The sequence below is a fragment of the Epargyreus clarus genome, unplaced genomic scaffold (genome assembly GCF_041222505.1).
Source record: "Epargyreus clarus isolate Ecla_fem2 unplaced genomic scaffold, WU_Ecla_fem_2.2 ptg000026l, whole genome shotgun sequence".
NCBI lineage: Eukaryota > Metazoa > Arthropoda > Insecta > Lepidoptera > Hesperiidae > Epargyreus > Epargyreus clarus.
This window is the reverse complement of record NW_027332233.1, coordinates 5,073,193-5,145,281: the sequence shown is the minus strand read 5'-3', so window position 1 is coordinate 5,145,281 and position 72,089 is coordinate 5,073,193. Positions and strand designations below refer to the sequence as shown.

The following is a 72,089-nucleotide window of genomic DNA, read 5'->3' as shown; positions in this document are numbered from 1 at the left end:
ATAATAACTATTGCGGCCAATATAGTGTCCATATTTCTAATTGTTGTCAACTGAAAAGAAATTGACAAGGATGCAACGATATCACAAAAAGAGGAGGAAACGAAATTAAAAATCATTACAAGTGCTTCTTCAGATCCTAAAAATATATTCAGACTATATTTCCTGTTTCTACATCTTTCGTCTGTCCAGTGTGTGAAAGCAGATAAAGTGTTTTTTTTTTTTTGTTCATTGTACCTTCCAGAAAACTGTGTCTTACTCTATTTTGTACATAATTATAAATAATATAGTATATTTATTTTAAATAAATTATAAGTTTTAGTATAAGAAATAGTTGTATGAAGTGTTTTTATTTGTACAGGGCTTTTTTGTAGATTTTGTTCTTTATTAATTAATAGATGTCTAGTGATTCGTTATTACGATGCCCCATCTGTGTTGATAACAAATTTTATAAAGGCCAACGCGGGTTAAAAATCCATTGCAGCCGCATACATGTCCCTCGTATAGAATCAATAAATCTACCTTTGCTCTCAAATTACATAAATAATACAGATGGGGAACGTAATGATGAACCATTACACAAGAGACTCGCAAGTCTCAAACATAACATCAGAGTGGTCAAACGAATCCCTAAAGGAGCGCGTTATGCCGTGGCCGTGTGTCTTACTGAGCACGTGGCCAGAGTAGTCGCAGAAAATAACTTCAATGCATGGAAAGACCTTTTATTATTCACATATAAAAAATTTAATTTAAACAATAGATGCCACAACCAATTACTAGTTTAATTAAACACAATATTACTCAAAATGTTCTTCCTGTAAATACGTCTTCCATACATTTAAATTCCTTACGTAATAACATTCTCAAATTAATCGAAAACAAACTCTCCGATGGAGACGTTAAAGGTGCTGCAAAAATTTTATTTTCGGAAGACACTATGGCTACGCGCTCATCTGAAACGCTTGGGGCACTTCGCGAAAAGCATCCCACACCGATCACATCTTCGCAGCTTCCTAGCCCATCGCCCAATTCACAGCGCGACTTCTTGAGAGTCAGCGAGGAAGCCACCAAGTTCGCTATCCGTTCTTTTCCGAATGGATCTGCTGGTGGCTTAGACGGGCTTACACCGCAACATCTAAAAGATCTTACAGATCCCTCTTTAGGTGAAGCAGGCGTAAATTTGTTGAAGGAGCTCACTGCCCTCATTAATATAATGTTGGCAGGTGTAGTTCCTCCCGAAATTACGCCTGTACTTTACGGGGCCAACCTCGTGGCTCTCAAAAAGAAGGATGGGGGCATTCGACCCATCGCTGTTGGGTGCACGCTCCGAAGATTGGCTTCGAAGTTGTGCTGCCGTAACTATAGTGAGTTATTGGCCACGCGATTTAAGCCGCGGCAGCTCGGCTTCGGAGTCAAGGGTGGCTGCGAAGCAGCAGTACACGCTGCTCGCACATTTTTAAATAACAATGATTATGACGTTTTCCTTAAAATAGACGTTAAAAATGCTTTTAATTCGGTAGATAGGGGGGCTCTTCTTACAGAAATTCAAAAAGAAATGCCTGACATTTTCGGTTATATGTGGCAATGTTATGGAACCCCCTCAAAATTGTTATTTGGTGATAATGTTATCGAATCATGTGTGGGATGTCAGCAAGGCGACCCTCTTGGCCCAGTAATTTTTAGTCTGGCAATACAAACAATTATTGCACAACTAAATTCAAAATTTAATGTATGGTACCTTGATGATGGTTCTTTGGGAGGAAATGCGTCAACTGTATTGGAGGACCTAAGAATCATAATCCATCATTTTAATAAAATTGGTCTGAGTTTAAATTTTAATAAATGTGAAATATTCTTTTCGGAAAAATTATCTGTTGAGCAATGTCATCGTATATACAGTCAATTCAATTCAATATCACCGAACATATCTATATTAGATAAAGAAAATTTGACACTACTAGGTGCTCCAATATTTGATGATGCATTTTTACCCATTGTAAATTCAAAATTACATAATTTTGAAAATATTTCGGAGCGACTTTTTGATTTAAAACCACATATGGCTATGTACATTTTGCGCCTTTGCTTATTCGCACCAAAATTCTTGTATTTACTACGTTGTTGTCCTTTTTGGAAATTCCCATCTGTCACTCATGTATTAGATACGCTTTTACAAAATTGCTTATCCAAAATTCTAAATTTAAAATTTGATGATCGATCCTGGATGCAGGCAACTCTTCCGGTTAGGTTTGATGGCATAGGTGTCCGCACCACGGAAAGTTTGGCGCTTCCGGCTTTCTTGGCCTCTTGTCATAGTACGATCGCCCTCATCTCAGATATATTAAACTCTAATTTGGATGATGTTCGGGTGACGTACATGCCAGAGGCTGAGGAGGCCTGGAGTGGTTGCTTTCCGGCTGAGGATATATCTATGTCAGATAAAACCAAGCAATCCGTTTGGGACACACCAGCTCTTAAATCTGTTTTTGCCTGTCTTCTGGAACGATGTCCTGACAACTCTGATAGGGCCCGTTTATTAGCTGTTGCCCAAAGTGAATCAGGACATTGGCTACACGCGCTCCCTTCCAACAATATTGGCACCGTGCTGGATCCTATAGCGTTGCGCATTTCTATAGGTCTCCGGCTCGGTGCCAAGATTTGCGAGTCTCATTTTTGTCCGTGTGGGCAGGAGGTGGACACGTTGGGTCGACATGGCTTGTCCTGTATCAGGAGTGCCGGCAGACTATATCGTCACGGGACTCTGAACAGTTTGATTCGTCGGGCTCTTGCTACCGTCTCTATACCAGCGACTTTAGAACCCCCAGGTCTTTTTAGAGACGATGGCAAGAGACCTGATGGAATCACTCTAGTTCCATGGAGTCTCGGACGACCCTTGATATGGGACGCAACATGCGTTGATACTTTAGCCCCCTCTCACCTAGCTTATACTTCAGTGAAAGCGGGGGCCGCAGCCGACCATGCCCAGGCTATCAAGCGTCGTAAATATAGTAATTTATTAGACAATTACTTATTTGCGGCGCTTGCTATAGAGACAATGGGTCCATGGTCATCTGACATGAAAAAATTCATGTCAGATATGTCGACCAAACTTGTCACTGCTTCCGGTGACCAAAAAGCTGGCGGCTATTTTGCACAAAGATTGAGTCTTGCCGTGCAGCAAGGAAACGCCGCCAGCGTTTTGGGAACCATGCCTCACACGGCAATTTTAGATGGCTTATTTTATTTATAGTTTTCTTGTATATTTTGTAAATAAGTCCTTTTTTAGTTTATAGTTTATTTTATTACATAAAATTTCATATATATAGTAACTATAATTGTAAATAAATTTATCACTTATTCTCGTTTTAACCGTGAAGTACAATAAATTATTTGAAAATATTTCTTGCATATTTTCAAATATTTTTTCAACTTTAATCACTTGATGATTTGTTTTTATAGTACATAAAAATACACGTATTAATGCATAGAAGTACAAGAAAACTTTAAAATCAAAACATTAAAACTTGATGGTTAGGTTGCTGTTTATGTACGTTGTATATAGATGTATATATGGTCGCATGGGTATAATAGCGCCATCTAGTGGCAAGTTTTATAAATTGTAAGTTTGCAAGTTTATCAATCTATGTATTTTGGTTCCAAATATTATAATGGTAACTTAATATAATTGTTTATATTAAAGTAAATTTTAATATAATATAATTATTTATATTTAAAACAATGTTAAACGTTTTAAAACTTAAAACTTAATAATTATAATTTCTTTGCCATCTATAAAATATCCTTGTTGCAATTTACGGATGCAATTTATATGAGACTCAATAAACATGTTATTATATGTAATTTGGATTGTTTCTGAATGTTTTATAATTCTAGAATTCATTTAAAACGTATTGCTAATTTATATAACTTATTTTGAACATAATTCATTAGCAATAATTCTGTAATAAATATTAAATAATACTGTTTTGATTTTGCCCGTTTATCGTTGATAGATGGTGCTGATCAATAATGCATCCATTTTTATAAGTTAAATTAATATATCAGTAACTTACAAAAGCCTCTTTATGTTAAAAACTTATTTTGCTAATATTATATCTTATTCAATTGCTTACTGATTTTATATGTTACTCTTCTTTAAAAACGTTCATAAAAGATTGTTAATCATATTATGGCGCCAATGTTCATATTTTTCACAGTGTTTATAAATGATCAAACCTATAACTTAATTTATGCAAAAATGTAAACAAATTAGTTAATGACGTTTTAATGTTTTGTATATTGCTAATTATTTTTATTGTAATAATTACTTTCATATGGGATTTGAACTTACTGTATTTTAAATTAATAAAAGCACTCTTGATTCATATTTTGGGAGGCTACTTCCTTTTTGAGAGGATATGATGATTGTAATAATATTCCATCTCATTCTTTTACACGTTCAATCCTACAGATATATATGTTTGGCTCTTTCTACGTTACGCCTCAACTTTTCGTGTTACACTTGATTTTACTCCTCATAAAATTTCCGTACCGGGCCTTATAACTCAAATCGTTTCTTAAGGAGTAAACTCCAAAAATCATAATCTGTTCATCTACTTTTGAAGCTGACTGTACTTACTCCTTCGTCGTTCCGCTGTTAATGATTTTATCATACATTGATTCTTACAGAATGATAAATTAAACTAACCTGTAATGTACCGCATTCGCTTAACTATTTTAGTTGGTTCTCATTCTCACAATTGCGACATCAGTTGCATTTCCTTGTTCTAGCTGCTTCTGTTTCTATATTATTTGATAGTTATTAGATATTATTGCTCCATTTAAGCTTCTGTCCTATTAAGTCAGACTTCCTTGTAAGAAATCTAAATGTAGTATCGATTGTGCAAACAAAACAAACTTCGGAAGAACTCCATAAAAGTGTACAAGTATATACTTGAATCTTATGTAGTGTTTGAGATTATCGCAAATAAAACCTTATGTAGCGTCAAGTAGTTCTGGATTCCAGGTGAATGTGGAAGAATTTGAATACCAATTGACTTATATATGAGAAGACTACTGACCATCTAATCAAATGAGTGGTTTCTTCTCCCAGGTGGAATGCGTACATTATTATGTACTATCTACTTAATTGAACGCAATACATTTATAATTCAACTTACAAGAAATACGTCCCCTTACAAGTAATACATTTATTTACGTATTATAACTGACTATATTAGTTTAACTTCTCAATCATCTGTTTTATAAATAAAAAAATAACTTAGTAATATTTACCAATGTAGTAAGAGAAATGTTAATTAAGAAAACAGAGGATCTAAAATGAATAATTTGTGGGCGCGCCGGTAGGTAGATCTACAATGGCATTTCGATTCAACTAATTTAACCAAAATTATAGTTAAAATAATTAAATGAATAAGCGTTAATGCCACCACAGTAACAATAACACCCAAGCAAAATACCAAACAGTTCAGAGCACCACCGTGTCGTGCGCACTATTGGACAACTTCTGATCTGTTGACAGTTGCGCGCCCCTTTTTTATACCATGATACAGGTAGCCAATTGTTAATACGGAGCGGTAGTTCGAAATTAATATCATGTGATTTTAAAAACGGAATATTTATATATGAAATGAAGCATTCTCCCACAAATTCATATCACTAACATATTTTGGTAAAAAAATATAAAAAAAAACACAGATATATAAAAAAAATATGCCGTTTCTGTTATCGTCCTACAAGCATTAGTTACAATAAATAATACATAAATCATTAAGAAAACGTTAAAAAATACACACTAAGGCGACGAAGTTATCTAACCAACTAAGGACCAGATTTTAACTTAGTCACTTGCTAACAAAAACAAACTATAACCAGGAAGTAACTATCTATTTAAATTCAGTTTTTAATGAGTTCCGTAACGCTAGTACCGGGTCATTGCTAGGTATTTTGGAAAAAAGAATTACGATCTAGATACATAATTTTAAATAAAGTTTACTTATTTTACACGATTTTTTATAGTAATTGTTATTTTAATTGACGTTTACTTTCACGAGCCGCTTGGTGATCACCGTATCACCGTGGGTTTCGGGTTCGATTCCTGGCAAGAAGTCTAAATAATGGATTTAGATTTCTATTGTAAGTCTAAGTGTTAGTGTGTGTCCTTTGTGTGTGTCCATGGCACCCACGGCATAGTGTATACTAGTGTGGGCTGAGAGTGTTAAAGCGTCTATTTTGAGGTATAAATTTCAAAAGATCAACTAGTTTCTTTTGTGAAGTATGTAAGAATTGCAATGACATATAGGTAAATATCGTAAAGATGTATAGGTACATCCTCTTTTCAATATAAACTTTTTCACTTATACCTTTAGGGCTCTTATAGTCGGGTTTCCTTTGTAACAGAAAAATATTTGCAGTAGATCTTCAAAAGTTTCCCGGTCCCAACGAGTAACGTCAATCACGGCTCAGTATGACCTAATTGGAAAATTTAAAAATCGACACAATAGATTCGATATAGTTCCAAGCTTTATGTAACCAGTTACGAAAATGAAAGCCTCTTACTAGACTGAATATTAATTATTAACTGGTCCGCATTACGTACTCGTACAAAAGATCGATTTCTCAGTAAGTAATTGATCGCATTTTAACGACAAAGTAAAAGTTGAGTTAATTTCAACTTGTTACGACCACACTAAAGTTGATTTAGTACTTCGTAAAAGTATACGGAAATAATTTGCAGATATTTGCAAGATTTGCTTTTAAATTAATTAGCGGTAGTATAATAAAATAACAATGAGTTTATGAGCATTAAACTCATGTGTTTTAATTATTAGATAAACATCAATTTTGTGCTACGTTCCGTTCCGATTTCTTTCGCTTGGATTATAGGGTTGATATAAGACTTATATTATAAGTGATCAATAAATTTTGTCTTCACGGTCTACTAAAATTCATCCAAACAGGAATTAAAATAATAGTGAACAAAATTATATTTATACTCGCGCGTTAAAAATCGGACCAAAATATTTTCCACAATTGCTGTTTTTTTATTTTGCGCAGGGATCCTAAATATTTTAGAAAATAGACATGGCTGACATTAGACTGAATAGTCTTGTACCTGCGTATTAATACCTTGTAATAATCAATCTAGACGTTTCTAAGATAAGCTCAAACAAAAAAAATATATACACACAGCGATAAATAAGAAGTAAAAACAAAATAAAGTTTATTTCAAAACGCTTATATTCTGTTGTTAGAAATATATTCGAATTATTCAATTATAGTATTATTTTAATTAATTATTTTGTGTTATTTTTTAATAATGAATAAGTGTCCAGTTATATAGCCACTGGCTGGTACAATTATAAAAAAGAAAAATAACGCTCTTGACGTTTCATTTGCATTTTGCGCGGGATAATCAAGAAATAGTTTTATTCTATTGCTATGCATGCTTTATATTTATATACCCAAGTTTAGTGCTTCATTACAGTTGGAACTTGCGTCAGTAATCCGATACAGGAGCAGTCTGACTGCCGGTATCCTGGGATTTATCTTTCCAAACCAATCTCCAAGTCAGCCAATGGCACGAGCGAATCGAAATTCGTTTTCCCTGACTTTTATATTTTCAAGTCTTTGTTCTTCGATTTTATTTCCTTCCACTCGATTTTCCAAACTTCAATCTTGCCAGAACGAGAGTTTTGTCTTTTGTAACCCAATTTCGATAGTGCTACTTTTCAAAAATGTGCTTTTTCTTTCCTTTTATATTTAATGCACCAGCTCAAAAATTTCACTGTCTATGATTTTGGAAAAGCTCTAAGCTCTCAAGTCGCTCGTATGATTCTCAAGTATGTTTTATAGTAATGGGTATTCGCTACAGGCGGTTCTTTTATTTTTTATTTCCGATACTCGACCCAGTTATATAGATCATACATATAGATTTTCGAAAATCATCTAGAATTTTGATATAAAACTCTTAAATGTGAAAAAAAAACAGAAATCTGAACAAATTTGAACATTACCTCTTCTAAAAGAATTACACCCCTTCACAAGTTTGTGGAATCCCCTGACAGGTTAGATATTTCACTGAAATGCGCCTAAGGAGAAAATGAGGGAACGTAAGTGCCAAAAATTACTAAAACCTCATATAAAAACTTCGTAAGCACAATTTTCTTATCTTGGTAAACATCTATCAACTTAGTATCTAGTACTCTTTATTTGTACAAATTGAATCAAGTTAGTATATTATTATATGTAAAATAAGTTTTTATTTTTACCTAATGTATCCATACTCAATCGTAATTTAAGGACCGTGAAACTGTAAGTACACTATGATTCTCGTAATTTCGGTAATACGAGTAAGTAGTAATAACACTTAAATTGGTAAGATGGGAAATTAGTAAGATGTTGAGTGACCTGGTTACAGGTTAGTTGGGACGGAAAACAACATAGATACAGGACGATTTATAACTTATGTCTATAATCACTTTTTTCATTAAACCTCGAGATAAGACACGGCATATAAAAGTATTCATAGTCAACTCCGGATGTTTCCAAAATTCCGGCTTTGAAAGAGATATTTTTTGTATAACCTCATGTCATTTACACGATCCATACTCGTTAGTACGGAAATATTTAATAAATTCAATACGTGACGGAAAGTTAATCTAAAAATAAACTGAATTGAATCGTATCGTTAAAAAATAAATATTTTTTAAATACCATTCTTCATTTTATTGGTTTACAGAACTCGTATCTTTATTTTCATGGTAGCAAATAAATATGCTTGAAAAGTGCTTTGTCGCCTTTTATTATTTTTATTCATTACGTTTTTATTCTTAACCGACCCAATGAACCGATTAACATTGTTAGTTCGGTAATAACAACGACTCCGTGACTATTATTCTTGATTGAACAGTTTGTAAGAAATGTACTTTTTAAGCAAGTTTTAAAAAGGAAGAGTAAATTAAACTTGTCTTATTTTTAGGGCTTTTTACTGTGTATCTTGTAACGCGAGATGAGATCTATTCGACACTTCTTGGCTTACAATACATGCAGTGTAACAGTTCTTAAATAAAAAGTAGTTTAAATAATTTACTAATTATGACTTAAGTTAATAAATATGTATAAAAACTCTCTGATTCTTTTTATTAGAACAACGTTTGACACTCAATTATTTGCTTTAAAGTCAGAGTAAAATTGTAACACACGTGCTTATAAATTATACTGCAATACATTTCACAATTTTCCCACGTTCATTTCAATAATCATTACTCTTACATTATTACAATACTTAACTCAAGTTCCGTGTCCATAACATATCTATTTATTCCTTATTTGGTAATAATTATTATCCTTTCTTTTCTTTAGATAAACAACGTGTATTTCTTGCTTATAGTCTTATTATATCTTAATGAAGACGTTAAAGTCACTACGAACATACATTATAAAATTTATTACACGTTTGTATCATTGAGCTTTCTGCTTTCTAACAATTTTTCTATTCAAATATGGAGTTTGTTATTTTTAAATGGCAATAGTTTATGTGAGATTGTGTCCAATCTAGCCATCGCATAAATCAGTGCCCGTGTGTCGTATGGCATGCCAATCAGCTAGCAAGCGCATAGCGTAACTAGCTGTGAGGCAACGGACAAATTATATTTGTTTCAACCATATGAGGAGTTACTGTATATATGATTGGGACCCGACAGGCATTTGGGACATTTTCTCGCTTGAGAAACACATATGTCTACTTTACTTCCAGTTTTTTAATTTGATAATATTTACAATTTCCATGTGGTTTTTATAATACAAAGAGTTTACTTACTGCATTTCATGGATACCTGTCATCAAATTTGAATAAGATACAATTTGTAATTAGAAATTGGCATGGGTGACAATGAATTACTAATTCTGTGAACTAATATAACGACTCGTATCACAGACCTTACTTCTTCCTAGACTGAATATAGGTGCCGTAACACTATTGCCAAAAGGACCAAACGATTTGTTTTGATAATTACATTTCTGAGCTCAGATTATTACATACATTCCCATTACTACATGGATTTTTTAAATACACAGTTAATTATTTTAAAATGCCAATAGCTTATGTGGGAATGTGTCCAAACGGCCAACACATAAATCAGTGTCCGTGTGTCGTATGGCATGCCAATCAGCTAGCAAGCGCATAGCGTAACTGGCTGTGAGGCAACGGACAAATTGCATTTGTTTCAAGTAAGAGTCTAAGTAGGCATCATTATGATAAAAAACCTTAATGGAATGTTGATGCTAAACAGCCAACAGCATATGAACTTGATATAGATGTTGAAATGTCTTGTATATGTCCGACTTATTTTTTTTATAATATGGAAGTAGCAGACAAGCATGCAGTCCACCTGATGGTAACTGGCTACTGCCGCCCATGGACATCTGTAATCAACCCCAGATAGTTGTTCTTTGCTGGAGTCGGCCACAGGTGCGCCGCTACACCTGAGGACCAAGCGGGAATGCCTCGTAAAACTATGTCTCCCTTACCACACCCTTCAAACCAGAAGACAGCAGCGCATAACACTGCTGTTATGAGGCAGAAATAGGTGGGGCGGTGGCGCCGCCGGAGTCGAACCACAAACGGTTCTACCACCTTCAAGACTAGTACTTACCTTAAAGTTAGACCTTGTATGGTTCAAGTGTGGAAGTCCAACCACATATTATATTTCTAGCATAAATCTGTTCTGCATTTCGGTGGAAGGGTGTAGATCTTGGTCTTCAAGAGTGGCAAGGTATCCGTAATCGACTAGAAATAGATTTCTTACCTCCTTTTGCGACAGTCGCGACTTATCTTGTATATAAAATTCTCGTGTTACAATGTTAGTTACTGTACTCCTCCGAAACGGCTTTACCGATTTTGACCACATTTTATATGCATATTCTACTGAATATGCATATAAAATGACCTACTGGTCTGAGAATCGGCTACTATCTATTTTTCTTACCCCTAAGTGATAAGGGTTATATGGCAACACAGCTTTTGCCGGGTTAGCTAGTATGTTATAAGTATAAAATCTTTAACTATAATAGTATATAATAGTAAGAAAACCTAAAATTACCTAAGGAAATAAAAATAAAAAAAAATGTTTTTGTATATCTAGGTCTTTCTTTGCAACGTTGTCTTCTGTCTAAACTTTTCTACGTATTATGGCAGAATGGAAAAAATGTTTCGGCATAAGTCTGCAAATGATGTTATGAAAATAAATAATTGGTAAGAAAGTTTAATATATAATTATGCTGCAAAGCACTTGCCAACCAATTACACATTGCTTTAATTGACTAATGATTTAATTATAGTCTCCACTACCAAAAATTAAACAATTACGATTACACCGATTATGCGGCTAGAAGAATACGCAATATTCAATTGAGATAGTATTATAAATTCACTAGGTTCTCTCTCGCGGAATTGTCTGACTTTTTGACTAAAACAGGGCCTATAAAATATTATAAGTTTATGAGTAAAACTATAAATTTATTTACTGATAAACCGATATTTTGCTACATGGTAAAAACATTTTTCCCTCTTCTTTAGTAGTGCAGGGTAAATATATTTTTCGACAACTCTTAATGCTGTTGTGAATGATTTTTTGTGAAAAGTTGTGTGAAAAGATAATTTCAGTTGTTGCATGTATCATCAAAATATACAATTATTTTACTCACAGACGTTAAAAATATCCCTTATCAAAAGTTTATCAAAAATTCTTCACAACTTTCATATAATTAATTACTAACTACTTATTAAAAACTTTATAAAAATAGATGCATAACTTTCAGAACTTTTAGATCCGTAACTTTTTTTTTAGAAACAATAAAACATACATATTTCTATATATTGTACTAGAATATACAGACATAATCTTTAGAATTTTTATTATTAGAACAACTGTAGTTAAGCACGACCACGAAAACTTGGAACTGGGCCACTGGCTTCCGGGCATTCGTGTTTGGTCACGAATCGAGCTTGCGACACGCTTGGATTAAGTCCTGACAATTCTGTTATATCATCGGTTTCATAAATACCTTGTAATTTTCTATAAATTGCACTGTTGAGACTTATCACTAGTTGAGACAGCCGTGGCGGAGTAAACGTACCGGTTAAAAGGATCTGCGTTCAATCCTCGGACATACACTTTTTTATAATATTAGAGTAGTAGACGAGGTGCAGTCCACCTCATGGTAGGTGGATGGCATCCAAGGGCATCTGTAATCAACCCCAGATAAAATTAGATTCTAGTCTGATATCGATTACATTTGCGCTTAAGGACTAACCTGGAATGCATCGAAAAAAGTATGTCTCCCGTACCACACCCTTCAAACACAGCAGCGTTTAACACTGCTGTTATTAGGCAGAAATAGATGTGGCGGAGGTGCCACTGGACTCGAAACACTGACAATTCTACCACCTTTGATGCAATGAAGAGTTATGGTTTTGTTCTGAGTGTTACTAAGCTCCACCTTTGTGTGTGTATCTGTATGATGACAAGACTTGCAATAATGGGAAGCCTAGGGTTATAAATTTACAAAAGCTTCAAGTATCCCACACATCTGTAAATCTATTTACATCCCACTACAGCGCACGGGCCACTTCCCACAACTAAAGTAGCCTTTAAATGTGCTCCATCATGCTTCTCCAAGACAGATTGGATTTTTTGGACTCATTTTCTACTTCTATCTACAAAATACTACTTCTTAAAAAGTTATAATAAAGTACGAACAAAGGTTTATCTATACTAATATTATAAAGAGGAAAACTTTGTTTGTTTGGTTGTAATGAATAGGCTCAAAAACTACTGGACCGATTTTAAAAATTCTTTCACCATTTGAAAGCCACATTATCCACGAGTAACATAGGCCATATTTTATATGAAATATATTTGATAAATAGATTTTGAGGCGGTACAAAGTTTGCCGGGTCAGCTAGTCAAGAATAAAAATAGAAATATAGTAGAATGTTTATTTAAAGATACCGTATCTTACAGTATCGTTATATCAATAATATTATAAGTTATACACAGATACCAATATGTATTTACCTTATATTAATATTACTCTCAATAAATAACAAATAATATAGACCTAGAGGAAGTAATATATTATTTTACTGCGTTAATAAAGTACACCATGTAGACAGATTAGAATAGATATATAAACGTTATATGTGAACATTTAAGATAATTTACCCATTTCTATGTATTATTACGATAGTATATAAGTGTGATATTAAAAGTTGAATAATCACTTATTCGCATTTCAAGAATATAACTCAAACATTAATTGACATAATAATATAGTATTGAACTTGGTAGGTTGATAAATGTTTTTTGACACAATTACCTTATGCATAATTATAACGCAGGTTATTATCAAACATTCGCAGGTAGTAGAGGATCGACTTTGAAGTTCTACTTTGAAGGCATGATCATCACACCTATTTCTGCATTATAACAGCATTGTTAAGTATTGCTGTGTTCCGGTTTAAAAGGTATGGTAAGAGAGACATACTTGTCCGAGGCATTCACAGTTTCGCAGTCCTTCGGAGGAAGTAACGTATTTGTGGCCGACCTCAAGTGAGAGTCTAATCTTATCTGGGGTTGATTACATGTCCATGGGAGACAGTAGCCACTTAATATTAAATGTACTGCAGGATCATTTATTACTTCGGTATTATATAAAAACCTGAATCTGCAGTATGTGAATTGTATTACATAATTTGAATAATGACAACTGGTCTCATTCATCATTCGCTGAAACTTGCTGATAAGGCACGGTTCATGTTCGTGTTGTGGTGACAGCTGGTTTTATTTTTGTTATTTCTATAAATCAAGTTATGTAAGCATTCATGTCTGTTAATATCACTATAATTTAAATGGTTATGACACTGCTCCTGCATCATTAACATACCAGGAGAAAATGATGCGTGGCTTACTATTTTTTTTGTATTTTCTTCAAACTATGTAGTTGTATTGCACGACTCATGATGCGAAGCATCAGAGAGTGCTTTACGATCGAAAAATTTTTTTCGCTTCATTTTGGCGGCTATTTTTATTATTATAGCCTTGATAGTTCACGGAATCAAGATATTTTGCATACTATTGTCGAGATAATTTAATGGAGATTAATTCCATACTTTTTAAAAATTGATTTACTGCAATAGAATTGGAAAAAAACTCCAAAATAGGTCAAAAAATTTTCCTGTCCGTCATGTGTGAAACCTGAAAACACTGTAACTTGTGAAAAAATCCATCATTTGAGTTAATTTTTTTTTTTTAAAATTCTAATCGACGATTGAATGCGAATGATTAATTAATTCAGTGTCGTTTAATTGCAATTAATAAAAAACGAAAACTACAAGACTGTATATCTATAGATATTATGTACATTTATTCCACCAGGGGCGCTTGTGCAGTACCTTCTTCCTACTACAGCTGTTTTTTCGGCAATTAATTTTGAACGACTTAAGTTTTTTTTTTTTTTTTTTTATAATATTTCATAATTAAATGAGCATTATGAGTCGTGCACTTTTGGATTTTCCAAACTTTTTTTATATTGCCACCAACCAATTTTTTTTTTGAACTTTGAATGTTTACCTTATGAAATGTACGATGTTTATGGACTAAAATAACACCTGTTTTAGTCTATAGACGTCGATCAGAGTGTAAATCCAATTGTAAGACTGTTTTTCCACTGCACCGTCACCGAGCCGATACTGAGAACGCGATTATTTCGGGCCGATTTTAATTATGTCGTGACGGCGATAGTTTCTCCACTGCGACCGATATCGGCGGTTTATTTGTTCCAGCTGTCACTCGTGTGACGGCTGTGTATGGACAAGTTCCAATGTATTTTACATTGCCGGCACATCGGTCCATCAAAACCTCGGTGCCGATCTAGCGGTCACGCTGATCTATTCGGAATATCGGCGGCCGGGATGACGGTGCTCGGGTGACGGACGTTCGGTGGACAAGCTGCTATAGTAAATGTATGTAGCTACTTCGGCGCCGTCATTCATTATCGGTATCGGTGGTTGGTGGACAAACAGCGTAATAGATAATATTTCTCTCCTGACTGACATAGAAATGAACTGTCATAAAATGCCTAGGTCACCACAAATGACCCACTACCGGCTATTTTAGAAAAGTATGTGGAAATACAATAAGCCAATTACTGTGGTTATTAAAATATATGGTAAGATATATTTGTACTTGGGTTGCAGTTAAATGGTAAGCCGCCTTACGTCCTTTACGTTACATAGTACAAAGTCGTGTTCATTGCGAACTATTTCCATAATGATTAAGGTCGCACTCTTTCACTATCGGTACACGGTATTTATGGTATTTATTAGACTTACCAATTGCTGATTGATTTAAATGAATAGTTAAGAAACATAGGAATAATAGGTTTAAAATAGTTACATAGGATACGTATTCTTAACGAAACAATAATAATATTTGCTAAATACCTATGAAACCATAAATTTATCCGACCATCAAACTGTTGCCGTCCATAGACATGTGTAGACAATCCAAATAGAATTGTGTTCTATCTCAGGTAGGACATAGGTGGATTGTTTTTGTTCTGGACTATAATGGAAAGCCTCTTGTAGTCTTACCAGACTTTACAAACCAAAACACCGCGGTGCTTAGTACTGCTTATAAGATAGGCATCCTGATGCAAGCAAATAATAAAATTAAATTTAACATTAAAAATGCATATTTCTCGTTGATTACATTTTTATGATGATGTCGCTTATGATATAAGCCTAAGAATCCTAGTAGAATATATCACTTTCTATTTTTTTTATTTTCATTATAAGAAAAGTCACCTTTATATATGCATTTCTCTAATCCTTGCAAATAACTCATCTTATGTTCGTAACCCATCACAGACGCGATCTTTAAACGTGTTTCACTTTAGTACGAACGCTTCCGTGCTTCAGAGGGCACGACCAATTTGTCACGGTTGTTACCATTAAGTAACTGGAGATAAACCTTCCGAAGGAGACGTCCATGGCGAATTAAGATTTCTGATAGACAGGTTGGCCTTTAACCAACCAATTTGATTTTACATTTAAAATTGGACAGCGGTACGATAATCAAAATTCATGACAATCTCCCCGATCTAAAACTTAACCTTTTTCGCTATAGATCTCAATCAGGATTTATTTAATTCCGTTCCTATAATATAATTAGTTAGGTATATTTTAATAAGATTTTTTATCAAAAAATCTTATTAGAAATATTTATGATTTAGAAATATTAGAAATATTTATAATATTTATATTTATAAACATTTTAGTTACCTAAATGTGAATGAAATTTCTGAGCTTACTACCACGGAAATAGGATATTGGACAACGTTAGAGTTCCGGACTTAGTTCCGGAAAAATGTCATCTACACACTTTCAAATCCGTACTTCAAGTTACGAAAAAATGCAGTAGTAAAACATACTCATAATAGTCATAATATACGAATATATTACAATGTAATTACAAGAAATAACAACAAACATTTTATGTAATTATTGTACTTATTGTATCGGACAAAAAATAATCGTAACCAAATATTTCGTGTACAATTTTTTACATGGTGTTATATTTATATTCGGAAATCTTAAATTAAGATTAATTAATCTATACAGGTTTATAAAGTTAGGGATAATGTGTGAAAAATACCAATAAAATAATGAGCTATTGTATTACCTCAGCTGAAACTAGTTTTAAAATAGCTTAGTCACTGCTGTGTAAGGAAATGATATAATATTTATGTATATTACCAATATAAAGGTAGAAACATACTGTGGTGTTACCTATTGTTTTAAGTAAGGGTAATTTTTTTCGAGTTTATCTCATTCTTTAGCTCGTCCTACTTTCCAAACGGCTTGATGTATTTTAACATAATTATGAGGTGTGTTGGAGAGGTGAGGTGTCGTTGGATTTGTCTAAATTGTAGTGACGTAGGCTATTTTTTACGCCGACAGATTTTTTTAGTTTTGTAATAATTCGCTAGTTATTATGCTATTTTAAAATGAGAATACGATACGCGTTATTACAAAAGCGTGAGAGTAAAATTTAAGCATGTACGCACACCGTCACACAAAAATAACAGGCTTAACATGATTAGAAAGTTTCAAATTGAAAGCCGCCTAAAAGGATTATTTTTGTAGGCCAGAATTTATTTAAATAAAATCATTGACCTTAAACAATTGCAATACTGCAGAACTTTAAAAAAATATAAAAAAAAAATGGTTGCCTGTAAAGTCGGTTTTACGGGCGAAGATTTTACGTGACAACGTCTTTTTCTCGGTAGAATATTTATTGATATGAATATAATTAAATTGCACAATAGGAACAAGGAATTGAATGAAAATAAGAATTGCACAAATTTTAACTATAGAAATATATTTTGTTTAGTCTCTAGTGCTGCGCGCGCGGCAGACCGATCATAGTTGAGTGGGAGAGAGACGCAAGGCATTCGGCGGGCCTCTCTCTCGTTCGGTGACTCATCGTAACGTTACCGGGCGTTACACTTTTTCATAAGTGGCTCCCAGCCGCAACCTAATTTAAGACGTTGTCACGTCAAAAAATATAATATACAGGGTGAATCTCCATAAAGTGCACATATTGAAACAGGTAAAATTAAACCGCATTTTGTCGCCAAAAAGTATAAAAAAAATTAAAAAATTTTTTTTTTGGGTTTTACGACCTTTTGAATTTTTTTTTGGGAATTGTGCACCTGACGTAAATAAATCGCTATAACTTTTAAACTAAGAGGGTTATCAGGTTCAAACAAAAATAACAATGATTGCCAATGATAGGCCGTACTGATCCATGAAAAAAAAAAGACAAAAAAAAATCATTTTCCCAGGAAAAAAATGTCAGATTAGTGCAAAAAAGCACTTTTTTTAGGTAAAATTTTCAGTAATCATCAATTACCTCAAAATAATCTAGGCATTTTATTTTTTTATTATTATTTAATGCAATTCTACGTCGTATTAGCTTTCAAACACTAAAAAAACCACGCCTCTAACTCAAGTATAAAGTTTGCTAGGAACGTTTCAAAAAAGATACTCATGACGCGACGCACGTGCGCCCTAATAAAACTGGTATAGTCCGACTCATAATTAGATGTCCAAAATATAAACAAAGGAAACTATCAAAAATATGTTTCAAAATTTTGAAAATGTTATTTATTACCAACACCCTTAAAAACTGCCTTTGTTTAAGCGCTCGTAGGAAACTTTATACTTAAGTTAGAGGCATGCTTTTTTTAGTGTTTGAAAGCTAATACGACGTAGAATTACATTAAACAATAAAAATAAAATAAAAAGCATAGATTATTTTGAGGAAATTCACGATTACTGAAATTTAACCTAAAAAAATTGCTTTCTTCACACTAATCTGACTATTTTTTCTGGGAAGATAAACTTTTTTGTTTTTTTTTTCATGGATCAGTACGGCCTATAATTGGCATTCATTGTAATTTTTGTTTGAACATGATAACTCTTTTAGTTCAAAAGTTATAGTGATTTATTTACTTTAGGTGCACAATTCCAAAAAAAAAACTTCAAAAGGTCGTAAAACCCAAAAAAAAGTTTTTTTATTATTTTATATCACGGCGTGCGTAAATGGACGTTTTACGCACGCTTCGCGTGCGCAAAACCCCCATTTCCGACCCCGTAATATAAAATTTTATACAACACGCGGACGAAAAATGTTTTTCTGACTCGTGTGATTGCAGTCCTCGCCTGCGGCTCGGCCTGCAAACTCACACTTGTCAGAAAAAAATTTTTCGTCCTCGTATTGTAATGTACTATTTTTTGTCGACAAAATGCGGTTTAATTTTACCTATTTCAATATGTGCACTTTATGGAGATTCACCCTGTATAATAAAATATGTTCAGTCATTTGGACATTTTGTAGAACAAGTCAAAGAATAGAACATACATACGTACAATCGTACATACGTACTGTATGGACGAAAATATTACTTTCCTTCCGACGATATGGAGTAAAAAAATATTTTTCTTGTCAACCGTACAGCTCAGTAGCAATTAAAATTGTAATACAATGATGAGCACGTATTTTACTTTAATGAACGAATAATAAATACACGTCCATAACAGCAGTGATTAATATTTTATATCGTAAATATTGATATTTATGTAGCCTTATTGATGTATGCTGTATTTATATATACCTAAATCCTTTTGATATACACTGTGTGTATAATTTTTAGTAGTAGAGTTCTTTTATTAGTAAAATCATGAAGTGAAGTTGTGTTACCAAACTTTCTACTGCCTACAATGATGTTATCAAATTATTGGCTGTCTAGCAGTAGTATCTACTTACTACTTAGACGAAGTGGTGAAACTCCTTAGTGGTGAACTACCTTATCCTTTAAACAAAGTATATAACCGACTTCAGGTAGTAGTAACTATATGGAGTTAATTTCTCGTGCCCATGAGCAATAGTGACTATTTTCGATTAGGTACACTGATTAATAAAGAAACGCTTCATTTTAACTTGTAACGTATTGTCAAAGGATGTGAATGGAATACTTAAGTGATTGGCGTAGATTAGAACTGCCAATTATAACTATATTCATTCAGGTAAAGTCCGCGCCAAACTTCTAGTCTGTTCTGAAGTTGTTGCGTGCAGGTGTAGTCAGAGAGCCAAGGCGGTCGAACACAACTACAAGCATATACTCCTTAGCAACAGTAAGGGCACATTAACGCAGCAATGTACCTGAAGGCGAGAGCGGGCTGCGGACCGGGTGGGTCATTTAAAAAACTATACATCATACTTACTACTTACCTACTTACTTACTACTTACTTAGTTAGTTACTTCATAATAACGTTGTTAACATCATTATGTTTCTAGCTTAAAATTAAAATTTGAACTAAATTTAGTTTGAACTTTGGTCAATAAAATAGAATGGGTTCATATCGCTAGGCGTGAGCTGTCCTGTCAATAGTTTGTCTTGCAACATTTTCCGGTTGATTTATTTCTATGAATTTCTCGATTTGCCTTATTGGTGTTACTAATTCAAACTCTGTCCACGGCATTTGTGCTAACTTCTACAAATTACTTGATTTTATTTCGTGTAAGTTGTAGCACGACTTCGCTATTTGATAAACTGATAAAAAGTCAAGAATAAAGTGTAGTTTATTTACAAGAACGAACGCCATCGTCACCGGTAACCAATTCCATTTCAACAGGGGTGGTCGCCAGATAGAAACTGAAAGAACCACCACCACCACCACACCAATAGATTGGTGGATTCATATAAACCTCTGAAGATTAACACCCCTTATTACTATTAAATCATTCTAATGTTTTGCTTATGAAAGATCGGTTTTGTCAAATTTTTCATATTAGGCATAGTCATTTTTGGTATGCAAAAATGGATTGATTACTAATGGGAATAAGATTATCCTTCCATAATATACTCTGTCACGCTCCCACTGAAACGCAAGAACTACTACACGCTAGAAACATGATGATGAGGAGCATGAGGTACCGTCCCAGCCGAACTAGGTGGCCGAAGGTGGTAGAAACCTTTGTGTTTCGACTCCGTCGGCACCACCGCCACACCTATTTCGGCCTTATAACGGCAGTGTTAAACGCTGTTGTGTTCTGGTTTGAAGAGTGTGGTAATAGAGATATACTTTTCCGAGGCGTTCCAGCTTAATCCTCAGGGGTAGCGGCGCATCTGTGGCCGACCTCCGGTACGAGTATCTAATCCTATCTGGAGTCGATTACAGATGTCCATGGGTGGCAGTAGTCACTGACCATCAGGTAGACTTCATGCTCGTCTGCTACTCCATATTATATAAAAAAGGTATATTGGTTCTACCGGCGTGGAAGTATATATTGATACCACGAATAATTACATCAAAAAAATATGTACTGCGTAAATAATTATTGCTATATCGACAAGGTCTTGAATAGTATCGTAATTGTAATTAACATAATTGTGCAATAATTCATTTCATTGCATTTATACTACAACATTAGTGTCTGCAATTTCAATAAAACCGCAGAATTGTGTATGGATTATGGGTAAATAAATAGTAACTTTGGTTCAGGGTCAAAAAACTATATCAACGACGTCAATAGTTTTCTAGCAAAGTAAAAAAAGGTTTTACTTACATTTTGACGTTTCCTTTTTACATTATTTTTTCTACAAGCGAATTAAGATATGGACACACAAAAAGAGGAAAAATAGAAAGAAAAGTGTACAGATGAAATACTTACAGAAAAGATAGAATTCGCTTTAGTGATGAATAATATAATATTCGAAAGATGAAAATTAGAAAATAATTTCTAATACGCACTTATCTTTGTGCGGATTACAAATTAATTTTTACTTACTTTCACGTTAAACAAAAATATCGTAGTTTCCGCACGATGTTTTTTACCGTTTTCCTTTCACCGTTTTTTTACCGTTCCTGAAAGTTCTTAAAAAAATAAAAACAGTCATATCAAAGTAACGTGAAGCTTACTAATTCGCACTTGGCTAGCGTGGTTGGCTCAAGAGAAGACCCGTGCACAGCAGTAGGACTGTAACGGGTTGGGATGAATCGTCCAGCGCGCTGTCCATGTAGTTACGGGACCAGAAGATGGCTACGGTATCCCCTGCCTGTTGTAAGAGGCGACTAAAGGAGGCTTCAGGGATGCAGGTGGCAAGAGTGGGAGCTCGAACCGCCTGACCCGGGGAAGGACGGCGGTATGTATGGTCGGATACCGTCGTCTACACCAGACGGTGTGGCAAGCGTCATGCTCACCTGGGTGGAGTCCGACCTCGCTAATAATAAAAGGATAGTAACGGGTTAATGATACATATGTAATTAAATCATGTTACGCATTACTACCTACAGGTGTAAATAGGGAAACATTCCACCTTAGTTCTCCGAAGTGTATCCAGGCATCTACGCATCGTTTAGCACCAGCTGAAGCGTGAAATCAGATGCCATTTGATTTCAATAAATTTATACGTCGTCATTCTGGCACGTTTTTTACAACGATGATGTAAATATAATTGGGCGTGGACCAGTTTGTCATTTTTTCCGCACTAGCTATCACATACAACTTGAAATAGAGTAGTTCATGCATAACTTTTAGGAAAGGTACTACAGTGATTGATAGTAATGAAAATTAGATCAGAATATCAAGCTGTATCTAGCACGAAATACAAAAACTCCCCCATTCATTCTATATCAACGTTATTATACCAAGGAATTATGATATTAAAGTCGAATACAGAGCAATAGTCCATACCTAAATGATTGAAATATTAAGTAATACTTTTTAATAATTCGGATAAATTGGAACGCCTCAAATAAGAATATCTTATGTTTCCCTTGTCACACGTCTATGACTGGAATATAGAAGCGCTTAACATTGCTGTTAAGCACTGCTGGGTTCCGGTATTAAAGACATACATGCCGTAAATGCATGTGTGTGTACAGGACGAGCGAGTGCCGTAAACGCGTATGACATGAAAAACGCCCAAACACCTAATACAGACACTGAATTGTTAAATATTATTGTAAACTAATTAATAAGTCCTCTACTTATTATTATTTCACAAATCTATGCCAGACCCCACTGACCTGCCATCAATGACCCGTCAACCGTTGGGTCTTCCATCTTTTTGCGTCAGACCTTAAAAAGCATGACAAACGCCTATTAATGTCGTGGTGGTCTGGCTCCATTCCTATCAGTTTCGTAACATTTCACCTTGTCTGCACAATGGCGAGAACAACGCTATAATTTCATTGTTGGTTTAGTGTTATAGTTAAATGCAACCAGTGCGCTTGCAACAATGGTTTTATGTAAGAGAAGTAGAAAGGGGTCAAAGGGGTTCGCGGTGTTATGTTAAATCGAACATCTACACTAATATTATAAAGAGGAAAACTTTTTTTGTTTGTTTGGTTGTAATGAATAGGCTCAAAAACTGCTGAACCGATTTTAAAAATTATTTCACCATTGGAAAGCTACATTATCTACGAGTAACATAGGCTATATTTTATATGAAATATATTTGATAAATAGATTTTGAGGCGGTACAAAGTTTGCAGGGTCAGCTAGTCTTATATATAAAATTCTCGTGTCACAATGTTAGTTACCGTACTCCTCCGAAACGGCTTTGCCGATTTTCACCAAATTTTATACGCATATTGAGTAGGTCTTAGAATCGGCTACTATCTATTTTCCATACCCCTAAGTGATAAGGGTTGTTCAGCCTTAACATTATTTTATTTATATGGCAACACGACGTTTGCCGGGTCAGCTAGTAATATGTAAAATAAACGTATTTTTATCCGAAGTCGAGGGTAATGTTTTTAGAGTGTATGTATGTATATCTCGCTTTTTGGTAATCCTTATGGCCCAAACCGTTTAACAGATTTTGACATATGAGTTGTGGTCGATTCGTCTTAATCGTGGGATTATCCTGGCTATATTTTTATGTTGCCGGGTTTTTGTTTTCATAACAATTGCTACTACTAGTAGCTACTAATAGTAAGTAAAGCAGGTAGTCCCTCTGTTGATAGTGGTCACTGCCGCCTAAGGACATCAGTAACCAACTCCATACTCCAAAAGCGTTACTTAAGGTCGATCACAGATGCGTTGCCAGGTGCGGTGGTACAGAACGAAAGTCCGACGATGTTATTCATATTAATGCAAGAATATAAGTAGATTGTAGTCATTATGGCACACTTACTACTAATACTAAATGTATACTAAGATAATTAAGAGGAACTTACCAATTTATTATTATTTATTTATCATTCAATCAAAAATATTTGTATTTAGACGGTAAAGGCTGTATTTATTACAATAAATGGGTAATAGCAATTTATTAAACTACCAACGAATCGTGATAGCCGGTTCAGCATTGAATATTTAATTAATAATCAAGTAAACGATTGATTTATAAAGCTATCGTTTTCAAAATGGTGACTTTAGACTTAATTTACTTACAAACGATAGTCAGTTTATAACGACTTAAGTATAATAGTGTACCTTCACGTTCTTATTAGTGATCGAAGACCTTCACCTAAGTAAAAAGATCTTTCAAATGCAATGTACGAGTAGATTGTTTATTTTATTTATTTATATCGCGCTTCCTAATAAATCTTAATGTGAGGATTTAAAATTGCCAAAGACCAGCTTTAGATTAAAATTGACAAAAATCGACAAAACGATTTTAATATGAAATAATTATTACAAAAAATGAAATGAAATAAACAATGAAATTATTGAAAATATTAAAAATGGATGTATTTAATTTTTAAAAGTGGTAATTTAATACATTTTAAACAAAATATTTTCGAAAAAGAACCATTGAATTATTGAACGATATCATTATTAAAAATTTAATAATTCAAAATATATGTAATGAAAATAAGTTTCGTTAGCATTTATGTTTTTGTACGTGTGTGTGTGAACGTTTATGTGCGCGCGTGCTTAGCAAAACATTTTTATTTTATTTTTTAATATATAATTTTCGACCTAGACCGAAGAAATATTCATCAGAGAGATACGCATTTTACATCAGATACGACTTTAAATTGGTCTTGTATTTGTGATTGTGCAATGGCTTCTTATCTTCACTTATCTCCAAGAGCGATACCATAAACTAATTACGTTGCGTCACAGCCATAATCATAATGCCAGATTTAGATACTCGCGAACAATCGGCCGATTAATCGCGGAACAATTATGAGTGTGTAAACGCTGCACACGAGGATAGACGCGTAATCTATTACGCTAAAAAAACTTTACCCCGCGAGGTATGAATTCGGCGTGGCATGCTCGTGTATTCGTGTCTACTCGTCTATACTCGGCGAGTATGTAAACCTGGCATAAAACACAAGTATTATCTATGACCTCACGTTAAAAGCGCGGCAACTCGAAACCTATTTGTTGTCATTATGTCATTATGCGCCATTTTGGAACTGTATCAGTCTTTCACATTGCTTTCAATGTCGTTCATTAACTACCAATAAGATTATAAGTAGACAGCTAAATTTTAACGTGAAACGTAATTCGCTCGTGTAAATGTCGCATTATAACGTACGGAAAGTGTAACAATGTTTTAGTTAGAATAAATACGTAATATGGTAGTTACCTCTTTAGGTATACTTATTTAAATAGTGTGACAGTTTACTTAAGAATTGGAGCGCCAATGGCTTTGTCGTGCAGACGTATATAACGTTATGTTATTGACATACTAACGAGCATCTATTTAAATTTGCTTTTTTGTGCTTCGGCTAGAAAGTTTAACTTAGTAGAAAAGCGGCATAAATACTTGTAATAAAGGTTACAAAGGTAAATTTTAGAAAAAACGGATTTTGAGTTGTAACATATTTTTGACCGCAAACTCAACTAGATACCTACCTATATCTTTTTCAATACCCAATATTAGTTATTCCTATAACCGTACGTGTCGATTTCATAAAAAAATATCACTACTTCCCGAGCGTCAATCGCATTCATATCAAAAATCCGACAAAAGCCGGACAGCCGGATGTGTAAATATTTGACCGGACAAGATAATAAAAAGTCAAATATGTCCGGTTTAATCCGAACGTTCGGTAAACGTATCTGTGAGATTATCGTCAATCGAAAGTTGAATGATTGATGTACTTACATAATTAATGATCGAATGGATATTATATTGATTCTACAACTACTATCGTACTAGATATAGTAATCGTAGTAACCAACTATCCTTTAAATTAAACGTATCTTGTTGTGTTGTTGTTGTTGTTTGTTGTTGTAGTGTCCAAGAAGAGAAGATGATGTAGAGCTTCATTGTCTAATTTCGATGGTATTGCCTTGGCAAAGGTATCTACCTAATTATCTAATTAGACATGTTCGTTCGTATCTAATACAAAAATGTAGGTCCAGAGAACTAAATTTGAATGCACTTTGTGTTTAATCGTATAACTGTTCAGATTTTAAAATACCCTTTGCCTATTTTCAAAAGTTATGTCTTATTTGTTCATCATTTTTAAAACGGCTGAATCGATTTTGTTTAAATATTTATTATAAATAGAGTCATATTATATTATATAACAACTGTACAATAACATTGTAAATATTACTTAATAACGCAAAAAGTATGAAGTAAAATAATAGCTCGCAAAGCAACATATCAAATATCATCAATCCTTGTAGCTCTAATCCTAATTATATCCTAAATTCCACTCATAAAAATTCTACACAACAAATATACAAGACATATTTAACTTCAACTTCACTATAGAATAATACGTGCAGTAACCGTATAATCAAACAGTCGTAGATCGATATGATTGAGTGGGTTCATGTTTTGTGAAGTTTTTTCTTTAACTCCCAATCAAATTTCAACTTTATACCACTCCAATAGAACTTGCTTCAGTAGATCCCGAAATAGCCTTGCTTGCCTTTGACCGTGTCAGTAGGCAGGTGATCCGTTGACCTTTTGAAATTTGACCTCAGATATTTAAAAGATATTTTATGTGGCTGGAAATATTTGTCTATCTTGATAGTAAATGTCAGCGATACAATGCGTTGATCTTAGATATTATGATAACTAATTTGAACTTACTACTGGCCTGTTACAGCACCGATTTCGTTAGCTTTATTGTTGGTATGCGTGAACTTCCATAATGTACCGCTAGATGGCGTTGTAAGTACAAAATTATTTTAACAGATTAGCTGTCAACGAATTTATTTGTTATTCATCGAGTTTAACTATAAAGCTAAAACATTACCTGCCAAAACATGATGATTCAATCCATGATATTTTTATAGTACAGGTTCGAATTCGCACTTAGCTAACATGGTGAAATATGTTCTAAATCCACTCATTCTGAGAGGAGACCAGTACCCAGCAGTGGGATAATAATGGATTGATGATGAAAATACAGGCCACATTCAGGTACATACAATAATAGTTTGCTTTATTTTATTATATTAAATCTTTTATTTATATCTCCAATATTGCCTAACCTATTTCTTATTTAATCTATAACTTTTAGACTGGGTGTTGTAGCTACTAGTCGAGGGATAAATAATGACATAAAATGCATTGAGCTTTTACTCATAAAGCTCTATTAGCTCACTCTAATGAGACTGGTTCACTTGTCTTATGCGGTATTCAAATTTAATATTCTGGCTAAAGTAGGCATTACGGCAATCTAAATTATAGCATTATTGTTTAAAACCAGATTCCCTGGCAAGTACTATTTATTGTACCTACATCTATACAGGTAAATAATAATACATTTTATAGTAACTGAAACGCGTAAGAACTACTTAATTATTCCGGTGGTTCGTCAACCCGGAGTGGGTATCGGCTTTCGATACGAGAAGTCGCCATTTCTGCCGATGCTGTGCAATTTCTTGCTAGTTGCGTTGTCCTAGCTCCCTGAGATACCTAACTGCTTCATGTTTCTCTTTCTTCTCTATCTTTCTTCAGCAGTGTTAAGTGTGGCTATGTTCCGCTTTGAAGGGTGTGATAAGGGAGTCATACATACCCAAGACGTTTCGATTTAGTTCTCAGAGATCGCAACGCATCCGTGGCCAACCTTTGGCAAACAATAAAACTTATGTATAGTTGATTACAGATGTCCACGTGCAGCAGTTGCCATTTACTATTAAGTTTTATATATTTTTTTGATAATTTACTTTTATATTATGAAAAAAAGATAGCAGAAGTTTCTGATAGACTTGTTCTCAACGGCTAAGACATAAGATTCCAACAAAATAACATCGGAAGTGCAATCAGATTTATTTATTTCCTCTAAGTTGTTCAATAATACTATTACATCAGTAAAACCTGGATTTATACCCATTATTTACACTCTTTATTACCACTTCCTATAAACTTCGCATGTAATTTTAAATGCGTTTTAGAATTACCACATTATAACGGAAGTTTAGGAATAATCAGGTATTTAGATGTGGGTAGAGGAAAATTCGTTAGCGTTTTATCTTTAGCAACTTTATTACTAAGGCTTTACATAATAATAGTTCCTCTAATATTACTCTACGGTATTACCTAAAGTAGATAGTGTTTAAAATAAAGTACTTAGCTTCATTTATTTCTAGCTTCTGCGAGAACTTTAGAGACTTATTAATTTGTAAAAACATAATCTATTTTTATATAATATCGCCTGATGTTCTTTTTTACGATAAGCGGTTGCGTAGTCCACCTGATGGTATGTGGCAACTGCCGCCCATAGACATCTATAATCGATCTCAGATTGGACCCTAATCCTATGTGAGCTTAACCACAGTGCGTTGGAATATCTCGTATAAGATGAAGTACAGGAGGGCTTAAGCCCTATGTCTGCCTAATAACAACACTATTAATAGTGTTGTTATTAGGCAGACATAGGTCTGGTGGTGATGCCTCTGGACTTGATCCACCAAAGATTCTCCTACCTTTAGTCAAAACATAACCTTGTCCTTTCTTAAACAAAAGTCTGGTCACTCATTCAGGAAGAGGTCGAGTACCTAATAACCACAAATCGCTCTTACTCAGTGCGTTATAAACACATTAATCAATTTAACCCGATACCACAGGTTTAGAACACCTGCCTAATAGCCGAGATTCCTTCGTGATGGATAGTTTTAGAGAGGTAACTTCGAATAATAGTGTGTAGTGGTCTATCGCAAATTATTTCCTATTAGTGTGGTTAACGAACTTAATGCAATTTGGTTATGCTCAGGTGCATAATTGAAATTATTTTTTAGGGTTCTATACCCAAAGGGTAAAAACGGAACCCTATTACTAAGAGTTCGCTGTCTGTCCGTCTGTCCGTCTGTCACAGTGTTATATCTCCGGAACCGTAATAGATAGATGTTTTTTTTTTACCCAAGATGCATATTGGTGGCCGCTATAACAACAAATACTGAAAATAAAATAAAGTTGAATATTAAAGGGGATCTCCATACAACAGAGCAGATTCTTTCGGCATTTTTTGATCTTACTATTAAATCGTACTAGGAACACGGTTGAAATTTTGACAATCCGTTTACTATTATAACTGGTATTATAATAAATACAAATAAGAACCATAAAACATATTTTAATATAGTTATTTTAATTTTATTATACGTTGTTTACGTATCATTCATCATCACCCTAACGCCATCTATTGCTGAGTTATATAACTAAGTATTGTTGAAAATAATAAAATGAATAAAAATAAGTAAAAAATAATGAACATTTGGTGGTACAGAAGCCTCCATGTGCAAGTTCGACTCGTATTTGGCGAATTATTTATAAAACTGAAGTACTAGACGGGTATGCGGTTCATCGCTATATAAGAGTATGCGAATATAGGATAGACAGACTCTATGAGATCGATCACAGAGACTTATTATTATGAAGCAAGAATCTAAACTAGTGAACGCCGTATATATGTGAAACCTTTGATAATGTCATCAATATCTACATGGATAAGTTAGCTAACTGTTTTAGTAGTCTGACCCACAAGAGTTACCTCATTGTTGTGATAAAGCAGCATGGCATCAGTTACAGATCATAGACTATTATAAATAATCGATATTAATAAGCTACACACTTACAGGTCTTTTTTCAACCTTCAAAAGTTACCCGTTGCCGTGGGAGCGACATAGGATTATGTAGGATTTTTACCGCATTAAAATCCCTCCGGTTACCGTCTACGACCCTGCGTTGAGGACTCCAGGATCTACAAAGGAACGCAACTGGAGTCCTCTAAGCATCTCGCCTCGTCGGGCTCTACCCTGGTGCGCATATCTCGCCAAACTATCTAGACACACTATCCAGGCCTATTAATAACTTAAGTTGATTTCGCTACATGTTTACTTTTAGAACAAAATAATTTAATATAATGTTGTCGTAAACTAAAAAGCATTACGCCACAAACATCCGACCAGTTCGCCGGTTAACTAAAAATTTAAGAAACATTCACGATTGGCACGAGAATGTGGTATTCAGGTAAAAAATAAAAGGTATCCAATTTGCCAACGTGATCGAGAACGACTTATAGGCAACACTTACTTTTCCTTTTGATTTTTTTTATAAAGCGCCGTTCAAAGCAATACGAGCACTGCGTGTGAGCTCTAAATAACTTTTCATCATAGAATACATCAACAGTTGCGTATATAGTGATTAATTAATATAGTTTTAATTTTATAATGTCTAATTACACGTAAAGATAGTTGATATAATAGGAACTAGATATAAATTATATTCATTTACATATATTAGCAAACGAATGACCTATATTTCAAATTAGCTCACCGGCTCGCGGTATCTGTGCTAAAAGTAATAATTTTTATAAATAGGTTATATGTAAATACAAATTTTATATCATCTTTCATATCTAAGTGTATCTTTGTGTAAACGCCTTATCAAAATTAGAGGAGCCGTTTGTAAGATCAGCTTCTAATCTACTAGTATTATAATATTACACTGATAGGCAAAAATGTAACATATGCCAAAATTTGTATTGTTATTTTAAAAGTTTTGAAGAAAACGCAATATTAATTATCACTATAAATACTTTCTTATCCACAAGTTCAGGTTACTGATACCAAACACGCCAATCCAAGCCGTTGTGCAATAAAGCGTTTCTCGTACACGCTCCCGTTGATTCGAATAGAGCCTTAAAAGTTCCTATTAAACAAGTAGGTGACCACGTACAACAATTTACCAATCGTCTAAACAAACTGTAGTTGCAACATTATTATGTAAACTAATTTTATCAGTGTTTGAATATTTTCGTTACGCCTAAAACGCTATAATAATCGACCAGCAATACATAACAGTGTGTATAATGCGAAGAGAAATTTTTATTACTACGTAAACTACATAATACTAACACCCGGTTATTACGGTTACTTATAGGAGGTAAGTGTCGTAAAGCCGACAACAAAAGTAAAAGCATTGTCGCAAGTTGTTATACAATTAGTGAGGAAACTGATTCTGTAACTGAAATTTAATTCGATTTAGAGCTATTTCCTTCGATAGTTACTTCATTTTGAGCGGTTGGAATAAGCTCAGGTAATCTTTGATCTAGGTCTCATTTTTTGTTAGTGACGCAAGTCCTACTTGTAACAGGTGCCAAAGATTCTTCGGATAACTAATTGAATAAATGGTTCAATTAGATTTCTTATAAATAACACTTCCTTCGCCTTGATTCAGGATTATGAAATTATATTTAGCAATCCTATAGCGGCTACCGATAACGGTTTATTTTACTGACTACCAATGAGAGATAGGAAAACATTAACTAACGACCAATAACTTTAAGTAACTATTTTTAATACAGATATTCAGTACTATATTTTCAAAGTTATGTATCTATTATAAAGTTATCACTTGATTACATTGTGAGGTGAAACTGTAAAAAAAGCGTAAGATCTAGATGTGAACTTTGTTATCCATAAAGGACCCCAAAGTTCTGTAATGGACCTCACTGCCTAGTAATGGGCTGATGACATTTTACATGTACACCCGTTATTAATAATCAATTTAAAGGTGGTAGAACTCTATGTGGTTTAACTCCGGCGGCATCATCGCCACACCTATTTCTGCCTATTAACAGTTGTGTCAAGCGCTGCTGTGTTCTGGTTTGAAGGGTTTGGTAAGCTTAGTCCTCAGGGGTAACGGCATATTAGTGACCGACCTCAGAAAGGTAACTAATCTTATTTGCGCTTTATTATTAGATACATAATATGTTCATGGGTGGCAGTAACCACTTACCATCAGGTGGTGCTCGTCAGCTGCTCCTATTTTATTTTAAAAAATCTCTATATATTTTTTTTTTCAAAAGATCGCAATTTGACATTATCTAGCTAGAAATTGTCATATGTCGATCTGTAGTAGGCAAACATTGGCGGTCGAGTATCTATTTTTTAAATATAATTTTCTAAGTGCAACCTCTATTTCTGTTTACAACTGAGAGACTTAAGTAATATGTTATTACAAGTTTACTTTTACTCGTGACAATTAGAGTTACAGATAAATTATTAGGTTTCGAAAACTGGTACTATTAAGGGACTTGCACGTTACACGCTACATTTTTGTAATTCTAATTTGTTTTTACTTATGTAGTGTTATTGATTCATGCTGTTTCTAAAATCAGGCTAATTCCTAGTAGATTTTTTAATATAACTCCATTTATAGAGCTAACTGGTACATAAGACGTTTCAGTTTAGTTTTGTATAGAGTCACTAGCTCTCTACCAATACACGAATTATTAGTAGCAGTAATAGCTTGACGATACTGTTTGGAATCTGCCCTCTCTAGTCCCAAGCACCTATGATTTTTCGGTAATATGTGTATTAGAAATTAATGATCACTTATGTAGCGGAGAAATACATTGTGAAATACTCGAGACGCCTGAGAGTGCTTAACCCTACAAGACTCAATTTATTTGTGCGTGAATAAAATAAATAGGTTGTAATTAGTGATCAGAAGGTAGGGAAAACATATAAAAATAAAAATAAAACCAATTTTAACGGAAAAAATATGAATGGTGTGTGAAGTCTACCAGGTCTCACTTAGTGAGTGCATTAGACCAAGGCCTAAACCTCTCTCATCCTAAGGGGAGAATCATGCCTAGGAGCGGGACAGTAGTGGATTGACGACGACATGTTGACTTGCAACTGCATTAGAGATGGCTCGATTGAAACCCTGAACCAAATAATATATTCTTTAAACTCGCGTTTATTTCAGTCTCTTAAGACCCTATATTTGGAAACTAAATCTGTTGTTCTTTGAGCGGATTCCAAAGAATATCCAAGATACTAGTTAAAGTATTCAAGAAGTTATTTTTATTACATGAGGAAGAATACTAATATCAACTTGTACTTTCACCAGATTTCGTATTTTTTTAATATGAAAACTTTGGTTGGTGTGTACGGCACTTTAGTAATTTAGTGTAGGTGTCAAACACGATACGGATTAAGGTTGAAATGTTTATTTTCTTTCGAAATTATAATGACCTGTTCTGTTACAAGTTGTTAGTGAGTGCTGCTGAGGAAGGCTAAATAACTACGAGTAAGTATTTCTCTAATATGTACCGTAATATTTCATTACGCTGAGTATGTTTGACTCGAAAAATATTGTGACATAATGACAGCTTTCTTATTATCTTATATATAAAATTCTCGTGTCACAATGTTAGTTACCGTACTCCTCCGAAACGGCTTTACCGATTTTCACCAAATTTTATATGCATATTCAGTAGGTCTGAGAATAGGCTAATATCTATTTTCATATCCCTAACTGATAAGGGTTGTTCACCCTTAACATTTTTTTATTAATATGGCAACACAACGTTTACCGGGTCAGCTAGTATAATATATACTAATTACATTTATTTGTGTCGCTTTAATGTTCTCCTCAAAAACGCCATGTTTGTTTACAAGGAAGAAAATCAGATGTATTTATTTTTCTTATTTATTCTTTTATAATAGATATATATGTAAATCTTATCTGCAAGAGATCTGTCTACATCTCTATCAATAACACTTTTATTAATCACTTTCTCCAGTGCCTCTCTAATTATTTTAGTAATAATCAAATTTATATAAAACAGATAATCCTAATATGTGTACAAAAGTAAATTATTTCATGAAAAATTAAAGTTAATGTCATAAGTAAATAAAATAAAGATAACATTGTTTTAAAATTTTATTAAAACAAACATTCATACACCATTCACAGCACTCATCACTTATTTTTCCAAAATGAGCCTCGTCGTAGCATTTTCTTAAAGATACATTTGACAATTATAAAATTAAGTTCTTACGCTAAGATGTTTATTCACCAGTCATTACCTCAAGGAATTCTGAAAAGAAATAAATAAAAGAAAGAAAGAAATTTATATATTATTAAATTCCACATACATACTCGTAAAAGTCGGAGTGTGTGGCATCACCGCCATACCTTTTACTGCCTCATAACAGCAATGTTAAGCGCTGCTGTGTTCCGGGGTTGATTACAGTATCCTTACCATGAGTTTTTACGTTTTGACAAATATGATTGTTTTGGTATTTGTTTACGTATTGGCCCATATAATTTCCAAGTTCTGACACAATCCGCTAGGGGCGCTGATTGGAAATTATATGGGCAAATACGTAAACAAATAATAAAACAGTCATATTTGTCAAAACGTAAAAACTCATGGTAAGGGTACAGTTGTCCATGGACGGCAATAACCGCTTACCATCAAGTGAACTACATGCTCGTCTGCTACTTCTATATTATAAAAAAATAGATACTTCACGTACCATCAAAGTCAACGGTTCCGGAGCCATCAGTGTCAATTTCCTCAATCATGTTGTTCAGATCATTTTCCGACAGCGTATTGTCCAGCTCCCTGAAGATCTCCTTTAACACTTCTGTGGTTATGTAGCCGTTGCCTACACAAAAATAAATATTATACCCTCTAGCGGACTAAGGGGGGCGGCAGAAGGCCGAAGAGCAAGAAGCAGAAAAGATAGCAGAAGGAGGCAGAAGGGGCGGTCCGCCCCGTGCCTCCGATCCTGGGGCCCCCAAACACCGTTCTTAAAAATAGTATGAATCAGCAAAAAAAGGCAGCGGAATCATACGTATTTTTCGGCGAGTAATTCTATGACACATTTGTAATTTTGTAAAATCAAATCAACTTTTTACACTGGGGGCCCCATTTAACTTTCCTCCCCGGGCCTCCAACGACCATAGTCCCCTACTGACTATGATAACAAAGCGTCGTAGTCGTAGAACAACAACGGATTTGACAAAAATGCGAAATTCACTTTTCATCATATTTGGATAAGTGTCTAAATATTATTACTACATTACAGAAAAAATCTATGTATTTTAGTTTTCAAATGAATCAGTCGGTATAACGACGGATTTGAAATGGGCTCATAGTAAAATTACGTTTGTGAATAACTTGAAATGGTTGCCCTGTAAAGATTGGTAGTTGTTAAATCCGACTTTGTTCTACGATTATGACGTTATGTTCTATGTTCTACACTCATACCCCACACTAGGATTTTTGTGTCGTGGTTGCTACGAACACACACAAAGACGAATACCCAAAAGCCCACCCAGGATAGAAATCGAAAATTGTCATTTAGATGTCTAATTAGCCGGGAATCGAACCTGGAATCCACTGCGTGTCAGACCTATATAGTACCACTCCGCCACGTGGGTCAATTTTCAGTGTGATGATTCATTGAAAAAATATGAGAATAATTTTAAAATCTAAATTCTTATTTAATTTTTCCACTTTTTTATATATTTTTTTGTATTTCTTTTAAATAAATATATGTATAATTCTATACGTATATATGACATATCTATATGTGCATATATGAATATAAATATTTTAGATTTTTTTGCAATTATTTGTGTTTTTTTTGTTAATACTCACCTTCTTTGTCGTACAATCTGAAGGCTTCCCTCAACTCTGCTAACATGGCTTCATCATCTACCTCCTCTGTAAGGAACTTAGCAGCAAGCGTGCAAAATTCACTAAATTCTAACTGACCAGAACCTATAAAACACAATAATTGAAAATCACTTAAGATGTTCAATTATTAAAATAATTTATAGTGCTTTCTACAAATATGTTATTCCTATAATTTAGATAACATTGGCAACACAACGATTGCCAGGTCAGCTAGTTATATTAATCTGTCAAGCCGTTTGGGGTGCAGGGCGCGACTAAAAATAAGATAAAGTTCGAAAAACATTACCCTCTGCGTCGGGTAAAATCGGTTTATCACATTACTATAAGACAAAATTGTGTTGATAATAGATACAACATATTATAAAGGAAAGTAGAGTCATAAAAGTTAGCTAACGTAGCACAAAAAATTAAATTTATTTCCATACTTGTATTTATCAAACAATTTATAAAGGAAAAAATTCAGCTTATAACATTTTTAGGGAAGAATAAATAAAAAAAAAGTACCTATTTTTAATATAATAATTATCTGTGGATTCTGATGTTATTATTACAGACTGATAAATAATAAGATTCGTATTACTTTACTGTTATCTGTTAACACATTCAGAAATTCGCCGATATCACACATGTCTCAATAGCCGTGATCGTCTAGTGGTTAGGACCCTACGTTGTGGCCGTAGTAACCCAGGTTCGAATCCTGGTCACGGCAATGTGAAAACATTGTCACGGTGAGACGATTTTTTTTTTTATTTTTTTAGGAAAATATTTTTAAAACTGTTTTCAAATTTGCTTTACATTTTTTGGAAAGCTGCCCACTATAGAAATTTCTTCAAACCGTTTTATTAACGTGTCACAGTAACGCCATCTATATTTGGCACAATATAACATTTGTTTACGTTGAGTTCAGCGCCATCTAGTGGTGAGTTAGAGAACTACATAGTGCTGACGTACCGTCTTGATCAACTTCATTGATGATTTCCTTGAGTGTGTCTTCGTCCAAGTCGTGGCCTAACATTTCTAAGATTGTGCCAATCATGTCTGTGCTGATAACTCCCTTTTTCTCTGAATCGAAGGCGTCGAAAGCGTTTTTCAGAACTGCGTACAAAAATTAATCGGAATGAGATGTGCCCTAAGTGAAATTAATAGATACTTTTGTAGGCATCTATCGTAAACCTATCAATACTAATTATAAATTAAATAATTGAAATAAATAATTAAATTTGTAATTTACAATAAATATTACTTTTTAATTGGTACAATACTAAAGTCGTCGAATTGAGATATCCTTACTTTAGTTCACGCAAAAAAAAATACAGTTTTACAAATACAATTTTACAGATACAGTTACACATAATAAAAATAATCATTAGGTTGCAACTAATGTTAATGTTGTATAAAAAATATTATTACATAGATTATGTGTAAGAATATTATATTTAAGTATCTAGAGTAGAGTATTAAAGATCTACATCTTTAATACTCTACTCTAGATATATACATACGGACTCTACAGTCCGTAGTGTAGATAGAGATCTACTTCTTAAGTAGTTGTTTGGTTTTTGTTTGGTCGATAGATAATTCAAAATATCAGGTGAAAATATTGTATTGAAACCGAGCGATTAGATATTATTCCTAATTGAATTGCTGCCCTCACTTAATTCAACTTTAAACTAGTGATATCTCGGCTTGTTTCTATAAAACGATTAGATTTTGAGTTTCAAGGGATTGCTGAATCTAATGTTTGTGCCTATATTTTTATTCAATAAATTTCACTTCATATCTCAATTTCATCACGTAATAATATATTTGAAGTAGGATTATAACACAATCTGGGTAAAAATGTAGGTATATTTCAAGCTGTAAAAACCTAGAAAAAAAGTCTTCAAAATTGGTTTTGAAGGTTCCGAGACCATTATGTACTGACAGACAGTCTGACATAATTATATATGCTTTTATATTTAGTTATCATATTGTATAGGTTCGACTGTGTGGGTTCCTACCATTATCTCATAAAAAGACAGCAATTATTAAATAGTTCATAAATTGGTTCAATGTTATTTGTGGTTTTAAAATAATTTAACCACAATTTGTGCTCATTTATATTATGATTTGCTTTGTTAAGTAGGTAAATGGTAATATTTTAAATTGGTTGGAAAAATCTAGTTATATTTTATCCAAGGTTATTTAAAGATGATTTTCCCTTGTATCGAAAGATAACTCCAATCATACATACATACATTGAAATAGGTAGACTTAATCATAATAACCAGGGCCGGATTTAAGGGAGGGCAACTCAACTGAAAAAATTGTTCATTTTATTCGAAAAATAATTTGGGGCCAGAGGGCCTCCACTCCTTTGTTGCCCCAAGGCCTCTAGACCTCTAAATCCGGCCCTGATAATAACATATTTTAACAAGAAGTTCGCATATATCCGAATGTCAGACACTTTTACAACGATTTTATAATTTGGTCAAGTGCATTATAAATTTTGTGTTGATCTAAGCTCTGACTTTATTCGTGATAATATTTTGTGTATGTGATTCGTTTACCTGTAAGAAAATATTGCAACAATTTATGTAAGTTTTTTGTAACACATGTCAGCAGTATTTGTTCTTTATCTTTATTTATTGCCTTTAGTGACCTGAAAATGCTCATAAAATCTACGAATCCCTACTTTACCATAGTGGTAAATAACTTTATCCTTTTTATTTCGAAATGTTTTTAAACAACGACACTTCAAACCGAAAATAATGTCGTCAATCCATCGAATGCGAAGCGACATTACATCCCGAATAACTACCCGAATACCAAATATATAGAGAGTTGTATAACACAATTAAGTACACGAATATCCCTTAGCTTTGATTACTCAGTGATAATAACAGACAGCGACAGGCACTTGTACAACTAACGATAAAGCGGTCAGGCCCTGAAGGGTTCAGTGAAATGTACAAATTATATTAATGAATTAATTTTGCCTCTAATTTGCTTTGTGCTCATTTTGCGGTCATGCCCAATTATTGCGGGAAATTCGTAACGGTTAACAATGTGAAACATCAAATGAAGTGCCTATCTATAATATATATAATAGCTAAATGCTATTCGGAAGTAAATAGTCATGTAGATATATACATGTCAAAAGATGTTTTACTTACGTTTTACTATTTTAGGATTTAATAACCAAATTGCAAAAACTCTTAAAGTTTCGTCTTAAATAATAAAAATATTTTTTTTACATACGATTTTAACTTATATAATTGTGTTAGTGTTATGTTCTATTGAAGTGTGCAATAAAGAATATTCTATCTATCTAGATTACCTCTTCGAAGATGTTAATTCATTTCATTTTTCATTTCATTTCAATATTATTTTTCTAACATTAAACATGTCTATGTTTTGGTGGATATTGCAAGGGTGTGGATGACTTAAGTAAGGGGCGATCTTAGCCCTCAGTTCCCTTACCATGAGTTTTCAAAACATCCCAAAATTTTACGTTACGTTTACTCAATCCATTATTCTTTTCCGTTTGCTTCAGTAGACTGAGTAAACGGAACAATAAGTAAGTGCTCAAGTCTTTTTGTCTGCCTCACATGTTCGCAAATAAGAGAGACAAAACATAAAGCGCCATTTTGTCAATTTAGACAATCAATGTTACGTTACGGACACTATAGTTCTGGTACAATCCTCTAGGGGCGCTGATTGGAAATTGTATGGGCTCATACGTAAACAAATACCAAAACAGTCATACTTGTCAAAACGTAAAAACTCATGGTAAGGGTAACCGCATCTGTGATCGGCGTCTGCTAAAACCATTGTTCTATGTAGAGTTGGATATAGACGTTTATTTGCGGCAGTATTTACCACTTCTTATCATAAGTTAGACTGCAAGCTCGTTTGATGAAAAAAACATTTGAAAAACTTAATTGGTGACATACATTTTTTTTCTTTTTTGTTTGTGCACACTAATTTTGCCTGTCGTATGCACATTCCTGTCCAAGGGTTGCTGGAAGAAATTCCATTTTCGAATAAGCAATCCTTTGTACTTCATTTCTATCTCTTCTGTATTGTTATCTTTTTTTGTGTACAGAAATGTATTAAATAAAAATAAATAAAATACATTGTGTGAACGACAAATAGTCTTATACGGAAGTTCCGTATAGCAACTACATCATGTGGTTTATTTTATGTATATCGTGTTATAAATAGCTTACTTCAATCGAAATAGTAAATTACAGGAAATATAAACAGATAGTGCTTTGGCTATCAAAATGCGTATAATATTTTATGCATTGCCTGCATTATGTTCTCTTGGCAGTAACTTACTAACGCCATAGCTATTTGTTTGAAATTCTAATATAATGTCGATTTATCGAGAATTTGTTTATAATAGCTTAATTAACACCGTTTTATCTATTGTTTCTGGATCTTTTCGGAATTCAAGTTATACAAACTGTGCCCTTAGTATGAGTTTTTACATTTTTACAAAAATGACTGTTTTTGTAATTGTTTACGTATTTGCCCATACATTACCAGTCAGCGCACTCAGCGGACTGTATCACAACTGATTGGAAATGTATGGGAAATACGGTAACAAATACAAAAATAGTCCTTTTGTAAAAACGTAAAAACTCATACTAACGGCGCAGTACGTATAAAGGACTTTACCATTTATTACTTCTGAACTCCACGTACATTATACGTTAAAATAATATTGAAATTAATATTTCATTCAGACAATAAATTTATTTTAACGTTAAATAATTTTATCGTTAAAATTTCGACACAACTAAACATCTATGCGGTTTTAAAACGAAATTTACAAGTAATTAACATAAATGTAAGCAACCGAAAATGTATTCAAAATATTTACTTAAATATACACTTCACGACTTAAGCTGGAGTTTATAAAAAAACTTAAGAAATCCCTTAAAACGTGTAATTAAGACTTCAGACCTTATATTTATGCTTAAGTCTAAAAACGTACCTAATATCACATCTTGACTCCTTTCAATGCAATTTTAGTGAAAGAAAATCTTGAACTGACGTAACCTCGTTTTTTTGGCAACTGTATGCGCAAAAATTAATTACGCGATTTTAATGAAGTTACAAGTATTTGGTTAGTTTCATTTCCGCTTTTCATTTTATATGAATATAATTTTATTATAATAAATGCGGAATATGTTCCACTTTCATAGCATTGTAAGTATGTTTGGTAAAGATAATATCATTAGTTCCTGGATTACTTACAGAAATATTACGTATTTATAAATAGGTATTTTCAAATACCTGAGAATGCCCAAATTCATTAATGTATGTATTCAACTGTATGAATTAACTGTTTTTATGATTTTATAATATATATTTTTTTATAAATCCAAACTTAGTAGTCATAATTGTCCATAATATATATTGGTAACCTACTCCAAATATTTCCGGTAATTGAGTAGAATTGCAATACCTTAGTGATTTTTGTATACAACATCATTCACAAAGGCAGAAATAAACAGTATGCGAAAAGGGAAAATAACAACACTTATGAACCCTGAGCTTTGAGCGCTGTAATTAAATAATACTCACGAGCAATTTGGCTGGTGTCAAGTTCATCCTGAGCACGGCACATGAAAACAAATATATATTGAATTAGATACGTCACAACGAAAAACAATTTGAAATTCATTGTCTCAAACACATCACTAATGTTTCACTTGACACGGATATTTTGTAACACACAAAAATTGCCTATGGAACTATATAGACCTGTTGTAACAGTTTTTGATTGTACGAGTATATAATTTAATTATTAAACAATTATATGATACACAATCCCTTTGGCTGTTTGAATCTTGTTGGCGCATACTATAGGAAATAATTGCTATCCAACATACGTCATGTTACGTACGAAACAACTAATCATTGTGATTGTGCGATAAATCTAATAATTTAACGGTTAAAACACTCGCTATTTTATATTAAGTTTTCTTTTAAGATAAGTGCAAAAATTTGCGACATTTAAAGAATTAAACACTTTCAAACATGCATTGTTTTTTATTTGTTTTATAAAACACTTTATTGACACTTTTATACGCACCATATTGTTTTAAGTTTTGTTTTTATTTGTATTCAACGAGATTAACTCTATTTCAGGTATGGATGTGCGTCCACTGTGTACGGTTGGTCCAGATTATCGACCGTATCTACTTATATATCGCATGACTGACGCATTTCGATTAGATCGAAATTTGCAGGGGTGGTTAACTTGGGTCTTTTGAAAATCTATTATTTATTTCTTAATTTAGCTTGCTAACAACATTATTATTAATCTATATAAGTACTTAATCTTAATTGCTGTTCGATTGTAAGTGAAAAAGATAAGCAGTTTTACTTAGTAAGAATCTACTCTTTTGATGTTGGGCTAAAACTAAACTTCATAAAAGTATTATAATATATATATTTTTTTTATAATATAGGAGTAGGAGACGAGCATGCAGTCCACCTGGTGGTAAGTGGCTACTGCCGCCCATGAACATCTGTAATCAACCCCAGATAGGATTAGATATTCCTACCTGAGGTCGGCCACATATGCGCCGCTACCCCTGAGGACTAAGCTGGAACGCCTCGGAAAAGTCTGACTCCCTTACCACACCCTTCAAAACGGAACACAGCAGCGCCTAACACTGATGTTATTAGGTAGAAATAGGTGTGGCGGTGGTGCCGCCGGAGTCGAACCACAAAGGGTTCTACCACCTTCAGATGAAGATGAAGAAGAAGATATTTATGATAACACTACGCTTACTTAATTAATAATAATAACTTATTATGCCTAAATGTGTAATTTTATAGTTACTTTTATAATTAAATGCTTTCTTAGGCATTTTATGTATAAAAATAACAAAATAATAAAAATAAGCAGTAAGCATTTGAGTGTAAGAATATTTCACAAATGTATTGTTTACTCGAACAAATCTACCAATTACAAATAAATATAATGAAGTAAGATATACATTGCTATTATTAATTAGGCATTATTTATTATTATGCTCAGTGCATGATATATGAACATTTTGCTAATCCCTATAATTTTATTAATATTTTGACAGGACATGCTCTTAAGCATCATAGGTACATAAACTCGACTGCTTAAAAATAATTAAAAAGGTAGATAAATAATGCCTAATACCTACATAACTCCCATTAAAGACGAATCCAACGACGCCTCACTGGTTGAAATACGACTACATCAAGCCATGTAGGTTGTAGAAAGTGCAAATAATTAGACCTATGTATATATGTATGTATATACATACGAGACATGATTCGCAATGATTAAATCCGTAGACGAACTAAGCTTATCGACATAGCTCTCAAAATTAGCAGGCTGAAGTGGCAATGGGCCGGCCACATCGCTCGGAGGACCGATAACCGATGGGGAAGAAAGGTCCACGAGTGGCGACCACGCGTAGGCAAAAGGAGTTCAGGCCGCCCCCCGACAAGGTGGACCGACGACCTGAAGAAGACGGCGTGAAACCGCTGGATTCAAAGGGCAAGGGACCGGTTGGAGTGGCGTCAATTAAGGGAGGCCTATGTCCAGCAGTGGACCTCAAAAGGCTGATGGATGAATGGATGGATGACATATATACGCCCAAAACATTACTCTCCACAGTCAGTAAATGCCTGTTAGAAGCTGAGAGACATAAAAATAATTGTAGATTTATTACAGTGCCTATGCATCACTTTTCAGGCATGTAGTTTTAATGGCAGTACTTTCTTTCTTGACGTGGATAACAGAGAATACGACTGTGGTATAACTTAAAGAAAAAGTTCAAAGAGTTTCAAAGATTAAATATTTATCTACGAGTCCACGCAATCTTAATAGCGGTGAACTAATAAAGTGAACGCCTTGAGGCATTAATTCCGCCGTTTGTGAAAACTACTTACCTCATTTTACAATAGTGTATAAAAAAAAAATGGTTGCCTGTAAAGTCGGTTTTACGGGCGAAGATTTTACGTGACAACGTTTTTTTCTCGGTAGAATATTTATTGATATGAATATAATTAAATTGCACAATAGGAACAAGGAATTGAATGAAAATAAGAATTGCACAAATTTTAACTATAGAAATATATTTTGTTTAGTCTCTAGTGCTGCGCGCGCGGCAGACCGATCATAGTTGAGTGGGAGAGAGACGCAAGGCATTCGGCGGGCCTCTCTCTCGTTCGGTGACTCATCGTAACGTTACCGGGCGTTACATTTTTCATAAGTGACTCCCAGCCGCAACCTAATTTAAGACGTTGTCACGTCAAAATAATGTTAATTCCTTACTACAAAGCTTATTTCTAGCGTAGAGCATTTTGTTATCTAACGGTGGTCTTCCAATGGACTAACTTACATAATATGTAGCGAACACCCTAATCTTCAGGAATGGCAAGCAATCTGAAATCGTCTGGAAGTTGTTTATAATTACAGATATTCATGGGCCAAAATGACCACTTACCATCAGATGAAGGCGTCTGCTTTTTTATAATATTAAAGTAGCAGATGACCATGCAGTCCACCTGAAGGTAACTCATTAGTGCCGCCCGTGGTCATCAGTAATCAACCCCAGATAAGATTAGATTCCTACTTGGGCTCGACCACGGATGCGCCGCTACCCTTGAGGACTAAAAGACCTTCGAAAAAAGATGTATTTTTTCAAGGCATTCCAGCTTAGTCTTACCACACCCATCAAACCACAACGCAGCAGCGTTTAACACTGATGTTATGAGGCAGGAATAGATATAGCGGTGGTGCCGCCGGAGTGGAAACACTAACACCTTTGAAGTTTGTAATATGAAGAGTTTGTATTTTAATCTTTTTAAAATAGCTACGTCTAAAAAGTCTCCGATAAAGAACATAGTAATATTTCTAGAGATCAAATAAATTAAAATGTGTATTTATTATACACTGGCTATGTTATTTTATGTAGATTTAACTTCTACTTTATGTATTACATAGACGAGCTATTATACAAATCATCGTTAACTTTAGTCCCACTACTGGGCATAGAGAGATCCAGTCTTATACTTCAATGTTTTGTGGGTATCATGATCGAATTCAAATAATGGATGCTTCGTAAAACAAAAAAGAACTAATTTACTTTAATCGGATTTAAAAATATTGATTTCTCTTTTAATTTCTCGCGACACAACTATATTATGGACGCAATGCACAATCTTATTTGGATTTACTTATAATCCATGGAGAATAGTAATAGCAGCGTCTTTAGTGGTCCTATATGTATTAATATATACAATTACGGCACAGCACGGCACGGGCGGCAACGATGGAAAAACTTGTTCAAGTGGAATATGGTAAAGAAGCAACTCTATCTAATAGAGGTTCTATCTGAACCCCATCTCATATGCACTGCAACTCCTGAGAACTAATATAGTCGTCTCATATATAAGACAGCCGCTGTCCATATCAGTCAACCGAAATAAAAAAGTACTTCGCACAAGTGGCGATGGTACCTGCCCAGTCGCACCATACTGGCTCTACGTTTGGCTCTACAAAAACAAGAAAATAAGGAAAAGAAAACATTTATTAAGTGTGTATAGTTACATACATAGTATAAATCATTCCATCTCTACATTTCAAAGACAAGAAAATAAGCGAAATAAAACATTTATTAAGACTATGTACCTACATACATAGTAGATGGCAACATTTTCCCAACTTTCCTCGCTCAAGTCTATTTGTATTTACCGACAACATTAATATTAACCACTCCGTGTCATGTTCTAGTAGTCGTATAAGTAATTCTGGGAAAAGGGTACACTTTTATCCCGTGAATATTTGCTGATGTGTCTGCGTTAACAAGATTTATTTTCACCTCTGTTACCAACTCAGAAGTGATACATATTGCACAGATACATTAACGCGAATTTTTTTTAGCTTCAAACGTGAAATCTTATTACGGGCGTAATCTTCGAGAATTCTATCCATAGTAGATGAGAAAGATTCTAGCACGAACTTTAGATAAATTCAACAGCGTAAAGATTCTAACAAGTTTATTATTCTCCTTTTATTTTTGTTAGACCTTTCTTAGTAAAGTATTCAGTACTTATAATTGGTTTAAACAAAAGATATTGATTTTAACGAGAAAGGTTAAAACTAAGAAGTAAAATAGTGTGATTTTATTAATAAGAGTAAAAGGTCAAAGTTATTATAAATACAGAGTTTCTCTTACGGATATTAAATGTATGTTACAAGATTTATCTGGAAATTAACTTATGCCTTTCCTATTTACAGATGACGTATGCGGTAATATGACCGTGCAAGACTTTTGTATACAGGGTTCGATTCCCGGCCACGTAAACTTTTTAATGATTGATTCTTTCTTCTTCTTCTTTCTTCTTAAAAAACGTTGTACAAGAGAAAAAGAAAATTATTCGCGTCTTTACTAAATAAAATATATCGGACTTCCAAGAAGATATAATTGAAAAAGAAATGCTCAAATTCTTTACATTTGTAAAAAATAGTAAATAGGCTAAGTGATATTAACATGAGTATTGAGTAACTAATTCCATAATGATCTGGAACTAATACGGTAATATGTACAATTTTACTATTCACGCCATTTGGACGAAATATTGCTGTACATAATTAGCGTATCGCGATTATTAAATTAATATGCTTCGTCATCAAATTATATTGAAAAATGTAATTGAAATCTATTGAGGGATGCGTTACTACTTAATTACAAAGTGTATCAATGTAATCAAATTCTTTGAGTAAGCCTGATACGAACGAAACGACGAGCCTGAACGAAAGATGATATAGGAATCTCTTTGCCAATTTTATCAGTGTGTATTACTTAATGATATATGGATCCGAAACATGAAAGTTAACGAAACAGAATTTTCAACAGTTGAGAGTCGCCGAAAAGCAATTGAAAAGGTCATGTTGAGTACCTTGTTATGCAATCGTATCAGAAAAGATGATATTCGATAACGAAACTTTACATATATGGCTGTAGAAATTATACAAAGCAAATTGGTGCGTTTGAAGCATAGTAGATGCGAAGATAATAGATAGGAAGGAAAGTTTTGGAGGCCTAGGACTGATCAAAAATGTAGAACGGCAGCCTATGCACTTGAGAATTTAAACAAAAAAGCTTAAAACTAAATAGTGACATGAATTAGAGACCTCCACCCAGCAATAGGTAGCGAATTATTGAGAAAGAATAATCAGAAGATGTTGGAATATCGTTTTTTATAAGATAGAAGCAGCAAACAAATATGCAGTTTACTTGATACGAAGTGGTCTACGCCGCCCATGAAGATATGAGACCAACTTCATATAGAGCCTTTTACATTAAACTTGCTTGTCGAAGTAAACATATATATCCTCGCGATTTAATTGATTTTATTGCTATTTGATATTATTATTATGAGACATGGAATACATTTTTAAACACAGCTTCTCTAAGTATTATAGACTTTGTGGCACTAATGAGCTGTAAACGATATGTTCAGTGAGGCAGCACGTAATTTATTCGAATATTTAAATGGGTAAACGGAGTTTCAAAGGACATGTTAAAACAGTTAGTATAGCATTTTATGAGCAGCGTATGTGCTTCAATGAAAGCTTTCATGGAGCTTAAAGGCATAGGAGCAAACTAATGCAACACGTAAGCTCGTACTAGTTGACAGTTGACAGAGAGTACAGAAATAATCAGAGTATCATAATTATTCTCAAGATGAAAGGTTTCGATCATTTTTGAAGGTGGTAAAACACTTTGTGGATCGATTCCGGCAGCACCGCCGCCCCACCCCTTTTTCTGCTTATAATAGCAGTGTTAAGCGCTGCTGTGTTCTGGTATAAAGGGTGTGGTAAGGGAGACATACTTTTCTGAGGCGTTCCAGCTGAGTTCCTCAGGTGTAGCGGCGCATCTGTGGCCGATCTCAGGTAGGAAAATCCTATCTGGGGTTGATTAAAGACTTCTATGGGCGGCAGTAGCAAGGCATTTTAGTCAAATGCGGAGTGTTAAGCTTCATGAGCCTATAAGAACTTTTTTCACAGAACTTTTAGACATGTTAAATCGAGTTATAAACATATTTTCAAATACTTCAAAAAACAATTTTACTTGCTTAAGATTCCAACCCCGAACCCCGTATGAGAGACTAAATTTGAAACTACTAGGCTCGCTGCTTTAGTACAGAAGTTGTCATACTCAATTAACTAACAGATAGATATATCAATTAGTTAACGGTTGACCGCCTCTGGCAGCGTGGAATGAAACGCTAGGAATCCTAGGATGGTGACATGCAATGTCAATGACGGGGCCAGCGATGCTCAAATTGCCGTCACACTGTTGCTGCTTGCTCTTCCTGAACGTCTATTTTTAATTTGGACAATATACACTAAACTACATACTATTAAAGGTAGTTTTATAAATCAAAAATGTAAAGTAGCCTAAATAAACACGCGTGGGATCCTTAACACGTCACTACGTCTAAAATAAAATTTTGTTTGCTGATATGGGTCTGGTAGTTTGTGTACATATTGTGTCATATTTTGTGAATCTATGATGTTCATAACAAGTCACTCTTCTATTATCAATCTATCACTAATGCATTTTTACCCGTGGCGATTAAATAAGTATACCAATCTGACATTAATACGTATCTCTACCTTATTATAACCTAAAAATGAATTATTTTTACCTACTCATATTACGTATATTATAATATACGTATATTATAACCATTTGAACGTACAGAGAATACAGAAGATAATACATTAGCTTTCATTGTTACTTAGTCTACCATAATATTTGCTATAAATATATTACTAGGCGTTTACTTCAACGTTCATAGAATATTTTTTTTAGTGTGGGTACATTTTTTCACTAGATTTAAATAGCAACCCAGCACTCAATCTACATTATGGTAAGTGGTCACTGCCGCCCATGGATATTTGTAACCTGCTAAGACTAAGATAGTGGCTTTATGTCGGTAAGGCTATATATTAGTCACCGCATATCTACTACAGTGTTCGTGGCCGTGGCTATATGTGACCGCAGTAAGCAAATCGTTTGCAGAAGTTGGCTTAAGCTTGGGCTTAAGCCCTTAGTTTTAGTCAGTGGCGGACTAAGGGCCTCGGAGACCTGGAACGGACAGTTGAATAGGGGCCAACAGTGTAAAAATTTTGATTTGATTTTACAAAGTTACAATGTGTCATAGACTTACTTAGAAACAACCCATTCACAGAGTTTTGGTTCTCACGACCTTTTTAACAGTTTTTGGGAGCCCCCATGACCAGGGCCGGGGCGGACCACCCCTTCCGACCCATAGTCCGCTAAAGGTCTTAGTAATAAGTCTTTCTCACAATATCTACAGGAAAACCGTCTACTATCCGGGATTGAAACGCCAACAAAATCTTTACAGCTGTTTAAAAATACGTCATAATTACAGCCATTACACGCGATCGGAAGTATCCCACCTACATAATTATATCGCGATCGATACATTAATTGGCGAACCTTAACGCGTCGCAATTTCATCAGCATTTTAATATTGATTGACTAATTGACGGGCTGATGGCCAAGCGCCATCTGTATGAACGACCACCCGCGTGGCGGAGCGTTCGCCATACTCTTATGTGGGTTCCGGGTTCGATTTCCGGCCCGAAAAATATTTACATAATGTATACGAGCAAGCGAGCAATAATGAATTTTAATGTCTGTCTTGGGTGTTTGTGTGTTCGTCTTTGTGTGTATTCATATATTCATGGCACCCAAGAGGCGGAATCCGTTTCGGAGGAGTACGGTAACTAACATTGTGACACGAGAATTTTATATATTAGATATTTATTGTAAGACTATTTGTATTTGAAATTTGGCCTCTCGATCGAGGGGTCCGAGATTCGAATCCCAGGCATACACTTAATTTCTCAGAGTTATGTGCGTATTAGAAATTTTATTATCACATCGTGGGAAACATCGTGACCTGTATACCTAAGATATCTTTAAAATAAAAAGGTTACCGTAACTTTTTTTCAATTTGGACAATATATAATAAACTATTATATACTGCTCAAGGTAGATTAAGCAGCAGTGATAGCCTTTTTTTTTTCTTTTCGAGGGGGAAACCTTCAAAAGGTAGGTACCGACGATGTGGGAGCGACGCCGGGTTATGTGGGATTTTTACCGTACTAAAACCTTAATCTGTTCATCTACAGAAGCTGACCGTACCTATCCTACAATTTCCCATAGCAACGCATTCACGTAGTTATTGATCTCGTAGTAACTCGCTAGAACACACATTACTTGCCTGATTGGTAAGATAAGCGTAAACAGTTCGAGTTTCTGTTAACATATATAACGTTCTGAATACTCTATTCAGTTAAAGTTCTAGAGTTCTAGAAGTTTTCGTAGTGCAAGTGTGAAGACACAACCTAAATTAGAATATTTGAATCAGGGAATTTGATTGCATATCTGCGATAGATTAATCGAAGAATTGATTTTTAGACCAAAAAAATCGATTACTTTAAATTATCTCCAGTAATGGAACGATTCAGTGAATCGATATTTCAAACTAGAAAATCAAAATTCTATTATTTTCAAAGTTAATTGAATATTAACAAATGACTTACAGTGCTGACTGTTACATATTTCAGTGATTGTTTGGTCCTGGCGACGTTCTTTTTCGCTAGCTTCGCCGCTAAATATATAAAAGATTGAGTTTTGGATAATCGATTGTATAGGCCTAGATTTTTTGAGAAGCTATTTATCACACTTCGATTCGAATCGATTCAAGAATCGATCTTTTTCGGAGAGAATAGCCATCCCTAATTTGAATACTTAATGAAATTATTTATGAATAAATTATCTTACACAATTACAACATAATTATGGTATTAATCTTATCGTTGTAGTAAAATTAATTTGTACACACTTTTTATTGCGTAGAACTACTAGTATAATAAAATGTCCAAATTTTTCATTCATCAACGCATAGAAACACTTACTAGGTAATTTAGTCTTGCATACCTAACAGTCGGACAGTGTGGCTCCTGTCTTGATTAAAAATTAAAGTAAGGTCACACATATTATAGTAACATAATACTTTCCTAATTTAATCAAAACAATAAGTCAAGAGAAGCATTTATAGCTATAAAGATGATGTCTAATATGGGACTTCATCAAAGTTAAAACATTCCCCTTAAACCAATTACTTACTACTCCCAGTAGTTTACAAATGAATAGATTTATTCTCCGTGTACAATTCAAAACGTATTTAGTTGCGGTTCTCAGTAAATGTAACGAGTTAAATTCCCACTATTTCCCCTAATGCGTACTATTAGGGGAATGCTCTTTCTTATCCACGCTAAATCGGTATTGGTCGACGACAATTTGTGAATCCGCACCAAATCGATTGTCGTTACTTGTAATTAGTTTTGTATGTGTTAACAGCAACACACATTATTTTTAATGATTTAATAATATGTTTTGTAAGTTATAACTTATATGACTACAATTCTTTACTAATCTTCTAATTATGACAGAATATGTAGTGGACTAGAGGCGTAACATTTTTTCGAAACCTTTCAACTTAGTCCAAGTATAGCTGCTATATATGTAACTGCTGTAAGTATGATTGATTACTGGTGTTTTTCTTACGTTGCATGCTAAATCGACGGTTGCAACACTAAAGTTAAATTATAAAGGGCTTTGTTTTTATATTAACAAGTGTCTCCAAAAGTATAAAATTCATTACAGTTATTTTGGTGTAAAATTATGTTTTAACTCCTGAAAGATTTGACTCTACTTTAATTGCAATTGAAGCCAAAAGGTAGCTACTAAATTGTTTTTTTTTTTAGAACAAGCTCTTATCCCCTATACAGTTTCCGTAGGGTATGAATTAATGTCCCTGTAGTTTCGGGACCAGAATAGGGCTACGGTATCCTCTGCCTGTCGTAACAGGCGACTAAAAGGGGGCTTCCGGGGTTGCGAGCGGTAAGAGAAGGAGCTCGAACCGCCCGGTAAGCGACCCCGGGAAGGACGGCGGTGTGTGCGGTCGCATACCGTCGTACGTACCAGATGGTGTGGCGAGCGTCAAGCTCACCTGGGCAGAGCCCGACGGGGCAACGCGCTAAGAGGACTCCGGTTGCGTTCCTTTGGAGATCCCGGAGCCCTCTACGCAGCGCTGAGGACGGCCACCGGGGGGGGTTTTAGTGCGGTAAAAATCCCACATAACCCTGCGTCGCTCCCACGGCGCCGGATACCTTTTGAAGGTTTCCCCCTCGTGAACAAAAAAAAAAGGGTATGAATTTAAAACTAAAAGATGATTTATTTTTATGTTCGTTATCCCCCTATTAGACCATCGACTTGTTATATTTGGGTTGCAATTATCATAAGTGAACAGCAGTGATAGCCTAGTGGTTAAGAAACGCGGCCTCTCGATCGAGGGGTCCGAGGTTCAAATCCCAGGCACGCACCTCTAATTTTCAAATTTATGTGTGTATTAGAAATTAATTATCACTTGCTTAAACGGTGAAGGAAAACATCGTGAGGAAACCTGCATACCTGAGAGATTTATAAAAATCTTAAAGGTATGTGAAGTCTACCAATACGCACTTGGCCAGCGTGGTGGACTATGGCCTAATCCTTCTCATTCTGAGAGGAGACCCGTGCCCAGCAGTGGGACAGTAATGGGTTGATGATGATGATGATGATGATTATCATAAGACGATTTATTTTTTGGATGTCAGGGGAGGTTAGTGTTAAGCTGAAGCCTAATTGGTGGAGTCGCAAAAGCTATACCTCGGCCGCCGTTTTAAAAATATATATGCTTTCTAGCTTCTAGACCAGGGTAAGATTAGTGGAAATAGTGCGTTGATCGTCTTATAATGTAAATGTACATTTACAAGCCTTCTTCTTGGACTTCGTATAAATATGAGATCATTAATCATCAGGGTTATCACATTTTTTAATACAAACTGTATTTGCGATCAAATAACATTTACCTTTATCGCTAATAAATGGTGGTAGGCCCTTGACATTCATTAATTATCCCCGAAGTGACAAGAAACGTTGGCTCGCTCGAAGCAACATGTGTGCTTTACACACAGCCCTAGATCGTGGATCGCATACAAATGTATAGCAGGAATGAATATAAACCACACCAGACCCTTTTTATGAAATTATGGGAGGCCTGCCGTATTCTTCATTACGCTGCTCCAATGCGTATTGTTGGTGATGGAAAACATTTGTTGGACGTTTTTAAACCGTTCAAAAAGGTCTCCGACGAAGTGTAAAGGCGTTTGAGACGTATTCTCAAAAGTACGGAAGCCCGCATAAAATGTTACCATTCTCGATCACCCATCCAAGTTTCAGCAGCGTCTAACGTTGCTTGACTCTGTGATATACAAACAGCGCGACTATGTTCGCTACTCAAATACGTAAACAAATAAACAGTCATTTTTGTTAAAACGTAAAAACTCATACTAAGGGTACAGTTACACTAAATAGATAGGACATTAATAGGAATGACGAACGTGTCACCGCAATCGAACCTTACTTTATTATTTATTCGATAAAAGGTAAACTGACCCGACCATTTATCGAAAACCCCTTTCGAGTGGGTACTCAAAGGATTTTGACAAAGTAAAAAGTGCGTGTTGGATCACACACAATGAGAGTTCTCCAATTGAGCTGAACGTTCAATTTACCGGGAACGAAAACATTTCTGAAACGTTTTCATGATCAACATTTTTTTCGAAATTGTCCAATCAGGTATTTAAATGTTTGAAGAGGCAGGAATGTTCCTAGATATATACGATTTTAGAAGAGCATATCTTCCTCAATTATATGTATAACACGCTTAATTTTACCCGACTGTGGACTGTTTTTCAATCGTATGTATGTAGGTATGTTTTTTTTTTTATAATATAAGAGTAGCAGACGAGCATGCAGTCCACCTGATGGTAAGTGGCTACTGCCCCCCATGGACATCTGTAATGAACCCAGATAGGATTAGATATTCCTACCTGAGGTCGGCCACAGATGCGCCGCTACCCTTGAGGACTACGCTGGAACGCCTCGGAAAAGTCTGTCTCCCTTACCACACCCTTCAAGCAGTGCCTAACACTGCTGTTATTAGGTAGAAATAGGTGTGGCGGTGGTGCCGCCGGAGTCGAACCACAAAGGGTTCTACCACCTTCAAATTGCAGGGGCATTGACAAACCTTGTTTGTCTATGCCCCTGTAGTTCCGGGACCAGAATAGGACTACGGTATCCCCTGCCTGTCGTAAGAGGCGACTAAAAGGGGGCCTCCGGGATTGCGGCAAGAGTGGGAGCTCGAACCGCCGGGCTAGCGGCCCCGGGAAGGACGGCGGTTGCGTTCCTTTGGAGATCCCGGAGTCCTCTACGCAGCGTCGAGGACGGCTACCAGGGGGGTTTTAGGTATGTTTGTCAAAGCTTAACGGATGTTAAAATATCAAATTTGTCTGTGTTCGTCGAAATTGCTTTAGTGACGTCTACATAACTTTTCTTTTCATTTATGTTTTTTAAGCAATCGGCCTTTTTTTGTTTTTGTAATAATTACTACTTTTCATTATTATTTTTTTGTGTCTTTTTTATAAAAAAATATACCTTACAATTTTAAGTGTCTTTTTTTTTATCGAGGAGGAAACCTTCAAAATGTACCCGACATCGTGGGAGCGACGCCGGGTTATGTGGGATTTTACCGCACTAAAACCCCCCCGGTGGCCGTCCTCTGCGCTACGTAGAGGGCTCCGGGATCTCCAAAGGAACGCAACCGGAGTCCTCTTAACGCGTTGGCCCGTCGGGCTCCGTCCAGGTGAGCTTGACGCTCGCCACACCATCTGGTGTGTACGACGGTATGCGACCACACATACGAGTTCCAGTTTGTGACATTTGGATACAGAACCCTCAAACACCTGAGCCCTAAAGTACCGATTAATTATAAGTACTGATAATATCTAGTACACTTAATCAACCGTGTTCTGTCCTCGAACTTAATTATACTAGACAGTTTATCGCTGAATAACAAATCGATACTAATGAAAAGTGTCCTTTTCAAAATAGTGAATAATGTTGGGGTTTTAAATAACTGCAGCTTCATTAGTTAGTAACATTAATTTTTATTCCGCCATTTTTTTGACAACAAGAAGACAAGAGAAAAAATATGACGTTTAGATGCAAAGGCTAACAATTTATAAGTCCGGTTTATTACGATGGCAACATTTCTCAACATGCCCCCGGGCGTTGAAAGATAATCTTTCAACCAGAACATGTCACAGGTAGCGGGCATATTCTATTAAACGATCGCCGAATTATCCCTGATGCTGTCTTGATATCTGCTACTCGAATAATCCCATCAGCTCCTGGATGAACAGCAACAACTCTTCCAAGTTTCCACTTCAATGGTGGGAGGTCATCTTCCTTTACAACCACCAGCGAGTTGAGTTTTAAGCCATTCTTGCAGGAACGCCATTTGACTCTTTGTTGCAATTCGGAAACATATTCCTTGGACCACCTGGTCCAGAAATGCTGCCTCAGCTGCTCAATACGTTGATATCGGGTTAAGCGAGAAGTTGATTGTTCCTTGTAGCTCGGCTGGGGCAAAGTAGTAAGAGGGCGTCCAATCAGGAAATGTCCAGGAGTCAGTGGAGTGCAGTCCGCTGGATCTGATGACAGTGGAGACAGTGGTCTGGAGTTCAATATGGATTCTATTTGCGTTAGCACGGTATACAGCTCTTCATAAGTCAAGTTACAATGTCCCAACACTCGGCGTAAATGAAACTTGGTTGACTTAACACCTGCCTCCCAAAGACCGCCGAAATTAGGAGAATAAGCTGGTATGAAATGAAAATTTATGCGTTCATTGGCCATATTTTCGCTCAACGAATCTTTATGAGCCTTTAAAAATTTGGATAGGTCGTTGCATGCACCAACAAATGCAGTACCGTTATCAGAATAAATATTACTTGGTTTTCCTCTACGTGCAATAAACCGTTTCAACGCTAATAAATAGTTGTTACTCGTTAAATCACCTACTAGCTCTAAGTGAACAGATTTTGTGGTAAAACAAATAAAAATTGCAATATAAACTTTAACTAATTTACAACCACGGCCTTGACGGCTTGCGCTCATAATAGGACCTGCATAATCAACGCCTACATTTTCAAATGCGTAACCACCTGGAACCAGACGCTGACGCGGTAGATTTCCCATCAAAGGAGTTATAATTTTACCTGACATGCGAGTACACTTTACACATTTATGATAAGTTGCCTTGGCTAATTTTCGACCACCAATGGGCCAATATGACTCCCTGATAGTGGCTAATAGCAACTGGGGACCAGCGTGCATTAGCTTTTTATGTTCATAGTCAAAAAGAAGTTTTGTGAAAGCATGCGTGGACTGTATTATTATTGGATGCTTTTTACCATAAGAGAAGTCTGAATTGTCAAGGCGACCTCCAACGCGCATTACTTTATCATCATCTAAGAAAACATTAAATTTAAGCAATGAGCTCTTTTTAGGAATATTTTGGTCATTTAAAAGTAATTTATATTCGGGGAAAGACTCGTTTTGACATATGCGAACTATTAAATTAATAGCATAATTTAATTCTTCATTTGAAATGAACTTAGTTTTGAATGTTTGTTTTCTGCAAGCATTTACAAAGCGCAGGACGTATGCTACGGAACGAACAAGACGTAAAAAATTTGAAAAGCGACTGAAATCGACCAAGCTACTCTGATTTGCATTGTCAATATCAACGACATTAAAAGAAACGTCTAATTTAGTTTCTGGCAATTTATCTTTGCGTGTGGGTTGAACGGGCCATTGAGACTGACTCTGTTTTAAAAATTCAGGCCCAGACCACCATAAATCTAAATTCAGCAGAGAACCAATATCCACACCACGGGATATTAGGTCTGCCGGGTTCTGATCAGTGGGTACATGTCTCCACGTGCAGTTACCAGCCCTTTCTAGAATTTCAGCGACGCGGTTCCGAACAAAAGGTTGAAGTCTAGAAGGCAACATTTGCAACCATCCCAACACTATGGTGGAATCTGTCCAAAAATAAACCTGATTAATTTTCAGTCGAAGTGAATTAAGGACCTTCTCATACAACCGGGCAGCCACTAAGACACCACACAGTTCCAGTCTTGGTATAGTCGTTGGTTTGATTGGTGCTACACGACTCTTTGCCATTAATAAACGTACCATGACTCCTTCATTATTGGTACTAAGCACATACACGCAAGCACCATATGCGTTTTCGGATGCATCAGAAAATATGTGCAAATCTATCGTGTGATACGAATCACAGACGACCAATCTCGGGATACGCAAGTCATTCAAATGAGGTAACGTTTTTACAATATGATGCCAACGCTTTACAATTTCTGGCGACAGAGGTTCGTCCCACATTAACTTGTCTAACCACAATTTTTGCAGCAACATTTTCATTTTAATCACGCAAGGCGCTAAAAGACCCAAAGGATCAAAAATTTGTGAAATACTTGATAATAAATTACGCTTTGTATTACTATTTGGAATAACATCACTTATTGGAAAGCAAAGTTCATCAGAATTTGCGTGCCAGCTAAGACCTAATAATTTACTGGGCTGTTGAGATCCAATATTACTAATATTATTATTATTAATAATAAGTGACGTTTGAGCGACCTCAGATTCAAAACAAGCCGCATTAGATTTCCATTTTCTTAAATGCATACCTGCTGATGCAAGAGCATCAGTTATTTCTTTACGTAAAAAGTTTAACTCAACTAAATCGTCAGAACCCGTAAGCAAGTCGTCGACATAAAAATCGTGTATGATAATTTCACCTATCTTATTATTAGTGCACTCTAACCCTATTTGTTTCAGACATCTAGTCGCGAGGAATGCAGCACTAGCCGTGCCGTAAGTGACAGTGTTTAACTGATATATTTTTACAGGTTCATTTAAATTATCGCGCCAGAGTATTTGCTGCAAATATCTATCCGACGGGTGAACAACTACTTGTCGGTACATTTTCTCCACATCTGCTGACAAAATGTATTTATGCTGCCTGAATCGAAGGAGTATAGATAACAAGTCGTCCTGAATAGTTGGACCTACCATTTGTATATCGTTGGAGGATATACCAGAAGTACTAGGAGAGCTTGCATTGTACACTACGCGGAGTTTTGTAGTGGTACTGTTCTCACGGAGAACCCCGTGATGTGGAATGTAATATGCTTTATGCTCTCTGGTCTTCTCTATACCGTTTTGCCGCAAAACAGACATATGACCTAACGACTTATATTCTGCCATGAAATCGTAATACATTCTGCTTAAATCAGGCTTAGATTTTAAACGGCGCTCCAAAGACGACAAACACTGCGAAGCACGTTGAAAGGAATCTCCTAAAACAACAGGATCCTGCTTAATTGGAATGCGCACGCAAAAACGCCCATCATCACGACGTGAGGTATTGTCAACGAAATGTTGTTCACATAATTTCTCCTCTGATGAATAATGCGACGAGTTACAATTAATTTCCTCCAATTGCCAAAATCGGGTTAAGTCGCTTCTAATGTCATCAATACCATTAGTACCGCTACTGACAACAGCTTTAGTAAAATTGCACCTAATATAACTTGGTGTTTGTGAAATATGACTGCTTGTCACGGGGCCAGATATTATCCACCCTAGACTGGTTTGACAAAGTATAGGAGAACCATCTCCTAATTTTATTTTTTGTGACCCTAACAAATCCCAAAAGAGATCGGCACCTATTAAAACATCCACTTCACCTGGTGTATAAAACGTAGGGTCAGCCAAACAAATATTAGACGGTATATTAAGATTTGACAGATTTATCTCATGACCTGGTACATTATGTGTAATTAATGGCAAAACAAAACAATTAATGTCACTGCAAAAACTATTGTCAAGTGACTTTATATTAACACGACATGTTTCGCCTACGTGTGAAACCACGTTATTTATGCCCAGAATTGATCTATCTATCTCTTTTGTTACTAACTTTAACTGCTTACAAAGCCGCTCAGTAATAAGACACGACGTACTGCCGCTATCGAGGACCGCACGAACAATATGTTCGCAATTATTATTATCGTGTAATTTAATTAAAGCGGTCGATAATAATACTTCGCTTTGCTTTGCTATATAGGAAGGTGCTACCTTTGCTGACAAAGAAACATTATTCGTGTTATCATCAGTGGATGATAATGTCGTGGATATTTTCTCACTTTCATAGCTGCTTACACTTTGTGAATTCCCTATTGACCTACGCGCAGATACATGAATAAGAGTGTTGTGTTTGCGCTTGCACACCTTGCAACCAGGTTTTTTACAGTGGTTAGCAAAGTGACCAGATTGAAAACAATTAAAGCAAACCTTATAAATTGGCAATAGTTTCAAACGGGCATCGTTACTTAATGCTAGGAACTGCGGACAATTACTTAATCTATGATCACCATTACATTTTACACAGGTTTTAGGAGGTGTTTCTGTACTAGAATTACGCACTGAAATCATACTTTTTATTTTTGGACTAGACTTAGTTGCCATACTAAACTCTTTATTCCGAGATACCTCCAAGGTCTCAATTAAATCAGCGTGATTTCTCATGAATTGCATAAATGTGTTGAATGTAATTATGCTATCTTTATCTAAGCGACCCTTTACCTCCTCCCACTCACGATAGGATTTCTGGTCTAATTTATGAGTAATAATATAAATCAACAGCGTGTCCCAGTGGTCAACTGGTTCACCTAACGATTCTAAAGCCCGCAGGTTCTTGTTAACAGCATCAATTAAATACTTTAATGAAACCGATGATTCCTTTGTAACAGACTCAATTTGAAATAGGGCAGACACATGATTCTGCACAAGTAAGCGTTTATTATCATACCTGTCGCATAGAAGTTTCCAAGCTACGGCATAGTTACCCGCAGAGAACTCAATTGACTGGATAACCACCGCAGCAGCGCCCTCCAAACATGCACGTAAATAATGGAACTTGTTAATATCATCAATATCTTCATTGGAATGAATGAGGCTTACGAAGCTATCGCGAAACTCAAGGTAATTATGATATGAGCCACTAAATTTCGGTAAGTTTATTGTAGGTAATTTAACGAGTTTGTGATTATTTGTATTAGAACCTCTTTCACTGCTTGTTGACTTATCTACAGAATTATACTTAATTAACAAATTTTGAGCCTTAGCTAAAGATTTATAATAAATAGACTCAAAATCAGAACGTTCAGAATATTGTCCCTCTATATTCTCCATTACACATTCCAATGCTAACTGTATCTCATCATATTGGTCATACAACGACTCCATCTTACCAATGCGCAACTGCAATTCCGCTGCATCTTGATCATTAAGGGTCTTACCAGAAAGTGAATCGATATAATTGGTAAATATGGTTAAACGGCCTTTAAAACTTGCTCGTTTTTTAATAAGTTCCTTTTCTCGGTCAGCCATTTGGGAGTCAAGCGAAATCAACCTGGAACTGATACAATGTAATGTTAAATATTTGACAGGTAAAAAGGTTATAATAGGTAAGTATGCTTTAAATTAATTACTTTAGGTTTACAATTGTTACAATATTACTCAATTATACTGTTTACGTTAATGTTTTAGCAATGAATTAACAATTTTATGTTGTAGGTAGGTATTTTGATTTTGTACAACGATATAATACAAAGTCACTAAAACTCAAACAAATTACGAACAATTACAATAAAGTACCAATAATATACGCACCTTACAACTTGCAAAGGGATTTACTTACACTTTACAATGAATACAGAGACTGAATAATACTTATTATACTTGACCGAATGCTGGGTGCATATTATTATTCCCGCTTTTGTACCGGCTTTTTCTTCGTACGCAATTAACTTGATTTATTCACTGTGCTCCGTTCTATCCACTATCCACTGATTTTCCACTTTGGTTCCGATATTTTAGATTCGGCTACGATGGACCATGTTGGGGTTTTAAATAACTGCAGCTTCATTAGTTAGTAACATTAATTTTTATTCCGCCATTTTTTTGACAACAAGAAGACAAGAGAAAAAATATGACGTTTAGATGCAAAGGCTAACAATTTATAAGTCCGGTTTATTACGATGGCAACATTTCTCAACAATAAAATCAGTTAAAATTGTGTGTAATATCTTTATATTTTTTAACCGATTGCAGAAGATAAAGTTTTTTGAGCGTATGTTTTATATATGTCTGATTCTTTGGCAAACGACTTGTTGGATTTTATCATAGGTGAGGTTTTATTGGATTCGTCAAAAATTTGAGTGACATAGACAATTTTTAAGCAGAGTTTTTGTCTTATAACAACTAGTTAACTAATATAAGACACAGATATATACAAATACATTTATGAACTTCCTGACGTACTAGAAATATAGATACCCTTTGCAATGACAAAGCTATAATACAGAACCACTCAAATCGTGCATATATTTTGAATCTTCATAGAATTTAAAATGTAATGCGATATAATGCGTGAAAAGGAAAAAAGTAGAAACTCGGATTTATATCAGGAACTCAGCATTCGAATTTCTCATTCCATTACACTTGAATTCGCTTGTTGAGATGAAAGTTTAACACAAGCAAGTGTTGCGAGGGAAATGAAGCCGTTTCGAATGTTTGGAGCGATATTGCAAAGGTTAAAAGGAAAAGTTTTTTTCTTAGTATATGCTTTTCGTAAATCTACGAATTTGTAAACACGAGCGCATTTCAAAGAGGTCGTTCTTTCGGCAAACATTGCGCGGTAGGTTTCAAATGTTTAAGTTCACTTTACATTTTACACGAGTAAAGTGTAAATGTTGCTTTAGTAACACGAGAATGCTCCACATTTTTTAAATATAGATACATATTACGTAGGTAATTAAAAATATTGCGTCATCTTCAACCTATTACAGTCTCTCTGCTGGGCACGGGTCTCCTCTCAGAATGAGAAAGATTAGGTTATAGTCCACCATCCTAACCAAATGCGTATTGGTAGACTTCATAAACTTTTGTCATTTTTTTAGATCTCTTAAGTATGCAGATATTCTCACGATGTTTTCCTTCGCCGTTATAGCAAGCGATAATATTTTAAATGTGCACATAACTTTGAAAATCAGAGGTGAGTGACTGGTTTCAAACCTCGGACTTCGCGATTGTGAGACCAAGTTTCAACCACTAGGCTGTCACCGTTTTGACGTGACAACGTCTTATAATTCGATGAAGCCGGTTGTACGCACCAAAAACATGACTCATGCGGTGTTACCTCGCTCTGAGGCGTTCCATTTAAGGCTTGAAGTGCAAGCGAGAGCGCGGAACGAGTGACAAAGAGGCACAATCGGCCTCTGCGTATTTACCTCCTTTTCTGTATCCATACAAAACATCTATCAAACAAATAAAATTAAATTTTTCTTTTGAAAAATGCAACCATTCCATCAGTATTTCTTTATGACGTTGTCACGTTTAACTATCGTCAGTAAACCGAATTTACAGACAACCAATTTTTTTAGTGAACATTCAATTGCTCTTAAATTAGTTGCAAGAATTATCAGCACCTTAAACGTTCCCTCTATCTTATATGATAGATTTACAATACATTATGTATCTATCTATCTATCTTTATTGTTCAGCCTTGACTTTGACATTCGCGTCGTATTCAATGTAATGGGAATGGCTCAAGGCGAACCGAATATAGATTTATCGGGACTTCTCTATTGATGTTGCCAATAATCTTGACTCACGCCTTGTGTGTCAATGAAAGGTATTCTTCTGTGATGTGCACTGAATGTAAGTAAACTTAGCTCCTAAAATTTTAGCTTCTAGCTTTAACGACAACGAAGTTAAAGGTCGAAAATGGCCTGAATTGCTTCGAGAAAAGAATGGTATGACCAATTTTTTTTATTTATTTTTTTTATTTTGACTTGGCAGGGTCGCGGCCGTGCCCCCAGATATATACTTCATGTACAACGGTAATGTAGCATATTGAAGGTAGTAGAACCCCTTGTAGATCGAATCTGGAGGCACCAACGCCACACCTATCTCTGCTTTATTACAGCAGTGTAAAGCCACGGTAATACTACAGATTATCTTACCGTGGTTAAGCGCTGTTGTGGTTAGAAGGTGTCATAAGGGATACATATTTATTTAACGCGTTCCAACTGAGTTCTCCGTGATATTAACGTATTTGTGGTCTCAGGTAGAACTCTAGTATGTGGCTGATTGCTGATGTTCATGAGCATCAGTAGCCACTTACCATCACGTAGATTCTACTGCTATAAGATTAAATAGGTATGGCGGTGCTATCATTTAGTACTTTTAAATAAAATTATCTTATAATTTATTAATCAGAACTGTAAAATAATGAAAAATAAAGTAACGAAGTTATAAATGGTAGCTCATTTAATGAAAAACTTAACCACAACGCGTTATGGTAAAATAAATCGAGTCCTAATCAAGATTTTAAAATGAATGTTAAAATAACGAACTGTTAATGCAACGGTATCTCATTTAATGAAAACCCTAACCACGGAGCGTTGTGGTCATATTTAACCATGAAAGCCATGTCATGGAATTCATTTTGTTGTCATTTCGAGTTAGTCAGTATTCGAGTTGTGGGCTTTTGCAAATTTTACCACGCTTGACAGAACTCGACATATTGTGGTTATTGCGTTAAGCGCGCGTTTTCATTAAATATTAGTATGTTTCATTTATTTATAATTTTATCTATACTAATATTATAAAGAGTAAAGCTTAGTTTGTTTGTTTGATTGTAATGAATAGGCTCAAAAATTACTGGACCGATTTTAAAAAATTTTTCACCATTCGAAAGCTACATTATCCACGAGTAACATAGGCTATATTTTATATGAAATATATTTAATAAATAGATTTTGAGGCGGTACAAAGTTTGCCCGGTCAGCTAGTATTTTATATTTTAAAAGTAGCTAACGAGTATGCGCTCTGATGGTAAGTGACCACTGCAATCCAAAACATGATTAGAATGGTGGTAGGTGGAAGAACCCTTTGTGGTTCGACTCCGGCGGCACCACTGCCACACCTATTTCTGCCTCATAACAGCAGCGTTAGGCGCTGCTGTGTTCTGGTTTGAAGGGTGTGGTAAGGGAGATATACTTTTCCGAGGCGTCCCAGCTTAGTCCTTAGGGGTACTTCAGTATTATAAAAAAACACGTGAAGTTCCACGGCACTGATTCTCTTTTCGCCTTTAATATAAATAATAGTAACTACGTCATATATAAGTTGACATAAACATTTATTATAAACAATTCTAACATGTTTATTTCTAAAGTTGGTAGTCTATCAATCGAGCCTTGTTATAGACTTGTTTATCACGTTGCGAAGTCTGTTTATCTAGAACTCTTGGCGTATGTAATACCGATAATATTTCTAGACAAAACATGGTCTGAACAAACAAATATGTGTTCCGCTGTTTATAGGTGAAATAAACATTAAATTTTCTGCACGTGTGAACGAGAATAGTTTGATTGAATGAGTATGTGTGGGTGTGGAAACTGGATTAGACTAAATTTCTCATGTCGGTCCTGTTGACTTAGTGTCGCTAGTTTGTTAGAAACGAAATTTCATGTTAAGTAAGTTATACAAAGTGGTCAGTTTTCATTTTTCTGCTTGTTATAAGTAAATTGAAGTAGTTGAACGGGCATTCCAATTAAAGTTGATTACAGATACATTGCCACTCTTGAATTAAGGCCATGGCCTCATATATCAGCCGGCAAAATAAGCTGGCTAGGAGGTACTTCTTGAAGGTGGTAGAACCCTTTGTGGTTCGACTCCGGCGGCACCACCGCCATACCTATTTCTACCTAATAACAGCAGTGTAAGGCGCTGCAGTGGTTCGGTTTGAAGGGTGTGGTAAGGGAGACAGACTTTTCCGAGGCGTTCCAGCTTAGTCCTCAGGGGTAACGGCGCATCTGTGGCCGACCACAGGTAGGAATATCTAATCCTATCTGGGGTCGATTACAGATGTCCACGGGCGGCAGTAGCCACTTACCATCAGGTGGACTGCATACTCGTCTGCTACTCCTATATTGTAAAAAAAGCCAGTAGGTAGTTCGGCCGGCATCGCCACCCTTCTTCTGAAACGCAAAATAAATATAAAAATTCTTGGGGTATTCACCAGCCGAGAATCTGCCCGGGCAAAGGGAACCTTTAAGACCCGAAATTCTATGCCCACCGCAGTATTTTTTTACAATTACCAATACGTAAAACCAGTACTTTTTCCTTAATCTACCGCATTACTTAAAACAAGTTATAAAATATTATTAACTACAATATCGCCAATGAAACTACATGTTTCATTAAGAATTAAATTATCAAACCAATATATAAATCCAACTAATTTAGGCATCATTTTAATAGTCATTTAAATTTAATTAAATCAGAGTGAGGTACGCAGAGACACATGAAACTATTAAGCAATTACTTAACATCTGTTAACCAAAATTCCAATTTGTTAAACTCGATCCATGATGAAACCGACTAAATTATTTATTAGGGACACATTATACCAGTAAATTAATCTAGGTATATATTTTGACAAAATGATACATTAATTTTTTTTTAATTAAATTATTTTTTTTTTGGGCAATATATTCAAAATGATAACAATCCAATTTTGGTCTTTAGGGTTCGAGTGGGTTTGGCACGCTCATCTTATGAGGGACATCACTGAGATGGGACTTTGAAAGTAGTAGAACCCTCTGTGTTTCCATCCCGGCGGTATCACCGCTACTCCTCTTTCTGCCTTATAACAGCAATGGTAAATGCTGTTGTGTTCTGGTTTGAAGGGTGTAGGTCTATTAAGGGAGACATATTTTTCCAAAGCATTTCAACTTAGTCTTCTGGTGTAACAATGAATCTGTGGCCGACGTCAGGTACGAATCTAATCTAATTTCGGGTTGATTACATACTTGTACGTTCATGGATAGCAATATCCACTTACCATCAGGCGGACTGCATGCTCGTCTGCTACTCTTATATTACAAAAAAATGTCTCTGTTAAAGTATCCTAGGTGCTAGCAGAATTTCCTTTACAAATTTAATATTTGTAATGAAATCTTTCTTCGAATATCTCTCAAAAACATAGGAATATTAGTGTGACTATCGAATAATAGGGGATAGATACCTAACAAACATTATATAATTAGATGTAAATGTGAACGTATTTCATTGTAAATAGCCACCGGCCACAGGTATTGTTTACAGACACAACAAGCGCCAGCTAAACAAGTGTGTGTGTATTTGCCAGATTAGATATGGAACAAATATTTGCTACTGCAGACGAGAATATCCGGTTTAATTCAATTGGAAACAAAGGATGTTATAAATTGGTGCACGTTGATCAGTGAAATCATTTGATCAGATCAAAGGTCAAAGATAAAGATTAAGGTAACTATGGAACGTTATGTTAAGGATTACATTATGACTTAAGACTTCGTTAAACGAAATAAGAGTATTTTTGGTTTTTATGTACTTAAAACTTTTTAAAATTAAAATCTTATATATAAAAGTCTCGTGTCAAAATTGTTAGTTGCCGTACTCCTCCGAAAAGGCTTTACCGATTTTCACCAAATTTTACGAGTATGTGCATATTCAGTAGGTCTGAGAATTGGCCACTATCTTTTTCATACCCCTAAGTGGTAAGGGTTGTTCACCCTTATCATTTTTTTATTTAAATGACAACACAACGTTTGCCGGGTCAGCTAGTTTGATATAATATGATGCTATTATCATTATTTACCTTTAGGTAATGAAGAATAATTTCCTGCTTTCATCTTTTCACGATAGTTTTCTTCACCCAAAACTTAATTTTTTGTTATGTCAATTTTCTTTATTTATAATGATTTGAGAATACTACGAGTATATAACCAAGTAATATAACCAAGAGGACTGGTAATCTAACAATACGAATTTGGGCGTCTCACACAACAGATCCGGATTTCACATCTATATTCTAACAATTCACACTCGATATCCATAAGCGGGACTATTCTGAGTATATGTGCACCAGTGGCCAGTTAGTGGGATAGTAATGAAAGGTAATGATTGTATGATCAGAAATCTATTAATAGGAGCAATAAAAAACTAAATTATGCACAGGATTTATTGAGAAATTCAGGCACATCTTGGAAAAATAAGGATCTTCATTCAATAGTCCGTACGTAAAAATAATTTATTTAAAAATAACTTAAATACGAGGTAAGCGATAGTACAAATTTCTAAAGTATGATAAAAGTTAGAAATGCTTATCCGTAACTTGCAAACATAATGTGGTATAGTTGTAATCACTCCTCTTATCACACCTTGCAATTTTATTCTAACCTCTTTATTGATTTTTAGATCATATTTGGTTGCCACTACACAACTTTTGTATCAGCTATCCTTTCCGTTAATGATGTCACGTAACTTGTAACCAAAGATTAACAATTAGTGACAAAATCCATCCCTCAAAACCGAATACAAAATTTACGGATGCCATCAATATTGTCTGTACTTCCATCATACTAGAAATTTGATCTGAGTTGTTGATAGTCACTTAGTCATCGCCTCCCGTCATCACTTCCATGAACTCTGTAAACAAAGCAAAAGAAAATTTCAGTCCTGAAATTAATAATACATTTTCCTTTCAGTAACATAAAAGAGATTCAGGGTTTAATGTACTCGTTAAAGTCGAATAACTGCTCGTATGAAATGAAATACGAAGTATTGCGAATTTAAAAATCCGTACCATTGTTTGTGACACTTGATTCAATTGGTTACAGTTGAGAGTTGAGACAGATTTACTTTTACCAAGTGGAAACAATATGTCATCTTTCATAAATATTATTTTTAACTAAATTACATTACATTTTGCTACATAATAAATAAAGTTTTGATTACAAAAATCCTTTTGTTTTTTTCTATAATATTGGAGTAGCAGACGAGCATGTAGTCCAAATGATGGTAAGTGGCTACTGCTGCTCACGGACATGTGTAATTAATCCCAGATAAACTTAGATATTCCTACCTGAGGTGGGTCACAGATGCACCGTACTCCTGAGGACTAAACTGGAACGTCTCCCTTACCAAACAAACTTTTACTATGTTTTTATGTTGTTATTGTTTTTTTGTATACATGGGTGAGTTATTTTGGTCCACGTTTCAGCCCAGAACTTTTTAATTACTAATATGTGTTCTTGATTGCGATATTTCGTATATTAAACAGATCATACCATCAAAGTCCACGGTGCCGGAACCATCGGAGTCAATTTCTTCAATCATCATGTCCAATTCTTCTGCGCTGATCTTGTCATCCAATTCTCTTAAGATTTCTCTCAATACCTGTGTCGTGATGTAACCATTACCTGAAAAAAAATGTTTACATAAATATTGTCTTATTATCAAAATCGATTTTATATTTTCTGTCCAAAAAAACACTTTAACATCCCGATTAGGTAATCGTTTTAAAGTACCCTGATATTTGTAAGAGCCGTCCCTACACGTTCTCTTCGAAGCAATTTCCCGATAAACGCTGTTTTTATAATAGCCCTTACAAACTTTATCTTAGTCGTAAAATCTTTAATCTCTTTTTAATTAGTACCTGGCGTTGAGACAAATACCTCACTAATGGAGGGCTCAATTTTTAAAGGCTGAAAAGATCTCTTCTTGCATTTATTGCCACGAATTAAAAATAAATGTTCCTAACAATCTTCCCTTTTTCACAAACTAATCTATACGCACTTTAAAATATTAAAGTTTTAATTTTTTATAAGTTAAAATAACATTTTGACATCCTAGCTTAGCATCCAACTTTTGAGCCCTGAAAAGTTTTTAATGACTGTCAGAGATTTTAAACTAACGAAGTGCCTTCAAATCCTCGTAAAGCTTAATATTGAGTTAAGCTTTATGTGTGCGTTTTTTATGTTTAGTAAAATTATGAAAGGAATACTGTATAAACTTTGTTTTTGCATCGTTGAGGTTAAACTAAGGAACCTGCGACGAAAATATGAAAGAGAATTCGTGGCTTTTGGAAACCATCTGTTAGAAATAAGATTTCTATGGAAAAGGAGATATTTTCGGATTGTGCATCAGTAGTCGCAGAAAAACAGAACGTGGGTTGTTAATAATCTATCCATCCAATATTTTGCCAACTGCAGGCAATTTAAGGTCTTATGCCTTTTATTTGACAAATTGCAGCTACTATAAATTGTCAAATTTCGATATATGATAGACGAAAATTAATAGATTGATGTACATTAGTACATATTAAGCGGGCCTAAATTGCCATTTACGGCATTCGCAGTATCGAAAGATTTTTTTTTTATAATATAGGAATAGCAGACGAGCATGCAGTCCACCTAATGGTAAGTGGCTACTGCCGCCCATGGACATCTGTAATCAACCCTAGATAGGTTTAGATATTTCAATCTGAGGTCGGTCACAGATGCGCCGCTACCCCTGAGGACTAAGCTGGAACGCCTCGTAAAAGTCTGTCTCCCTTACCACACCCTTCAAACCGGAACGCAGCAGCACGTAACACTGCTGTTATTAGGTAGATATAGGTGTGATGGTAGTGCCGCCGGAGGTTCAAAGGGTTCTACCACCTTCAAAAATACTTGTTTCTTAGCCAATATTAAACAGAAAAAAAATTAAGCAAACAATAATTAAGAATTTTTTAAATCACCTAGACTATACTACTCGTTATGTTCATTGTTTAGTTACCTTCTTTATCGTATAAACGGAATGCTTCTTTCAGTTCCTGCTGCATCGCCTCAGCGTCCTCCTCAACCATGAACCTGGACGCCAGCGTTACGAACTCCTCAAACTCAAGCTCACCGGAACCTTGGAATAGAAAGTTGTATATATTGTCAACCTATTACTGTGCCATATTATCGCTGGGCACACGATTCATCTGATTTTAAGGGAGAGGGTCTACAGATTTCACACACTTTTAAGACAGTATAAAGTAGTCGTAAACATATGGAGTTGTCTTTCAAAAACTGGGAACTCTGATTTTCCTGTCGTATATATTTTTTTCAAAATAACCGATTTTCTGTCACGCTTGTCATGTTTCATAGGATATTTTGTTATTGCATACCATTCCAGTATAAGAATGACTCTAACACTATATTTTTCATTACTTGTTAATTAATTACTTCTACGAGTATATAAATATAAAAAATAATACTTTAATGAGCCTTTTCCTTTTACTTTGTCAGAATCCAATTAATCTTTACTATTAATTTAAATTATATTGATACAAGAATTAATTTGCAATTCGGTGAGTTGCTTGAATATATTATTCGAATAAACTCAAAAATATTTTTGGATTAATATTAAATTAACTTTCATTAGTACCGCATTCAAATCGATTGACCTTTTTAATAAATGGGGAAATAATGTAATAGATTCAATACTAATAAATACAATTTAAAGGTCGGTTTGTTCGTAATCGAAGGAAGTTTCAATTTCCGTGTAGTGTTTAACATTAACGTAATTAATCATACTATTTGGCAACATAACTCACCTATTTTACCTACCTACTCACCTTGGCTTCGTGAGATTTTTCTATAAACATTTACTATCGTTTAAATTAAATTGTAAACATATGATTAAGTATACCAGCGCTTGTGCATTCCAGATATTATGCGTAAGACATACATTTTTATATTGTAAAACGTATCTGGGTGCAGAGATTTTAGGACTTACATAATTATATTCGTCATAATGACTTCAAAATTAAATTTACCAAACATTTTCAGATTTCACTCATTTAGTTCATGGCCCTAAAGGGATTCCACAATTTCCTTTTCACGGATAAATATGTTTGTACTTGTTTTTAATTTATTTACTGGATAATATTGATTTTTATTATATGTACATCTTTATAAATTAAAATATCTCCTATTTTATAGCTCGCATTGTAAAGTATTTAAACCATATTATGGTGTATTTATCTACCGATCTCGTACATGACAGACATGGCGAAAGTGACCTTCAGTAAACTGGTGTAGGCACGGCCCGTGCCTGTCAAAATATTATATGAAAAGTATGATTTGTTTAACGTGTGATAGATATGCTCAAGAAATAAAAACTAACGTACCATCGACGTCCACTTCATCGATAATTTCTTTGAGTGTCTCGTCAGTGACCTGGTGGCCCAGCATGCCCAGGATTGTGCCCACCATCACGGTGCCTATGCATCCTTTCTTCTCGTGGTCAAAGGCTTCGAAGGCCTTCCTCAGAACTGGGTAAACAAAAAATAACATTAAATAACAGTCACACTTAGATTTAAGAAAACCGACTACTTATTGGTCAATTGAACTTTATGAGATTCGAATTAAACCTCCGTTGTTGTAATAAAATAAATAGTTAACTTCAAATCACTCACAAAAATATGTTATGTAAGGTTGGTATATGTACCTAATATATTATTAGAACTAATAGGGGTTTTTCTTTAGTACCTACATCAGATAACTAAGACGTTTTGTACACCCACGGACACTCGAGGAATATTATCATATTTTATCGATAAACAAAAGAAAATTCTACGAGTTAGTTGCAGGAGTACTTATGTCTGGTTTAAAAGATTAATCTAAATATTGTGTATGTATTATTAATTTTAAATACTTACTGTTAATTTGTTCCTTGTCAAGTTCTTCCTGAAAATTAAAGAGCGGTCGGTTAGTAAGCAATTTATATTTGAAGAATTTTCCAGGAAAATTCTAGCATTTAATTTCAACATAAAGTACGGTTTGTAACTAAATCGAAAAATCTTTGTAGCACTGAAAACTAAAGCCCTTTCAACGGAGCCGCGAACATTACACACAAAATGAATATTTTATTAAACATTCCGGTTTTAACTTCATTTCTCTCGCTTAATTCAAACATAACACAAAATTTAACACTTTCCACGAACACTAAAAACAGCACTATGAAAATTTGAAAAATCTCACCATTTTTAAATTTATTTAATAATAATCGAGTATTTGCGAGAATGTGTACGCTATGAGGAACCACAGGACAAGGAAGACAAGTCCTCTAATCTGGATGGTTTGCGCGACTAGACGCAACCGCGCGCCGAGTTCACCCAGGTTGACTCAACGTCTGCTCAGATTTCTATCCCTACAAATTAATCCTCTTGTCTTGGCTACACGAACGCTTTTAACTCGTACCGTTAAGGCCACTATTCCCGGTACTACAATGCAAGTTCGGGCCAGCCAAATACTTTACACTTTATACGTTTCAATTAATTTATCGCCCATAAATTACTTAACACCGCAACATTGGACCGTTGCCACGATTTTTGCCGATAATTAATACAGGTAAATATAAATAACGTCGTCTAAATATACTGGCGTCTCAATTCTATTCCACAAGCGACAAAGCAAACATGATTTACGACGATTCTACTCTCATCATAGGAAATACAATGAAGAGGTTTATTACGATTTTAGCGTATTTTCGTAGTTTACGATATTAGCGT

The 72,089-nt window shown here is 34.8% G+C and overlaps 2 protein-coding genes and 1 non-coding gene across 4 annotated transcripts; 1 reads left to right on the top strand and 2 right to left on the bottom strand.

Moving 5' to 3' along the window:
• Window positions 1–33,741: 33,741 nt before the first annotated feature.
• Window positions 33,742–41,705, bottom strand: LOC140753290 (troponin C, isoallergen Bla g 6.0101). 2 transcript variants are annotated; one of them, XM_073087783.1, is made up of 6 exons: window positions 41,611–41,705; window positions 41,100–41,127; window positions 36,474–36,617; window positions 35,484–35,606; window positions 34,354–34,485; window positions 33,742–33,911 (listed from the first exon to the last, which is right to left on the bottom strand). In XM_073087783.1, exons 1-6 carry the CDS (start codon window positions 41,611–41,613, stop codon window positions 33,883–33,885), a joined length of 459 nt encoding a protein of 152 aa, XP_072943884.1. In that variant the 5' UTR covers window positions 41,614–41,705; the 3' UTR covers window positions 33,742–33,882. The 2 variants fall into 2 exon arrangements, with proteins under 2 accessions (XP_072943884.1, XP_072943883.1); XM_073087782.1 differs by lacking the exon at window positions 41,611–41,705 and having other exon boundaries at window positions 41,100–41,297.
• TRNAH-GUG (transfer RNA histidin (anticodon GUG)) lies at window positions 36,160–36,231 on the top strand. Its single transcript has one exon. It is a non-coding gene; the product is annotated as a tRNA-His (tRNA).
• Window positions 41,706–66,714: 25,009 nt separating the features above from the next.
• Window positions 66,715–71,814, bottom strand: TpnC41C (Troponin C at 41C). The gene is made up of 6 exons (XM_073088120.1): window positions 71,560–71,814; window positions 71,238–71,265; window positions 70,707–70,850; window positions 69,326–69,445; window positions 67,837–67,968; window positions 66,715–67,195 (listed from the first exon to the last, which is right to left on the bottom strand). The coding sequence occupies exons 1-6, from the start codon at window positions 71,560–71,562 to the stop codon at window positions 67,161–67,163; spliced, it is 462 nt and encodes a 153-aa protein (XP_072944221.1). The 5' UTR covers window positions 71,563–71,814; the 3' UTR covers window positions 66,715–67,160.
• Window positions 71,815–72,089: the final 275 nt, after the last annotated feature.

What these genes read in the sequence shown, in the direction of transcription:
- TpnC41C (XM_073088120.1), bottom strand. An exon ending in TGACAAGGAACAAATTAACA is followed by an intron (nt 70,851 to 71,237) that starts GTAAGTATTTAA and finishes TTGTTTACCCAG; the next exon opens with TTCTGAGGAAGGCCTTCGAA. An exon ending in CGGCACCGTGGACTTTGATG is followed by an intron (nt 67,196 to 67,836) that starts GTATGATCTGTT and finishes CTTTGTTTACAG; the next exon opens with AGTTCATGGAAGTGATGACG.
- LOC140753290 (XM_073087782.1), bottom strand. Translation starts at nt 41,199, where the DNA reads ATGAATTTCAAATTGTTTTTCGTTGTGACGTATCTAATTCAATATATA. An exon ending in CAATGAAGTTGATCAAGACG is followed by an intron (nt 35,607 to 36,473) that starts GTACGTCAGCAC and finishes TGTGTTTTATAG; the next exon opens with GTTCTGGTCAGTTAGAATTT. An exon ending in CAGATTGTACGACAAAGAAG is followed by an intron (nt 34,486 to 35,483) that starts GTGAGTATTAAC and finishes ATTTTTGTGTAG; the next exon opens with GCAACGGCTACATAACCACA.